This window comes from Vigna angularis, chromosome 3 (assembly GCF_016808095.1).
Source record: "Vigna angularis cultivar LongXiaoDou No.4 chromosome 3, ASM1680809v1, whole genome shotgun sequence".
NCBI classification, from domain to species: Eukaryota; Viridiplantae; Streptophyta; class Magnoliopsida; order Fabales; family Fabaceae; genus Vigna; species Vigna angularis.
The window spans coordinates 41161898-41228667 of record NC_068972.1 but is presented as its reverse complement, the minus strand read 5'-3'; the positions used below and the strand labels follow the sequence as shown (position 1 = coordinate 41228667).

Sequence of the window (66770 nt, the reverse complement as noted above, 5' to 3'; positions counted from 1 at the left end):
TCATATTCATCAACTCATACCATGCTCAAATTCATAATTCCATATCCACCACAATAACATGAATTCATCAGAAATTTTCATTCCAACAAGATATATTGCACAATAATTTAACTGTACATAATCTGTTCAATAAGATTTAAGTTAAAAACTTGTCGAGTAGACTTCCAGGAAAGAGAGGTGCGTCACAATGGACAACTTAAGTACCAAGTCTTTCCTTAGTCAAAGTGTTCCTCAACTAGTTTTAAACAAATTTCTTATTTACAGATTCAAAACAACAACATATAATATTAACACAGAAATTCAATATAGATAGATATATAACAAGCACATATGTTTTTCATTAACAGTATTCACATAGAATTTCAAGACATGAATAGTAATAAAACAATACTAAATCATAATATAAAAACTTAGAAAGGTTAGCTCCCCTACCCCTATTCCAGACTTGGTTTCTTGATCAGAGGTTGTTCCCAGAAAACTTCGAGAATCTCCACACTAAAATCCTTCTTACTCTAAATTCTTCCTAATCTTATGATTTCTCTCTACTTCTTGGTGCAAAATCCCCCTCCCCCTTGCTTGGTATGTATAGGCCAAGATTCTGGTACTATTTGGTGTTTTTTTTTATTATATATATATATATATATATATATATATATATATATATATTTTATCATTTCAATCACCGAAAGATGTTTTGGTGTTTTGCTATTTCAATCACCGAAAGTTTCTTTGTCCATTTGTTTTCTTTTTTTTTTAAACAAAAAGGTAGAAAAGAGTTTGAACCCATGTTCTTGAAATCACCACAATTTTCTACCATTTAAGCTACCAAAATTTCTTATTTAGCTTTCCACATATTATTTTTACATAAACTTATTAATTATATTTTCCATTCATAAAGAAAAAATTATTACTACTAGTAATAAAATTGTTACTATTAAGGTAAATATTTTTCATAGGTCTTACATTCTCTCCAACAACAAAAAATTTTCGACCTCGAAAATTCTATACTTCAAGAAAATAGTTGAGGGTATAATTGCTTCATTTCTTCTTCTAGTTCCCATGTATAGTCACTTGTTCTCTTATCCCAAACCACCCTGACTAAATTGATAGTTTTTCCTCTAAGTTCCTTTGTTTTAGTGTCTTCTATACAAACAGGTTGTACTTCCACTGAGAGATCCTCTCGGATTTGAATCTCCTCTATTTCTAAAATGTGAGAAGGATCAGATACATACTTTCTTAGTTGGGAAACATGAAAAAGTAAATGGAGATTGGCCAACTGAGGGGGTAACGCAATCTCGTAAGCGACTGACCCAATTCGTCTCAAAATTTGGTATGGACCAATGAACTTAGGAGAAAGTTTCCTCGAGCGAAGGGCTCTTCCAACACCCGTGGTTGAAGTTACTCGCAGGAAAACATGATTCCCAACCGCAAACTCTAACGGTCTCCTCCTTTGATCTGCATATGATTTTTGTCTACTCTGAGAAGCCTTCATTCTTTCCCGTATCAATTTTACTTTATTGGTGGTTTGTTGTAATAGCTCAGGTCCTATTAAAACAGATTCACCATCCTGATACCAGCACAACGGAGTTTGACATCGTGTGCCATACAGAGCCTCATAAGGTGCCATACCTATGCTTGCTTGGAAACTGTTGTTATAGGTAAATTCCACAAGAGGAAGTATTTCATCCCAACTACCAAGATGATCTAATACACAAGTTCTCAATAGGTCTTCTAATGACTGGATAGTTCTTTCAGATTGTCCATCAGTTTGGGGATGATACGCGGAACTCATTCGTAATTTGCTGCCCATAGCTTCCTGTAGGGTTTGCCAGAATCTAGAAGTAAATCTTGGGTCTCTATGTGACACAATGCTAGAAGGTACACCGTGCAATCTCACTATTTCTTTTATGTACAATTGTGACAGCTTAGTCATTGACATTCTCAGATTTATTGCTAAGAAGTGAGCACTTTTTGTCAATCGATCAATGATGACCCAAATGGCATCATTACCTCTCATTGTTCATGGTAAATGGGTAACAAAATTCATAGCAATGTTATCCCATTTCCACTCTGGTATGTCTAATTGTTGTAGCATTCCTCCAGGCCTTTGATGTTCCACTTTTGCCTTTTGACAAGGCAAACAAGCCGCTACAAACTGCGCTACTTCCTTCTTCATTCCAAGCCACCAAAAGGACTCTTTAAGATCTTGATACATTTTAGTCATGCCGGGATGCATGCTAAAACGACTCTTGTGTCCTTCTTCAAGGATTAATCTTTTTATCTCTGCATTTTCTGGTACACACACTCTACTTCTAAATTTTAATACACCATCAGGTCCTAACCTAAATTCTTTAGTTGGTTCTGTTTAGATCAATTCTGCTATCTTTTTCAGGTTAGGGTCCATCAATTGTTTCTCCTTGATTAAACTTAGAAAGTCACTAGATATAGTCAGACTACTACATCTAATGAAATCTACTTCATACTCTATCTGTAGCTTCAGATCTCTGAATTTCTCCACCAACTCTAATTCTTTGATCATCATATGGGAAACATGTACTGTCTTCCTACTCAAAGCATCAGCTACTACATTCGTCTTTCCCGGATGATACAAAAGTTCAAAGTCATAATCCTTGAAAAATTCCATCCACCGCCTTTGCCTCATATTTAGCTCTTTCTGGTCAAATAAGTACTTCAAACTTTTGTGATCGCTGAATACTTGAAATTAGACACCATAAATATAATGTCGCCAAATCTTCAGAGAAAACACCACTGCTGCCAATTCTAGATCATGAGTAGGATAGTTCTTCTCATGAACCTTTAATTGTCTTGAAGCATAAGCCACTACCTTCTTTTCTTGCATGAGCACACAACCTAACCCCTGGTGTGAAGCATCACAATAAATCTCAAAAGACTTACTTGGATTTGGGATAATCAATATTGGTGCACTTGTCAAACTTTGCTTCAATTCCAGGAAGCTTTTCTCACACTTATCCGTCCAAACAAACGGTTGATCTTTGCGAGTTAGTTGTGTTAAAGGCGCTACTATTTTAGAAAAACCTTCTATAAATCTTCTATAGTATCCAACTAAGCCCACAAAGCTCCGTATTTCCGTTATAGTCTTTGGTCTCTCCCACCGTAGCACTGCTTCCACTTTGGTTGGATCAGCCGCTATGTCTTGAGCTGATATAACATGTCCCAAGAATTGCACCTTCTGTATCCAGAACTCACACTTTGACAACTTTGCATATAGTTTCTTTTCTCTCAAGATCCCAAGCACAATTCTTAAATGCCCACCATGTTCTTCTCGACTTTTGGAATAAATGAGTATGTCATCTATAAAGACTAGAACAAACTTATCTAAGAAGGGTCGAAAGATTCTGTTCATGTAATCCATGAACAAAGCTGGAGCATTAGTTACCCCGAACGACATAACTACATACTCGTAATGCCCGTATCTCGATCTAAAAGCAGTCTTCTGTACATCTTTAGCTTTAACCAAAATTTGATGATATCCAGACCTTAGATCTATCGTTGAAAATACGAGCTCCATGCAACTGATCCATCAAATCGTCAATCCTAGGCAGAAGGTACTTGTTCTTGATGGTTAGCTTGTTCAACTGCATGTAATCGACACACAATCTAGAGCTACCATCTTTCTTCTTCACCAGCAATACCGGTGCCCCCCATGGTGATACGCTTGGTCGGATGAATTGTTTTTCTAACAGCTCTTCAATTTGCTTCTTTAGCTCTGCCAACTCTTCTGGGACCATTCGATATGGAGCTATCGATACTGGTCCAGCTCCAGGTATTAAATCGATGGAGAATTCTACTACTCGTTGAGGTGGCAATCCTGGTACTTCTTCTAGGAACACATCACTAAACTCATTAACTATGGGAATATCAAGATTATGTTCATTTTTCTCAACTTCTACATGAGTCAAGATAATGAAACACGAAGATCCTTCTTTTACTTCTTTTAACACTTGTTGTAATGACAACAACTCCGATTCTTCAGGATTAGGGAAAATCAACTCCTTCTTGTTACAATCTATAAGGATATGATTGGCAAATAACCAATTCATTCCTAAGATTACATCTAAACCTTGTAGAGGTAAAGATATAAGATGTACTTTGAACCTACGTCCTTCTACAACTATTGGACATTGAGGACACATCCTCGATATTTTTATCAATTTAAAGGCCAGTGTAGATACTATAAGATCATACTGTAGCTCTTTCACGAGTAGGCTCAACTCTTGAATAAGAGTTTCAGACAAAAAGGAGTGTGTCGCTCCAAAATCAAATAACACATTCAAGTCTCTACCAGCTATAATACAACATCCAATGATGAGGTTACCTGATTTGGCAGCTTCTGCTCCCGTTAAAGCATAGACTCTTCTAGTCGCTTGTGGCCTATTGTCAGTCCTTCCCTGTTGAGGCAGTTGTTGAGGTTGAGTTGTTTCTCTTCTATTAGAGGGACAATCTCTAGCAAAATGTCCTTCTGCTCCGCAAAGAAAACATTTGTTACGCATAGTAACTTGTGAACAAACGCTCTTCAGATGAGGTCCTCCGCAGACGTAACATCGGATTATTTTCTGTTGGGGTTGTTGCTGATGAGAATTCCTCTGAGGCTGCGGTCTTTCATAAGGTCAGATCCTTACATTTTGTCCAACTCGTGACCCAGATGGTCCTCCCACCCTTTGTGACTTCTGCTGAACTTCAATCTCACTCGTTAACCTTTCCGCAACTTTGGCATGTTCCACTAAAGCATAAAACTCTTTAATAGCTAAAGGGTTCACGGCTAATTGTATGTCTGCTCTCAATCCATTTTTAAATTTCCTACACCTTCATTCCTCATTTGCTGGTTGGGTGTAGAAACGTCCCAAATGTTTGAACTTGTCTGCATACTCAGCTACCGACTTGTTACCTTGCACGAGCTGCAAGAACTCCACCTCTTTTGCATATCTTACACTGTCCGGAAAGTACTCAACATAAAACTTATTCTTAAAAACTTCCCAGGTAATAATCTCACCACCTTCCTTTAATACTAGCTTCATGTTGTCCCACCAGTGTACTTTTTCTCCAAACAGCTGATACTCGGAGTATGCCAACCTAGTTTCTGATGAACAATTTTTCGCATAAAAAATCTTTTCCATATTTCTTATCCATAGATCAGCCTCGTCCGGACTTGTCCTCCCATTAAAAGTAGGTGGACGGTGTTGTAGAAAGTTTTCTAAGGTCCATTCCTGAATCCTATGAGGTTGAGCTTCCACAGACGTGTCATTCTCAAATAGTTGCCTTAAGGCTTCCACATGTTCTCTTTGACTGCTTCGGAATTCAGCCTAGCCGCTTCTAATTGTTGCAGAGCCGTTTCGTGCGGTTGCACTAAAACATCGCCCTGTTGTTGAAGAGCAGATGCGATAGCCTCCAAAGCCCTTGCCAAGCTAGGCATATTAGAGGTTTCACAGTTGGGTTATGTGCGTGTCATTTCTCTGTTCACACAGAGAATTATTGTCATTATGATTCATAATATGAGTTCGTAGGATAAATCCACAACTCTTAGGTCGTCATAAGGACGAACCACTCTAATACCATTAATGTAACATCCCATAATATCACACTTGATAATTCATAATTGATATATTGTAGCATTATATTTAAGGTAACATCCCATAATCTCACACTTGATCATTCATAGTTGATATATATATATATATGTTTTAAACTCAGATTTCAACTACAAACTCATAATTATAACTCGAATTCTTCTGATTTATTCTTCTATCTCTTTCTTCATTGGCACTGAATCAGACGACATTCCTTCATCTGCTCCCGTACAACGAATTATACGATCATCGCACAAACACAAACACAAACAAGTAGGGTGAGCTAACATGCAGCAAATCATTTATAAAACATGCATAATTACTTTGATACACTCAACAAACATCATATGATAATTATGTCAGACACCCTCATACCATCATACAACAATAACACCATAGATACTCATCCTATCATGCCACAATCCCTAATAGACACTCATCCCACTATACCCAATAGACAATTATCTCATAATACCCAATAGACACTCATCCCACAATATTCAAGAGACACTCATTCCACAATACCCAATAGACACTCATTCCACAATACCCAATAGACACTCATTCGGATGATACGTTGATGAGCGGTCACAGGAGGTTATGCACTTGTGATGACTTCTACTTCTTCTTACAAATACACTTCTAAAATACTCCATACCATCCACAAGGTTAGTCCTCAACACTATGTCCAAAACCGGCACATAGACTAGGACCTCTTGCCCCTCTCACAACATAATCATCCTTCTCTACTTGAGACTGGATGATTATTAGAGTATCAGGATAACCTCCAACAACAGGACCCTCAACATCAACATATACATTAATACCATATCATTACAAAATCTCTCCACGAGACTCATGTCATGTTCATATTCATCAACTCATACCATGCTCAAATTCATAATTCCATATCCACCACAATAACATGAATTCATCAGAAATTTTCATTCCAACAAGATATATTGCACAATAATTTAACAGTACATAATATGTTCAATAAGATTTAAGTTAAAAACTTGTCGAGTAGACTTCCAGGAAAGAGAGGTGTGTCACAATGGACAACTTAAGTACCAAGTCTTTCCTTAGCCAAAGTGTTCCTCTACTAGCTTTAAACAAATTTCTTATTTACAGATTCAAAACAATAACATATAATATTAACACAGAAATTCAATATAGATAGATATATAACAAGCACATATGTTTTCCATTAACAGTATTCACACAGAATTTCGAGACATGAATAGTAATAAAACAATACTAAATCACAATATAAAAGCTTAGAAAGGTTACCTCCCCTACCTCTATTCCAGACTTGGTTTCTTGATCAAAGGTTGTTCCCGGAAAACTTCTAGAATCTCCACACTAAAATCCTTCTTACTCTAAATTCTTCCTAATCTTATGATTTCTCTCTACTTCTTGGTGCAAAATCCCCCTCCCCCTTGCTTGGTATTTATAGGCCAAGATTCTGGTATTATTTGGTGTTTTATTATTATTATTATTATTATTATTATTATTATTATTATATATATATATTATCATTTCAATCACCGAAAAATGTTTTGGTGTTTTGCTATTTCAATCACCGAAAGTTTCTTTGTCCATTGTTTTCCTTTTTTTTTTAAACAAAAAGGTAGAAAAGAGTTTGAACCCATCTTCTAGAAATCACCACAATTTTCTACCATTTAAGTTACCAAAATTTCTTATTTATCTTTCCACATTTTATTTTTACATAAACTTATTAATTATATTTTCCATTCATAAAGAAAAATTTATTATTACTAGTAATAAAATTGATACGGTATAATTTTAATTAGCTTAATAATTACTTTTAATCATTATTACAATTTAAAAAAGATATGTATTTTTTTTTTCTAACACCCACGTGTTGTTTGTTGGAAATAACATTTTATGTAATAACTTTAATAAAAGTAGCAATTAAATATTTTGTAATTTAGTTTAGGAGTGAAACGTAATTTTTTTAATAGTTTAGGTATGAAAAAAAAATTAATCCTTTAAAAAATTTGTAAAATTAAATAATGCAACTTCTTGCACTCTGCTTCAAGAATTCTTAAACTTTTAATATACGTTCCTGAAGCAATTTAAAAAAAAAAAAGATCAATTAATTTTTTGCCATATAAAAATTGACTACTTAAATTTTACAAAATTTAAATTATTTATATTAATTTTATTAAATAAATTATTTTTATCTTTTATTTTTAGTTAATTTATTATCCTTTTTATTTTTATTTTTGGACTTAATTCATATTCTTTTTTATTATAAATAAAGTATCATATATGTATATTTAACATAAGGGATATTAATTTTATACATAGTTTTCACTATATTCGATATGGTATTGTTGTTTATGCCACTACACCCCTCGTGGCGCCGTCTATCACTAGAGTTCTTCGTCTACCGCTGCCACCATCAAACTTCTAGTTTCGATCGTTGATCACATGGTTTTTTATTATCTCGATCAGACGACCATCATGTCGTCAACGAATGTCCTATAAATTTTATCTTTTAACAGTTGTGTTTGAGTACTTCAGTTCTGCTTTACTAATTTTAGTTCTCTACAATGTCTTTTTTACTGTCATCCACTGTCGGCTTGAAAAATTCTCTCTTAAACATAAAACCTTTCTTACAAGCCTAAACAGTGCAATTATTCCTTTTTCTATATCTAAGGCATTAATTGACAAAAAAATTGGAAGCAAGCTATGTATTTGAAAATGAAGACATTGGAAAAGAATAATACTTGAAAGTTAGTCACTCTACAACTAAAAACAATATTAGGTGCAAGTGAGTTTGACAAGTAAAATACAAGGTTGATATAACCATTGAGAGATACAAGACTAGGATGGTTAAAAAATGATCCACTAAATCATATGGAATGAATTATCAATGAATATTTATCGGCAAATTTTCAAAAAATAATTACTAACAAATTTTTCGACAAATGTTCAAAAAATTAAATTATCGATAAATTAAAAAAAATTAGTTATCAATGAATTTTACTATAATATTGTCAAAGATAAAACAAGATCTTTGATGATCATTTTATCAAAGATAATATCGTCAAGAATAAATTATGAATTACCAACATATTTTACCGATAAATTTTACCAACGGATTCATTATCAATAAATATTTTTATCGATAATTAAAATCTTAAAATTTGTTAGTAAATTTCATCAATAAAATTTGTTTTAGCGGCAAATTTATCAGTGAAATTTGTTAATAAATATTATTTTACTGACTAATTTTCTTGTTGTGTTTTATTGAAAACATGTTATCATCATCACCTACATTAAAAGTAATTATGGTGACACGTCCTTAGTCGTTGTACTTATCAAGGAGTCTAACAATTTTATTATCTAACATGTTTTTAATCAAAACAATAAAAATAATTTGATGTTTTACATTAAATACATTATCGGTATCTACGGATCAAAATATCCATTTTTATGGATATCTGCAGATAAAACTTGCGATAAATAGTTGATATTCATTACTTGTGCGTAATATTTTAAAATCAATTTATAAATTGATCAAGTATGTGTATCATACTACCTTTATTACTCGTAAAAAGTTAAAATTAAAATTTAATTTATATTTCAAGTTAAATTTAATTAAAGTTAAAATTTATTTTATTTTATATTATATTATATATATTTTTATTTATATTTAATTTTAATAAAATATCTTTTTTAAATATTCATCACTCTAATGAATATTCGAAAATATTTTTAAACATATATTTAACATATAAGGGATAATTTTTTTTGTTTGCAAATAAGATAGTAAACCAACATCATCCATTTCAACACGTTATTACCATCTCTAAACTTCATATTTCTTAATATGTATATTATACTACTAGTTCATAAAAAGATTAAACAATAAAAACTCAATTAAAAAAATCTAAAAAGTTTTAAGTATTTAATATATAATTTTTTAATAAAAACTCAATTAAAATATTTAAATTTTTAAAGAAGTTATTATTAATGGGAGATAACCATGTCAGAATTATGTTAAAATATTAACTCTGGATGCTTTAAAAAGATTAAGCAATTTTGTCTCTCAGTGAGAACTAGATGTACACTCTTTTTTCTCCCCTAAAACATTACTGACTTTTTTCTCCCCTAAAACATTACTGAATTAGAAAAAAAAGAAGGAAAAATTAATACATATTAATCACGTTATTAGAAACAAAATAGAGACGCCTTTCACTTTCGTAATGCCAGAAATCTTTAAAAACAATTGTGTGACTAAAACCAAAATTCACTTCAGTGGCAAAAAAAGAAATTTCAAAATATATAGTTTTCTTTACGTAGATATAAAGCATTACACGATATTCGTTGGATTTATTCCCATGAACATGTTAAATAAAAAGTATTTTTCATTTATGATTTCCATAAAACATTGACAATAGTGCATACACAAACTTCAAATTATAGAATTTTTCTTCTTGGGAACATTTATAGCTTTCCGGATATACATTGCATAGATCTTAGCTTCTACTGCACACGACAGTGATTTTAGTTACAGACAAAAAGTATCACAAAAAAAATACTATTTATATCTATCTAAATGTTTTTGCTGAAAAAAAAAGATCAAAAAATTGCTAAAACTATTTTATTTTTCTGCATGGCTTTACTTTAGAAGCTAATGAAAGTTTTAAGGAAAAATGTCATGGACAAACTAAAGCTATTAGAAAATGATCATATTGTTTTGATTAATTTGCTTATAATGATATATTTTGCACTAAAGATGAAACTTTTAATGTTTTCACTATGTTTAAATGTTATAGCTTAATTAATAATGCGTGTGCATATACAACAAAAATGCTGTCAAATCTGCATGTAAACTTAGTATACTAAGAGAGAAAGAGAATAAAGTGTCCAAAAACCCTTTTAAGTTAAGGACCCGATCTAGAAAGATTGAGTTACTTGTAAAGAGTATTCTTTCCATTGGCCATATGTTACTTATTGTTTACTTAATTAGGAGACAATTTTTTAAATAAATAAATTCATATTTGAAAGTATTGGTGGAACTCATTCTTATGTTAATAAAACGAAAACAACATACCACTTATATATATTCTTTTGGTTCTCAAATTCATTCTATTTTTAAATTAAGATTAGATGTGTTTTTTATCTTTAAACTATTATTAAAAAAAAAAGAGCCTTTTGTTTTCAAATTAAGTTATATAATATTTAGTCTTTTCAATTTTATAAAATTCACATAAAGCATCTTCTCCGTAGAGGGTATGTGCATATTATATTATAGTACATTCTGAAACTCTTTTTTGTTATATAGGAAACCCTCCACATATTAGAAAATTGTTTTATTTAACTTTCAAATTATTTCAGGAAGATGATAAATGATAGTAAATTTTAAGTTTTAATTAATTAAAAAGACAGTGCGTATGACTATAAATAAATTTAAATAAGTGTGAGTAATATTGTTTTTGATTTTTTTGTACTAAATTTTTTTAATATTCAAATTAGGAAGAGTAGTATGATTTCATCTATAGATGTTATATGACAAGTTTCATTTATTAATTGACATAAGGTTAATACTAATAGTGCAACTAGTGTTTATCATGGTTTAGTTACATGTGTTAATATTTTTAGAAGAAAAAAACAGAGATAATATATGGATAGTTTTTAAGTTATTTTTAGAGTGTAAACTTCTACAATTATGTTAAGTTTATGGAATCATTTATGTTTTAGAACATCCTTAAAGGGAAGGTTTTCAGAAGCTTTGGTTAGATAATGGTTCTACTTCAGTTTATCATAGTTTATTGGATCTATTATTTGGAGTCTTAGGAAAAGATAATATGAGTGTTTATACGTTTGCTAGTTTGACTTTTATGAGTAAATAATAATGTAGTTAATTTAATATTTAGCCAAAATGTATTTATTTAAATTTTTTCATAATAAGTATAGTTAGTCTATGTTTCACAAAATGTAATATTTTATCATAGAATTAGTGTGATCTCTCATGCTTTGTATTATTATATTTAATTTTTTTAATAAAATTTTATATGATGACAAAATGATTAATGAAATTTGAATTATCAACTCCATGAAATGTCAATGTTCTTAATAACGACTATGATGAGTTTATTATTTAGACCTTCATAAAATGCCTAGACTAAATGCTTTATAATTTAATTTATGAATGAAATACAAACTTTTATGATAGTTTGGTTTAAATTATTAAATTGTTATTAGTTTATTTGACATTTTATTTTAAAATCAATAATATTATAATTTATTTGTTATGATTTCACATTGATAGGATAAAAATTATTATTTTTAATATATATATATATATATATGTGTGTGAATATTTAAGCATATATGATGCAATATAAATATATTTATTATAAAATAATGATAAATATAAATATAAATATAAATTTCATACTTGTCAAACATAAATGGAAATGAGAATAAATTTTTATTTTGAAACCCAAATAAGTATAAGTGAAACATACTCATATTCTTTTCTTTTATGATTTAAATAAGGTTTAATGTTTGTGTAGGTTTTTATTTTTGTCCAGAATCTAAAATAGCTCCCTTTCTCTTTCGGTGTCTCAATTGGGTCCTTGTTTTTGTAAAATTGAAGCAATTAGAGGCTTGCCGTCAAATTGGACAAACGGTCGTTTAAGTTTGGGTTACGTGGCATGGTCAGTGTATTGATTAATCAGACGTGACATTAAAAACGAGTTTGAATTGATCTTTTTATTAAAAAATGGATTGTATAGAGGTTAAATCAGATATACTCAAGGGTAAACTGGGCAAAATAAAAAAATTTAAGTGCAGTCCTACAATTGAGAAATCCAAATCAGATTGGGAAAAAAAATTGGGGCTCCAAAGCAGAAGAATCCCAACTCAAGTTTCAAATTCAGAAGAACCAAGGATTTCCCACATCAGTTTGAAATGAAAACTCTATCGAAATAGAGCCCAAATCGAAAGTCAGAAGAAAATGAGGAGAAGAAAGCTTCCTCCTTGCGTCGCAAATCAAAACAGAGAGAAGGAACCTCCGTTGCTATCACCTGCACCGCACCGCGAGAACGGCATTCGCGCCCCATCTGCCACAAATCCCCAATCAAAATCGTGAAGGAGAAGAGGAAAAGAAAACGCTCGCTGTCCATAACGAGAAAAGAGGGAAATGGGAAAGAAGAAGAACGTCCAAGGCGTCGCCACAAACCACCACGAACTCCGCTTGGTCGCGCCATCTCCACACCGTCGCCGCGCCATCATCGCCGGAGTCGTCTCTCGTTCCTGCGATGCCCAGCCATACCCCGAAGAAAGAGAAAGGAAGAAATCTCTTTATGTTGCGGCTAAAGCAAAGGAATAGAAAAAAAAAAGTGCTTCCAACGCTGAAATTCTTGATTCAAGCAAAAGAAACAAACATTTAGACCCTTGTCTAGGAACCCTAAAACTCACCTTCCCCCAATTTGATTTCGATTTCGCAATTGCAGAGGAGAATAGGGCTTTCAACACTTAATTTAATTTGATTTCTCAACTTTGCCCTTACTTAAATTATATTTCCACTCCATACACTTAATTTTTTAATTCAAAAATTAAAAAAATACAATTGACACACGTTTTCAATGCCACGTAAATTAAAACTACACTGTCAACATGTCACGTAACACTCTCCTTAACGACGTTTGATCAATTTGACGGCAAGCCTTTATTTGATTCAAATTTAAAAAAATAGGGACCCAATTGAGACGCCGAACAAGTCCGAGACCTACTTGAGATTCTGGATGAAAATAGGGATTTACTGGGGCATTAAACCTTTAGATAAAATATTTTAGGGAGTTGCACTAAAAACACTAATACAAAAATCGCGTGCAACGTCGAATATTTTGGGCTTTTAACGGCGAATTCGTGGACGACGTTATATCATGATACGTTAAATTGACGTCAAATTTAAAAAGTTCGACTTTAAATTTTGTCAATATACGTTGAATTTTGTCAATATATGACGTTAAGTTAACGTCAAATTTTGTCAATATACGACGTTAATTAACTTTTTTTTGTTTTTTTAAATTAATTATGATTCTTTTTTACAACTCTACGATACCTTAAAAACAAAAAAACAAAAAATTTCAGTTTTTGGTATTTTATAAAGCAAGAACTATGAACGTGTAGTGTAGTATCAACAACAAAAAACAATAACAAACAACAAACAAGTTCAATAAAACAACAACAACAAAGAAGTTCAACCAAACAACAACAACAAACAAGTTCAACCAAACAACAACAACAAACAAGTTCAACCAAACAACAACAACAAACAAGTTCAACCAAACAACAACAACAAACAAGTTCAACAAATAAGTTCTTCAAAACGAAAACTAACCTTCAAAAGATGGGTTCATCGGAATAAAGTGTCGTCACCAATGAGAGAGAAAACAAAATGCGCCTATGAAGGACAAGAGAACGAAAATAATTGGTCAAAACAAAAAAAATCATACATAAAATAGTTAATTAACATGCATTTGTATGAAATGAAAGAAAGATTACATGTGATGGTCGTCAAACTTTGTTCAAGAAAAATTTGAGAAGAAAATAGGGTCTCGCGCACTAAGATAAAGTGAATGAAATTTCAATTTCCCGCACAAATGTTTATTGAATTCACTAATCTTTTGACGTCTAACGTTGGGACATTCAACGTTAACGCGTGACGTTATATGCTATTTTTTGTTAAGGTAAAAACACCAATGGAACTAGGCGGTTAGGAAAGTTGATAAAGAATTACATGAAATGAAATGAAAAATATTTAAATAAGTTATTAGAATTAAATATTTAATTTCAAAGCATGTTTTTAATAATAGCGTAATTTATATAGTAATATATATGAAGAGTGATAAATATTTCACAATAAACATGAAATAAACATGTTTAAGAGTTAATAAGCTTTTATAACATGTTTTAAAAGCAAAAGTGTATACATCGACAAAATTGTAGTACATTACAATTACATGAAAGTTAATAATTAAGATGGACTTTTTTATTTATATATTACAAAAACCATCTTGAGAAAACAAACAAAAAGCAAAAGTCAATGATTGATACAGGTAAAGAAGAAAAGTCGAGATCGATATACTTAAAAAGTCATAACTATATATGTTCAGAAAAAGGTCAAACTTGTTGATTTCGTATTATATAATTGATTTATAAACTAGTTAACTAGAAAAACAGTATAAACAAAATACTAGATCAAATAAATAATTAAGTAAATGTGATGCATTTTGGATTAACTCTAAATTTTGATTTTTAAAAATATTTAGGGTTAGATAAACCTTTAGAAAATAACACTATAATATTTTAATAATAAAAAGTTTATATTATAAATACATTTTCTATTAACATAATTTCATTTTATAAAAGTTATCATCTTTTTATATATTCTTTTAAACTTTTTCTATCTTTTCTCTCACTTATATTATAAATTGACAACATGTCCAACAAACAACAAATTGTTAGGATAGACTCTAATCATAACTTTGATATCATCTTAAGAAGTGAACTTTAAGTCTAACTCAACTCTATAAAATCGACTTGTAAGGTGAGATTTGCACTCACTTATATATTATAAATTGATTTTATCTCTAGTCGATGTGAGACTTCTAACAAATAGAGTAAGTTCTCTTTTTTCTCGTTTGAGATATGTTAAAGTTCTCTTATTGAATTTGTTATTCTATGATCTTGATGATATGCTTAGATATCTAATTGAAATCTTTATTGTGAAATTAGGTTTTCCTGTGTTAGATAGAGCTTTAAAGAACATCATTAAGGAAAAGGGTTGTTTAACCTTGATAAGGAAAACTAATCTTAATTCTTGAACTTTTGCTTAAAATTGATTGGTTAATACACTGTGCTTTTATTTTAAATTGGTATGCGACACTTGATTGATTTGGTTAATATGATGATGATGGGTTGGAAGGATAGAAAATCGTGTTGTAAGTTGGATTTGATATCTGAGTTGTGAACTGGAAATGACTATGTGGAGTTAATGTTTTAGTCTTTAATAAGTCATTTTGATTGAACTGATGTATTGCATTTGCTAAATTGGTTGAATCTAAGCATGTTTCAATTCTAATTATATGTATTTTAAGGGTTGAATAAGGTAAAGTTGTTTAGACAAATTATTGAACTAATATAATATGCAAGAAAATGAATTTTGATATATAGTGCAACGTTGGACACCCCTATAGTACCGTTGGATGCCAATCCAACCGTTAGCTCACTGACTAGGCGCTAATGACCACTTTTAGACTGTCAGGTGCTCTCAAATCAATGAGTCTAGATCTATGGGATTTTGGGTGTCGCATGCCACCTTATTTTTCTGTTCTGAATTACACTACTACTTTGATATGTTGATTGGTTGTTAGGTACTTATTGTGATATTAGGAATGAAAAAATGTATATTGTGAATCACAAATGTATGTGAATGAAAGATAAAGTATGTCAATGTAATGAGATAGTTTTATACACATATGTACTGTTTATAGTGTACGAGATTTATTTGAATATAGTATGATTTAAATGTTAAAATTCTAATAATACATATGAATATGAAAATTTTGTAGATATTTAACATGAATGTTGAAAAAATTATTGAAAAAATTATGTTATATGAATATGCATATTAATTTATTTGAGTAATTAATTTATTTAACATTTTCATCAAACTCCATTAATAGTGAAATAACAACAAATATATTTGCTTAAGAAAAAAATAATACACTCACAAACATATAAAAAATTACAGCATAAAATAAAAATATGAACATTTATGATAAATTAATTGTTTTTTACACATCTTAAAAAATCTAATCACAAATTAACATTGATGATAAATGATCGATTTTCTTACAATAATTATCTTACAAATTATATCTATCATCATTCATAATAATTCTACATCACTTATGTTTTATATAAATCCCATTAAGAAAATATTCTCTCTATCCTATTATGCTAAAACACATCCTTTATCTTCTCCAGATAAAAATCCTTTGAAAGCAGTTAACAAGAATTAAAATGTAAATCAAGAAAATCTAGAATTTGTTGAACTTATTCTGCTTGCTTGATATCTTGGGTGAAAATCACAGCTTGATTTAAAAGCTGTATCTGATGCACACCATAAAATATCACATAAAGAGATGCTATACCAAAACCTGAGTTATTTATTTATTTTGTAGAAAAGTGTATCAATTAATCTACATACTGATTAGACTGTATCAAATGTGGAATAACTTGCCATAACTTCAACTTGGCTTGCGAGAGGCTCATCAACTTAACTTTTTTTCCATCATTGAAAAGATTTTAATTGGAAGAAAAAGAATTAATGGAACTCAAGACCGAATTATTATCTAATCCAAATATATCCCTATCTTGATTTTTTTTTTAAGATAAACCAAATGATACTTTTTAAAGAGAAAGCACAAGAAATTTATATATGTATCCCTATCTTGATTGCTCACGTAGTAGATGAATTCAAAGGCTTTAAATATTGGTTAATTAATTTGATAAAAAAAAATTAACTATTTAAATTTGAAAAAAAAAGTATTTTTTTTTTCTAAACGATGACTGATTAAAAAAACAAAATTAAAATTTGAAGAACCATTTTCTTGAAATTATTTAGAGTATCATGGAGGCTTCACCAATAAAAATCTCCCAAAGTGCAAAAGAATGATTAAGATTCCATTTTCAAAGGTTGTCCTTCTGAAATTGTTTCATGGGTGTTGCAACCCTGAAAGGAATAAACGACATCTTGTTTGACTCAAATGTAGTAAAAGTTGCTCAACACTAGTAGGTAATAAGAATCATCACAAAAATTTCTTTAATGTATCTAAACTAATTAATTAACACGTACATATATAAATAAATAAGTGAAATTCCACTAAATGATAATTTAAAAATTTTAATTTTGGTTTAATTCTTAATTATATATGTAACTTTTTAATTTTATATTTTAAAGAAGTAAATAGTTTTTTAATTGTATTTTAAATGAAGATATCATTACTGAATTGAACCAAAAAAAAACTTAGTTAAGAATTTTTCTAAAATATGGAAATAAAATATAAAAAAAAACATAAATTAGAGTTATAATAATTTTGTAATTAAAAATTGTTAAAAGTTTTTTATAAACTAAAAATAAAACCAATTTATAATATATAACTATATATAAATTTCACTTAACTATTTTATATAGTTGAATAAACTTAAAACATAGTTATATAAACAAGAGATTATGGTGCAGAAATGAAAGATGGCTTTGAACATATGCGACTGTTATAGGATTGGTTGGTGGAGAAGAAGGACAAGTACAGCATGTGTAATACCTTTGGTCCTTTGAAACACATGGAATCTTACATAAATCATTCGGAATCAAAGGCAAAACTAAATAAGAGAGAGAGAAAAATATGAACAGAATTCCCAGAATCGAAATCAAAATTTAGAATTTCCACTGAGCAAGGGAAGCCCTCGAGCTTTTTGCCAAAAGGGGCAATTTGGAAGCTCTCTAGAAGGGAATTTACGTGGAGAAACATCAACTATAAGAATGCAACTTTCTTTGGTTAGACAGATGCAGCATGCAATGTTTAAGACAGTGGCACGTGTCTAAAAAACATCGATGCAAAGACACCTATGTTTATGCCTATGAGATAGCCTTAATCTGGTTTTCACGTGCATGCTTCTTCATTGGTTCTCTTCTTTCATTTACCAACCCTAAAATATAAGGTTCAAAACAAAACCGTTTTCTTTAATTCATCAGCTTTGCTTTCTAACCAAAAATCTTAAGTGATTCTCTTCTTCTTTCTTTTAGATAATTCATGCACACTCTCATTCTCACACATTTCCTTTCTTTTTTTCCACTTCTATAATAATACCATTACGTACATGCTTTTCTTTTCCCTATATTTTGAAAAAAAAAATATAACAAATATGTTTTAAATATATCTCCAAAAAATTTGTAAAGTATTTCCACATGCAATATTGATTGATGCAAGAAAATTCTGAACAGTTACATGCGTAACATCGTTCGTTTTAAATATTTAAATAATTAAAAAAAATTATTACATTTTGTGTTTCATCAATTTAGTCCCATCTATATATCAAACATATTCTACATGTTGGCATCTTTAAGATTTAACAACAAGGATTTTTGTTTTGGTACCTCCATGGCATGATATATTGTGTAGATCGAATTTTGGAATAAAATTAAGATATGGATAGACTAATTGGGTTTGAAATGTTTTGATTTGCAATGTGCTAACTATATAAAAATAACTTTTTAAGCTTCAAATCCAACATTTTAAATATTTTGAAGATAATAATTTTCTTTCATTAAGCATTAAAGCATTAATTGTCATATATAAATGTTGAATTTTAAAGGCAAATTATCTATGTTTTAACTTTAAATTGTTCCATAGAGATATGCATGTAATCAATCTTAAACTTTCACTTAATACCTTAAATTTATAGGTTTCAAAAGAACTCGTGTAGCATAGAATATGACAGGCATGTTGGCACCAGTAATATTATATAGGAATATTTTCTGACACATGCATAATATATACGGTGATATACCTTCTGCACAGGCACATGGGAAACAATAAATCATATCAAAGAAATTTTTCTAAAACATGCAAGTAATAATCTACACACTTTCGACAAGAATAAAGCATGAAGATGCAATCAATAATGATAAAGATAAAACTAACATATCTAGAGTTTGATGGAATTAATTATCGAAGAATGTTTTTCTTATTTTATGAAAATAATCCATCATTTATAAAAAAAAATAGAAATTTAAAATCTTTAAACATTTTCAAGTTGAAAAACATCATATAGATAGAAAATTACTAATTCATCAGATTTTTTTCGACAGAAATTATTCTTCCATGGAGTCAATAGACTAATTGACTATCAAGAGTATTCAAACATACTTAACAAAACAGTGAAAAGAAAGATATATCAAGTTTACATGAACTTGTGCTTTTTATCCGTATAATTTCAATTCTACCTTTATCTAACATCATGGTACCAACTATATATCTCAAGTATATATTATTATTTATCTCAAGGCAACATTTATTTTATAAGAAAAAATTATATTACACCATCAATCTTATTAATATTATTGACTTTAATATCACTTTTACATCTTTTGAAGGAACTTATACTAAGAATACTAATGGAATTTATATAAAAAATCAAGATTTTTTAACTTGAAATCTTAAAATAATAAGTGTAAAGTTAAATTTTCGTATATATTACTCAACTTATTTAATTTTATTCAATATAAAATTCAAATTCACTTAAACTCTTAATAGAGATCAATGAGACTAACCACACTCACCTCATATGCAAGAACATGGTTTGTTCATTTTTTAGTGACTATCATTTCATAATTACTAATTTTGGTGAACTTTGGTATTACAAGTATTCTAATTTTTTTACTACTTCAACAATTCAACTTATAAATTATGATATTATTCTAAAACAAAATATACCATTTTAATTACTTACTTATCACTTTATATATTTATATTTATATGTTTGTATTTTGCAAAAAAAAATTATAGTTGATCTTGACTTTAAATCTGTTGAAATAACATTATTATGATTAATCATTACATTACATGAACTGTCCACTTTGAAGCTAAGAGCTTCGTTACAATTTTGTGATTTTATTTTCAGAAAGTGTATCGAAGAATTGAAGAAAAATGTATTTAAATTACTCTTAACATTGACTCGTAAGCGATGTAAAGTTATCATGTACTGGAATAAGTCCCCAATCAAGGTCTAAGAGGAATGAAGATTAATATTTGGAACTAACTTTCTATTTATCCTAGTTGAGGGATAAGGAAACGAAGTTTGTTTGTTAGAATATCGTTTTTGTCTTTACAAATAACTTCAATGTTTCGACCTAAAGTTCATTGAGATATGTTACGATTCTTCTATAATAGTCTAATTTTTAATTATTATTTAAAAGATAATCGTATTATACTTGAAATTTAATAAAACTGAAATATAACCTTAAAGATATATTTATACATATTTGTATGCATTACAATTTTTATACATCATAATTTTACACACTAGATTTTTACACCAAATATTTTACATATATCTTTCTAATACTAAGAGGAGGAGAAAGAATGTTATTTATTTACTATTCTTTCTTTAAGTAATAATACTCTTACTTATTAAACTTCAAACATCTAGCGGAAATAGGTTAGTGAGTGGATTCATATGTATGGTGGGAAGCATATAGAAAGTGACCACATTAATCCTTCTAAAATAGGTAAGAACTCTCAGTTTGTTAGTGGTTAGTTTAGATAAATAACTTTTACTATGATCAATATAATAACCTAAAACATCTCATATTTAGTAAAAATTAGTTATTTAAATATCTAAAGTCACACCTCCCACTACAATAATCAAATTTTTATTTATCATTAATTTTATCACTCCACAATAGTTACTATTATGATAATTATTTGACATACATAAATAAAATAATAAATATTTAAAACCAATTAATATAATATAATAAATAAATAACATGGATTAATGTGTAACTGAATATAAATATAATTAAATAAAGAGTATTAATGCGTAAATGAAGGTGATATAAATAAATAAGCAAAATGAGTGTGACGTAAATATAATTAATTAAATAAAATCAATGCAAAACTAAAGATAAATATAATTAAATAAATAAGATGAGTGTGTAATTAGAGACAAATATAATTAAATAAATAGGATCATTATTCTACTCAAGATAAATATAAATAAATAAATATTCTATAACTAAAAGTAAAATTAAACAAATAAAAAATGCAATTATAATTAATGGAGATAAATATAAATTAATCAATTAATTAATTAAGATAAATGTGTAAATAAAAATAAATAAATAATAAATAATTAGAGATACTCATTTAATACAAATATATAAATAGATAACAAATAAATAAAAAATAATATGATAAATATTTCCTTCTCTTCCCAAAAAAAATTATAAATGATGTAAGTAAGTAATAATCATTTTCTTTCTCTTTCTTTATCCTTTTTTTTTCCTCCTATTTCTTCCTTACTATCTATCTCTTCTTTCTTCTTCTATCTCTCCTCCTTCCTTTCTTATTCTACCGTAAAATTTTCTTTCACCCAAAATACCCCACACTTCAGCCTTATCTCTTTTGTATGTTAAGATAAGGTGTTAATCTTCATATATTTTTAATAATATTTATATCATATTTATTTATTTATTTATGCTATATATCATTATATTTTTATATCATATAATAAATAATTATAATATATATATATATAATTTATTAAGATATAAATATTCTTTTTATAATATATATATATATATATATAATTATAATTATAATATAAACATTTATTTACTGTGATAACTAAATAGTCATTTATTGTTAATATATTTATATTGTTCTATTATTAAATTTAGTTATTAGTATTATTATTTTAATAATAGCATTATTTTCCATTATCATAATTATTTTAAATGTAATTTTTTTTATAATTAATTGATTGGTTATATATATATATATATATATATATATATATAATTTATTGTTGTATTGTATCTATATTTATCCTGAAGTAATAAAAATATTCATATCTTTATAAATAATACAACCTCTAATGTTGCATATGGAAAGTATTGTATTGGCAAAACTTTGAATGTTACAATTTTATCCGTATATTTGAGGATTGAAGAAAAAAAATATATTTAAATTGTTTTTTATTTCAACTCCTAAGTGATGTGAGATTATTTATTGTATTAGAATAGAACCTCTAATCCAGGAGGATGTGGTTCGAATTCTTTTATAGAATAGGAGTTTGAATTTATAACCTTGTTTTCGTCCTTACAAATTATGCTAATATTTTGACCTCAAATTCATTAAGATAACATTATTATGGTCAATCACCACACCCATGGTATTATTCCTTTTAAAAATATCATGATTTTGTCCATAAAAAACTTCTTATAGAGTTGAAGGAAGAAATGCATAATTAATTTGCCCTTGACTTTGACTCCTATACAATGTGGAATTAGTAGTCATGTTAGAACAACTATATTATTCTGGATGTCTATGCTCCATTGTAGACCAAGTAATGTAACTTTTTTATCATGATGGGGATTTTATGTAATGACATGCAATTTGACGTAAAAACGATAGTCATTTGAGGTATTCGATAAATGGTTTGCAATTGAAGAAAACTAGTTTCATGTTCCCAAAATTTTCCAATGATAGGTTTTGGCTTACTACAAATGGAATGAATTCATATGGTAACTTAAGTAATAAACATAGTTCATTACCTATATTAGGAGTGACTTACAACTTACCTACATGGTTGTACACAAATCACAAGTATGAGAGTTATCTTTTATGATCTTAAGTCAAAAACAATCATAAAATAACATTGATGTTTATTTAAGTCCACTGGTTGAATCTTTGAAGATATGTTATAAGATAAATGTGTTGACATGTTTGAAGAGTACATGTGTGACATTTTTAAGTTGTGTGTCATGTTATTTTGTACAATCAATGACTTTCTAACATATGATAATTTAGGTGGATACATCACCAATGGCCATAAAGTGTGTCCTTTACGTGAAAAAGATAGATATATGGATGTTTACATCATCTTTTCAGTGAGAAGAAAAATGCTTATGTTAAAATTGAAACCCCTATATCTGAATACAAGAGAGGAGGAAAATTGGTTTGAAAACACTTTTTAAAGTTCTTAAAAATTTCTAGGTGTATAAGGTTGTTTTCAAAGGATCTTTACACTTTAAATATTCAACAATATAGTATGCAAGAATAAAGAAAGAAATCAATACAAAGATTTATATTGGTTCAACTCTTTAAGAGTTTACATCAAATCTTCTTCCAACAACTTGAGTTGGAAGGAAAGCCACTAATAACAAGAATCAATATTAAAGAATACAAAAATCCTAAGGGTGAGACTACACACACTCACACTAGGAATCAAGAACACACACTTAAGGGTGATGCTACACACACTCACACTAGGAACCTTGTTTACTTAGCATAGGTAAACACATTTCACAAAGAATTCTAGAAAAAACAAAACCTGATACACATCTAGTGTTGATATTACAAAGAAACCAGAATTCAGATCCTTCCTTAGTCTTTTCTTTCACTCTTGAAGTCTTGCAACTTAAATTTTCACAATTGACGTTTGGCTTCTCCAAGAATACTCCAAGACCTCTCAAAGAATGTTCTTGTTTCAAAATTAAAAGCTCTGAGTATGTTTTTCGTTTCTGAAAATGAGTTAGAGCACATATATATAGCCTAGATGCACAATTGATACATTTTAATCGATTATGTTATTTACATAATCGACTAGGCTCTTCTCACTATTTTAATCGATTAAGTTAATTTCTTAATCAATTAAAACAAAGAGTACTTCCTATATTTGTCTCTTACTCACTTAAACTGATTATTAGCTATACTTAATCGATTAAGACAGAAGTCCATGCAAAATTTATGCAATTTTACTATTTTATACAACACCTACTTTATCATACATGACTTTAACCTAATCTAACAATTTAAACACTTTAAGAACGATCATTAACTAAGTTCATCATTAAAAACACAATCTAAACATCTAATAAAGAACATTAATTCAATTTATTATCAAAAACACATTTTATAATACTTGATCTCAACAGTTTACATATACCGATTCTTATTATACTTTGTTGTCATTCATAGTGTTAGAAATAAAACCCTTAAGATGCAAACGTATGTAATATAGACATTTCAAAATGGAGAAAAAAACGTATACTTAGCACCTTACTTGCATATACTTAGCACCTTACTTGCATAAATACGTTTATAGATTTTATAAATTAATGTATATCTATAGGGTTGGACAAAAATAACTGATCTGTACTGCACTATAGTTAATTGCACTGTATTATATTTAAAAAAATTGATCCATTTTTACTAAAAGTTTCAGTATACTATTATATGGTTTAGTTTTTAAAAACTGAACTTTATAACAGTTTCAGTTCAGTTAACTGTGAGAACTGTATCTATACTTTCTTCTTCTCTAGTTCCCGTTCAACTGTTTCGTCTTGCCAAGAAAACGTTATTTAATAATAAAATATTAATAAAAGAAACCGTTCACATAAAAAATTAATAATGAATTTTTTAAGACAATTTTTTTATCACAAATTTTTATATTTTTTTTACCAATAAACATATATTACTTTTTAAATAATATTATTTTAAGTAATAAAAGTAAAATATATTTTTTTAAATTTAATTTTATTAAATGATTAAGTAAAAGAAATCATAAAAGAAAAAAAGACTGTATAAAAAAAATAATACTTTAAATATATTATATTCTTTAACATATTATTAAATATGTAAAAATATGTTAAAAAAACTTTTAATGATATTAAAATGTGTGTAAGCGCACACACTAAAACAACTATTTATTTTAAAAATCAACTTACTTTAAAATAAATATCAATATTATTATTTTTAAATGATATTATTTTACAGACTAAAACTAAAATATATTTTTTAACCTTAAATTTATTAAATGACTATATAATGAAATATCATAAAAAAATAGTAATATAGCAAAAATAATTAATATTAAAGAAATATCAAATGACAACAAAATTAACAAACATTTGTTAAGAGTAACTTTTCTAGTATCATCTTTTATTATATTATAATAATTAATAAATATTAGTTTAATTTTTACATAATAAAATATAAATAATAAATAATTGATTAATAAAACAATTTTACGAGACAACAAAATAAATATAAAAAAAATTAAAAAAATAAATATAAAAGTAAAATAATATTCATGACAAAATAAATATAAATAAAAAATAAAAAATAAAATAAAATAAATAAAAAATAAAATAAAATAATTTCCATACACATATAATAATAAAATAAATATAAATAAAATAGAAAATAATAATATCAAATAATTAAAAAGTTAATTTGTAAGACACTTATGAATAAAATAAAATAAATATTAAAATAAATTTCAATTAAAAAGAACATGTATTGTTATATTATTCCGTTTAAAAACTAGTATAATTCAGTTTAAAAATAGTACACTTCAGTTTAAAATTAGTATAGGTAGTAGTTCAGTTTATATTGTAGTTTAGTATAATTTAGTATAATTCAGTTCAGTCGTGTTTGATAAAACAAAAAGCAGTTCAGACAAAGTTTAGACAAATTAGTTTTTAGTTCAGTACACATTTTAGTAGTACAGTGCAATTCAGTTTTATTTGGCCACCCCTAAATCTATGTAAATTTTATTTTTTACTAATATTATTTTATTTGTAGAGTTATTGACAACTGATAGTAATTATTCCTCAATTATTTCTTGTTATCTTGTGTTCGTTCACAGTAAATTAATAATTTAACAATTAGAACGGTTCTAAACACATAATTTTTTATTACTTTTTTTTCTTGTATTATTTTATTTCATAATTAATACAATTTGAACATGTTAACTTTTCAGAGTAATAGGAACTCATTTAACGTTATTGGGACAAGGCTTACCGTCTGGAAATAACCTATAATATATCACAGCAAATGTAAATCATCCATCTTTCTACTGTTCAATTGCAATATATGAATTATTATATTTTAATATTTGTATTTACCTTATAGTACTCACATCAATTAAAAAGTTATGAGTGTGTATTATTTGATGAAACACATGCATTCAATTATATTCACTAACACGAGTGACTTATGAGAGGGAGGTAACGTAATTTAAATATGTTAAATATTTAATTGTTAATTTCATCTAAATATTTGATTAGGTAGATATTAGTGATTTATTTCCCTTAAAGAATGAACTACTATAAAAGGTTTCATTTTCTTTAAAGTATTTATTGTAAATGAACATGTTAAAATTAGTTAACAATTTTGTATCAAGTTTAACATTTTAACCTTTAGTAAAACTTGTAATTTTTTATGCACCAAATTGTTAAGATTTTATTTTAAAAAAAATATGATGTTTGAGTTATATGAAGGGTATTTATACAAGTAGGAAAATAAATGTTACAGAAAAATACATTTTTTTATAACAGTTAATATTAAATTTGTCATAAAAAGTATTATTTTTATATGACGTGTTTAATCATAAAAAAAGTTATGCATTTTATTATGGATAAAACACCATCTCTCATACAATTTGTGAACATAAGAATATGACATATTTTAATGCTTTTATTTTGACAAATCTTTTAAAACTGAGATAAAAAATAAACTTTCTATATCATTTATATTAATGTTCTTGAAATATTGTACATGTATCTCAAAAGTAAATTCTATAAATTATATAGCATTTATGCCACAAGTTACAAATATCAAATATTTTTTTTTGTGTGTAAAAAAAGCATATACATTCTTATACTTTTAAATTTTGTTTTATTTACTTTTTTATAAAAAAAAATAAAGAAAGTTATTAATAGATGCATACACATTATGCAATACTATAAGTAATGTTGAAGAAACTATATTTTTTAATTATTTTATAGAAGAGATAAAACCATTCATCTATGTGTGACCTTTCCTTTCATATACTCTACACCACACATCTAGCATTAAGGGTTTAACTTATTTTTTCCCCCTAAACTTTTTTAGAATTTTGTTTTTAGTCCTTAATCAAAATTTTGTCTAGTGTTGGGTTTCAAACTTTTCCTTATTAGCATTGTAGAATGTGGTGTAACAAAATTATCAAAGTTCACTCACACAAATTTACTTTATGTAAAGGGCAATTTTTATGTAACAAAATGAAGACTCATTCTTTTAGCACCCCATATTTTCTTTCTGGACCTCCATAATTACTCCAAATAATTTGTTTAAATTGAATTACACTAAAGTGTATTTTTTATGTATAAAACTCGTTCTTTTAGCACCCTATACTTTCTTTTTGCACATAGTTGCAAGAAAATTTTAAATTATTTTGAAGTTAAAAACATTTTGAATTACATAATTCAAAAACATATTCCACATTATTTAATTTTATAATTCATAAATGTATTTCAGATTTCATAATCGAATTATAGATTATGCAATCAAAAACGTATTTCCAAATTTAGAAATGGATTCTAAAGTGTGTGATCGAAAATTCTAGAATACATTATCTATAAATACATTTTCATTGTGTAAGATCTTAAAATGTATGTGGAGTTGAAGGGTTTCTAATTATAGTTTTCATACATGCATTTTGAATCACAACAATAGTTTTCAGCCCAATTGTTTTGTACCGTACGATCCAATCCAATGAGTTTAATAACATTACTAAAATGACACATATGCCCCAAAACCAAGAAATCAGATGACTAATAAAAAATAGTTTCTTATACAAACTAAAAACACTTTTTCTTTAAACCTTCCATCAAAATTTTAAAACAACTGGATCCGTATCCGAATAGTATAAATCGCCCGGGTATTGGGCCGGGCCGGGTAGATATCATATCCACTTGTAATAAAAGATAAACCAAACAACGAGTCTTTCTCTCTGAATCATTTGCTGTGGTTTGCTTCCTTTGGGTCACTCCAGTTTCCTTCTTTCTCTCTCATACACAAACACACACTCCCACAGCTCAAAAAAACCCAAAACCCTAACTCTCGCGCGTTCTTTATCCCTCGCCCCCAACCATGAATTGCTCCAGTAACTTCTTCTTCTCTTATGATTCCGATTCCACACTCACACGCTCTCTCTCATTCTATTATTTATTTTTTGTTTTGGTGGAATTGGTTTCTTTTTCGCTGATCTGACCTTACGTCGTCGTTTTCCCTACGTTTGCAGTCTCCGGCGAAGTTCCGGAAGAGCCCGTCGTGTCCAGGAACTCTGGTCTTCTCTTCGAGAAGCGTTTGATCGAGCGACACATTTCGGTAACCCTTCTTTAGTTCCCATGTATTTATTTGTGTTCTTTATAAGCTTCTCTCTCTCTGTATATATATGCGTGTTCAAATTTTGTTCTTTAGTTTACTGAAGAATGATAAAAAGAAAACTGACTGAAGAGTAGCCGAAAAAATGTTTTAATTGATCATTGAGAAAGGAGGAAGAAATTACACTCTTTATAAGTTAGTGAAGGCAAATTTGAACTAGTTTCTTGGCTCTGTGACTGGATTTAGATTCCGTCTTGATTTAATTTTTTAAGAAAAATACCTCTCCCTCTCTTGTCAGAAATGTAGTTGTGAAAGAATACAATTTAAATTATTGTTTTGTAGTAGTTCTTTCATATGACTTCTGATTTGGAAGATTTTGAAGCATTGCATAATTGATTGTTTGCTTTGTTGTTTGTGTTTGTGTTTGTCTAATTGATAACAAAGGGAAGTGATTTTAAATCAGAAGATAATTGGTTATAGTAGTTGTGGTGTCTGCGTTTGCTATGTGCTGGGTGTGCGGTGGTATTTAATTTGATAATATGTTGTATTTTTTTTCTCTAAGCTGGTATATAGGAGGTTATATTATTCATTATGAGATTTCATGCTATGAACATTGTTAATAAAATACTGTGTAGGATTATGGCAAGTGTCCAATTACTGGCGAACCACTTACTATGGATGACATTGTACCAATCAAGACAGGGAAGGTATGGTGGTAATGGTTTTAGTTGTATGCTTCCAATATTGAGTGTGGATTTTGTACTAAGACTAAGCCCTCTACGTTACTGTTGTGCTTTACTTTTCAAGAGTTCCCTTGCAGTGTACTGATCAAATCAGGATCATTTGTGCAGATAGTGAAGCCCAGACCTGTCCAGGCAGCTAGCATCCCTGGCATGCTTGGAATGTTCCAAAATGTATGGAATTTAGGCTATTAAGTATTCTTTATGATTTTTGGTACATTTTACTTGAAATAGTCTGCTGCATTTTTTCTCAAAAATTATTTGCACTGCATTATTGGATTGCGACTTCAGTGATGGTTTCTGTTAAAAAATTTTCTGTATAAATGTTTAGGCATGCTTAGACATGTATAGTTTTGTTTCTGTTTGAAAAAAACAATTATATAGGCATCTACAAAGGATGATTTGGTTTGCCTAATTTGTAGGAATGGGATGGGTTGATGTTATCTAATTTTGCATTGGAGCAACAATTGCACACGGCAAGGCAAGAGCTTAGTCATGCTCTCTACCAGGTAAGAGCAACAAAGTTATTAATATAACAATTGTCCTTTATAGTTCTGCATTGCATTTCTCAGCCTTGTGTTATACTATTTCCAAAGTTTTCATGTTTCTTGATTCTTTTAGATTCTCAATTTTCTTTTACAGGATTATATTATTAGCTTTACTATATTTTCCAGTACCTCAGTTGCCATTATTTATATTTGTTTTAATCTGTAGCATGATGCTGCATGCCGAGTGATTGCTAGACTTAAAAAGGAACGAGATGAAGCTAGGTCCTTACTTGCGCAAGCAGAAAGGCAGTACCCTGTTTCTGCACTAAATGCTCCAACTGCAAATGCCCCTGTTCTGAGCAATGGAAAAAGAGGTTTCGACATTATGATATCTTTTTCTTTCTTCTATATATTGCAATTCTGCAGACTACATTTTAGTCTGAGTTTGATTAAACTCTCATACAGCAACTGCTTACTTCATTGTTGTTATAGATGAAAGTGTTAAAAAGCTTACATTTGGCACTTTATTAGGGACATTTTTACCTAGCGGCTATTATTTCTCTTTTTGTTGTTTTGATTGTTTATCTGAATTATCTTTTTCGCATTTAGCTGCTGAGGATGAGGATCTGGCTCCTGGTGCAAAGAAAATTCATCCTGGAATATCTTCTAGCGTAATTTCTGAGCTAACTGATTGCAATGCTGCTCTCTCCCAGCAGAGAAAGAAGAGACAGGTATTCTTGGTGATAATACAAGTACATTGACGTTTTCACATGTTTCCATTGCTGTTACTACCTTCCTTTTTCTCCATACTGGGTTCATTTCTGCTGTTTAACCTTTTTTACTTGTTGGATTTTATTTAACTTGTAATATTCCATGTTGATTGCTTTGATTTGCATCCTAAAATTGTAATATACACGTGTGCATATAAATTTTTGTGGCATATTTCAATTATTTCTTTAGTGTTTTTAATATGTAGATAATGTTTGCATTTGTTTCATTGGATTTGGTTTGTTTCAGATTCCTGCCACTTTGGCTCCTATTGAAGCTCTGGAGTCATATACCCAGATATCTAGTCATCCCTTTCACAAAACAAACAAACAAGGCATTATATCCCTTGATATCCATTGTTCTAAGGTATGGTTTTTAAACATTATAGAATAGAAACATACAAGAAGGCTCTTTGATTTTTTTTCCCTTGAAAACTAATGGGAGGTAATCCAGGATCACCCTATTCTCTGTTGACAGGACTTAATTGCAACTGGAGGTATTGATACAAATGCTGTTATTTTTGACCGATCTTCAGGACAGATATTATCTACACTAAGTGGTCACTCCAAAAAGGTTTTATTTCAGTTGGAATTGCTGGAGTTATCTTTTCTTTAATTTTTTTGCTGATTGTGGGTGTTTTTGGTAGGTGACCAGTGTAAAGTTTGTAGCTCAGGGTGAATCAATCTTAACTGGTTCAGCAGATAAGGTAAAGGGTGATCCTCTACTATTAATTGCTTGGAAGTTGGAAGTGTTTTATTTGGGGTCTTTTTGGATGAATATGTTCAAATAATACTGTAAGCACTTGCATATAAGTTGCTTTTTTTTTTCATCAAAAGGGTAATAGGGTTATACTGTTTTTATATAAGCTTGTTGGCTGTTCTCATAAGTTATTCTGGCTAGATTGTTGAAATGATAAGGTGAACAAAAAATCAAATGAGCATGTCATATGCTGTCAAGAACACTTAGTCTAGTCGACTTGTCATAAGACAAGTCCAAATGAGCTGTTCCAAATGGGCCTTGATAACCCTCTCTGCCTAAGTGCTGACATAGTATAACATCACAATAGTGTTCCATCCATGCATTGCTACATTAATTGTTCTCATAATGAGTATTCTTTTTACTTGGCCAACAGATAATGGTTTATTTGTGAATGTGAAATCCAAAGAACTTAGAAATTTAAAGTGTGTAGTATGTTGCTAGACTGATTTTTGAAGGGTAACTTTTTACCAGTTTGATCGGATCGGAAGTTTCAGACTAGGTTTCTCGTAATAGAGAGTTTAGTCAGTAATGTGATTATTTCAACTTAGTGTTATCAAATTACAAATGCTACTTAGTTAAGTGAAGTTTTCTCTAATCTGCTAGCTGTTTCTACTTTGCATTTTCCAGTGCCCAATGTTTTTATTTTATATTGCAGACAGTTCGTCTGTGGCAAGGGTCAGATGATGGTAACTATAACTGCAGGCACATCTTAAAGGATCATACAGCTGAGGTAAATAGAATTAATGTCACCATATTATATCAGAATCAGTTATATCGTGTATAAAATCATTCTCTTTTTGCTTTTGTAGTATTTATGTAGAATACCCTCCTATCTTTTGAAGATCTAAATTTTGATTTTTTATTTATTTATGAAATTGAAGCAGGCCTACGATTTTCTTACTCATGATGAGTTTTAGGTTAACAATATCATCAAGTGTTTGGGGCATGGTGTTTACTTGATTCTGAGTGGCTCAATTTTTATTGTAAAAGCTTATGGATTGGCATTATTAGGTGTTTCTAAATAATTTAGTCCCAATTCCTCTTCAATGTTATACTTATTTCACATTTTTTGGTGATTAGTTTGCTGACATGGTATTAAATATTACCCATGGGCAGATGCCATGGTCTTTGCTGTGTGATAGTTGTTTTGATAGATTTGGTGGAGTCTAAGGTTATTTATAGGATTGGACTATTTTTTTACACGAATCAATAACTTTCCATGTTTGATGATATGGCTTAATATGAATTTTTTGCTGAACGGGAAATAAGTTAGTGTAAAATTCTTCAAAAGCACAACTCCGCAATCAGAACCAAGTTAGAATGTTCTCAAATAATCACCTCCAAATGTTTTACTTCCTGATTGCCAAACCTTCTATAATCTTTCTGCTTAGAAACATAATAGAGATAGCACCTTATTTAGTTTCTTACCCTGTGTTGCTCTGTAATTCACAGTTGCTGCAAGTCTCTGCAATGCATTCTGTGTATACTTCCTACTTTGGTTGGATTTAGATTTTGGAAATTTCAGCATAGATAACAACCCTAGTCCAGTTTGATTTGACCACATAAACAATCATAGGATATTTGGATGTGAGTGGTGGGTGTTCCATTAATTTCAGCGGAAGCCATTTCCCATGATTTGTGCTTCATCTTGGATTTGGATTTTGGAAATTTCACCATAGATAACTTCCCTAGTCCAGTTTGATTTGACCACATAAACAGTCATAGGACAGTCATTGAATATTTGGATGTGAGTGGTGAGTGTTCCATTAATTTCAGCGGAAGCCATTTCCCATGATTTGTGCTTCATCTATATCACAAATAATCACGGTAGAATATTCATTTTCAGCTAATTTATTCTTGTATCATCAATACTAAAAAAACAGGCATAGGATAGGACACCGACATTCCTGCAGATCTAATATAAAAGTTACCATTCCCCTGCTGATCTTTTGTTTAAGAATCAGTTGTACCCTAGCAACGGCATCCTTACTGACCCTGGTAAGATGTTTGTTTATAGATTTTCCATCCTCTCAAGTAATGGAATTGGAATCTGAATTATCTTCAGATTCATCTGTCAAATCCATCCACTTTTCTATTTTATACGAGTAAAATTGAACACTTCGGCTCTAAAATCACAGTTTCTTTGCCTAAACTATGATTTGAACGTGGTATCGAAACCTCCGGGACTGACCTAATGGGCTTCAGTATCCTTGCTGCCCCCATTTCTCTAATAAAACATTTTTGATTCCACCTTGAAAATAGTTTCTCCATTTTGTGTGAAGTTCATGGAACCCAATTTCCACCAAATTTATGCATTTTGTCTGCTTCAGCTATTTATTTTTCACTAATGGGCCGTTTTTTTTTTCTTTTTCAAAGGTTTGCCAATTTGTCCTTTTTTTTTCATTGATTGGCTCTCTTGTACCGTATCTTTTTGTTGATAGGCTCCTTTTGTCTCTGATCCTACCTAGATGCAGTGTAGCTTGTTGCCGTCCAAAATTCAGTTTGGTCATTGGATTGTTTTCATGTCTGGAAAATCTAGAGAATTTAGTACTACTACATATAAGGGCTAATGTTTATTGCTTGTATGATGCCCTTCACATCATATGGTATTTTATGCCCAAGAAAATATTACTCACAATCTCTATTCTTTCTGTTCCTATATGCCCTGCATATTTCCATAATTGCAATATTGTAAATATCCTAACAACCATTCAGCTATTTGAAACTCTTGACTGCTAGGTTTTGATATTCTTTATCATTAGATTTCGGTGTTCCTACTGCTTTAATGTAATGCTTATAACTGCAGTTCTACTTTTCAGTTGATTTATCATTTTGTAATCTGATGTTGTCCAGCTTGAAACATAATATCCACTCAGCATTATAAATTTTGCTTGTGTAGAACCATGAAATTGCATGCCTTTTAAGATTTCTGTTTTTAAATAAGGCTTCTCCCAATTCCTTTCAATTATGCCTGTCCTGTTTATGCTCTACATGTGATGCAAGGATGATTTGCTTTTTCAATTTTTCAGGTGCAAGCTGTCACTGTCCATGCTACCAATAATTATTTTGTGACTGCTTCACTTGATGGCTCTTGGTGTTTTTATGAACTTTCTTCAGGGACATGTTTGACTCAGGTTTGGTCTCTTCTTTTTTTATGTAATACGGTCCATAAGAACTATGCATGCACATAAATCTTCTTTTAGTAGAGCACTTTTTTCTTGTCAGAATGTGAAAGTTAATTTAGTGCTTATAAGAGGGTTCTGGAGAATGTAAATAATTTTTAGTTTCTTTAAAACTCATCCTTTCTAAGTATTAGATTTTTACCTTTTATTCAGTCTGAATGTATATAAGTTCTGATTCAGATTATTGTAATATGGTGTTGTGTAGGTTTTCGACTCTTCAGGTTCTTCTGAAGGCTACACATCAGCCGCTTTCCATCCTGATGGTCTCATCCTTGGAACTGGTACCACAGAATCTCTTGTTAAGATTTGGGATGTAAAAAGCCAGGTAAACAATTTTTCTTTTACTTTGTTTGAATTTAAATTTTAGTATTTACTGTTATCTGTGTTGATACCTTCTTTCGGTTGTAGGCAAATGTTGCTAGGTTCGATGGACATGCTGGTCCAGTAACTGCCATTTCTTTTTCTGAGAACGGATACTTCCTTGCGGTATGTGAGAAATTGTTAACTGTAAAAACATGATACGATTGTCTGTACAGTATTCTTATTGTACTCTTAAATTCGGCAGACTGCTGCTCACGATGGTGTTAAGCTTTGGGATCTACGGAAATTGAAGAACTTTAGGAATTTTGCTCCATATGATTCGGAAACACCAACAAACTCTGGTATTCATCTTCAGTTGTCGATGACCTTATGTAACCTATTTCTGTACTTGTAAAGTTATACCTATTTCAAAATGCCTTCATGTAATTCTGTATTTTGCAGTGGAGTTCGACCACAGTGGATCCTACCTTGCAATTGCTGGCTCGGATATAAGGTGAAGAAAAATGTCTAGTACTTGGTTTGGTGACTTTCTGAACGTTACAGAAAAAATATCCTCAACTGAAGCCTGTTATTTTGTCAGTACCTTCTTTCATTAGATTTAACCTGAAATTGATTACCAGTTCCTGTTAATTTATGTAGGATTTACCAAGTTGCAAATGTGAAATCTGAATGGAACTGTATTAAAACCTTCCCCGATTTATCCGGAACAGGTTTTGTATCTTTTCCCCCATTGTTTATAATTCCTTCAGGGTTTGAGAGTTTCTTATTTCTTCAGTTACTAAGACGGCAATCGAACTTTTTCTTCCCAGGTAAGGCCACGTGTGTAAAATTTGGTGCAGACTCTAAATACATAGCTGTTGGATCAATGGACCGGAATCTTCGAATATTTGGCTTGCCTGGCGAAGATGCTCCCACTGAGTCATAAAATGCGTCAGTTGTACAGGCCAAAATGCTGTTTTGGAGTGACTGTTGCTGCCATTTGGTGCTTGGTCAGAATCATGGATTGGAGAAGTTAATGAAGGTAGTGGTTTCTTTGATTATTTGGTCTTGGTTCTCACACACAATGGTGTATGAGAGGGATGGAGCAAATGTACTTTCAGGCTTTCTGCAGCAACATTATTATGCCTTTGATCATGGCTGCTAACCTAAGTGACAGAAGCTGCAATATTTGCCTTGTCTTCAAAACCTCGAAGCTTATGTTGTCCGTAGATAATTTTGTAACGTAAACTGTTAAATTAGTGAGATAACTGATTTGTCGGCCATTTCATCGGAAATTTATATGGTTGTAACTATTCTTATTCGGGGTGCTTTTCTTGATTTATTAGACATTATTAAAAAAAAAGGCAATAGACATCAACTTCTAGTAGACTAGTTATGAAAATTCATGTTGAGCAAAACTCTTTTTTTGTCATTTAAGTAATGTAAAAGATTAAAAGACCATCGATTAGACTGATGGGATGTCTGAAACGTATATTGTCTGCTGCCTGAAGTTCATTGTAGCCTATTTAAATATTTCTTACCGATGGATGAGACAGATCGTTGTGTTAGTCGTGAACCATTTCTGTTTGCCAACTTATTCATTGAAGATTTGTAGTAATACTAATTTGGTATAGTGCTTTTTCAAATCTTATCCACGATAGCTGTCCTATATGATTTCTGGTGTCTTTGAAATTCACAGCCCCTTTTCACCATTTTCTTCATTACCTCAAGTTGTCAGAATCTAGAAACCATGAGAATTTCTTGCATTTAAAAAAAAAGTGATTAATTTGCAAATCAGAGTCGTTCACTCTGATTGCACAAACAATGAAGGATGAACAGTTCTAATAATTTCAAATGTCACTCAGACCAAACAAATATAAAATTAAAAGCCTTTTTTAAATATTAGTTATGGAACTCAGCTAAGGAAGTTTCAACTAAATTAAAAATAATATAAGAATTATTCCATTTCAACAATTGCAAGATAAATTAACCTTGCAACACAATAATTTGAAGAACATAACTGGTTCAAAGCTTTCTACTCAAGCTTAAATAATTAAACTCATTTTTTATTTTTCATGTAAATTTTGTATTTATTTTTTGTCTAAATAAATTCAGACGTCTTTTCATCTTTTGTAAACTAGAATTAAATGATTTCGCATCTTTCTCAATCATTAATGGAAAGTCATTTTTGGTTTAAAATAAATACTAAATACAAAGTAATTGTTAACAAGTGAAAATTTATTTATACATCTTTACATAACAAGTTTAAATTGACTGTCATATTTTTTAAACTGTATTACATATAACTTAATGTATAATATAATTAGGTTTCGAAACTATACGATAAATTATATGGAAAGAATTTACACAAATTAACTTACATATAAATTAATTTTAATATATGAAAAGAATCAAATTTCTTTTCAATACTCAAGAATTATTTGCTACTCCCTCTTATCCTTACTATAACACACATTTTAAAATAAATTGTTCTTTTCAAAAGAAAATTTATAATTTATGCATAACTTCATATTTGCTTTCTGTATGTACTCCTATTAAATAATATGATTACTTGTGTTTCGTAATACTGTCACAAGAATATACCAAAATTAATTTTTATTATTAGGTGTAATTATACTAGAAATGTTCTGTATTACCAACAAGCATATTACTTTTTTTTGGTTGTTTAACTTCAATCCACACAAAGAGGATCTATATTGACATTTCTATGGTCTAATTAAAAGTAAACCCATCCAACCATTAAACAATGATATTGCGATTGCAATCTGTTCTTTTTAATATCTCACTGCTTAAGGACTTCATTGTGCTCATCTTAATGTTGACTAAGGTAAGGAGAAGTATATCTGAAACCCCACAACTGCACATAAAAGAAATTGTGTAAAAATAGCAAATCATAGTTATGGTAATAGAAAAAAATAATCAAGGAAATAAAACATTTATTTTAAGATGTAAGCTTAACTGAAATATCATAATATATAATGATGTTTAACATTTTTTTTAGAAATAAAATAATAGCATAGAACAATGACACATCATTAAATAATTAAAAGCCAAATTTCATAGAAAACAATGAGGGTAAGGTTTTGTTTAACATTTTCTCTCTTTTTTTTAATAGTAATTCTTAGTTAAAAATTGAATTGTTCTGACCTTGTTTTATCCAACAATTCTCATTGTAGCCTCCTCTCTTATTCACCATTTTAGCACAAACTAATTTTATAAGATATTTCTTAGTTTAATGCCATATTAGTATACAATAATTGCATTAAGATTAAAACATATATTAAAACCAATGGTAATCATAGGCCTAAAGACAAATAATAAGTTAATTACATCAACTTCTGAAGTAAGCATTTACCTCAACGTTCTTCAATTCAAATTCTGATGTATGAGCCAAACACATGTTTCCAAATGTATCACATGGTCCACTGGTTCCAGTTAACCTTTTCAATCAAGCACAGAGATTCAATTAGTGCTACTTAGAACGTTAATAAATTACTTAAGTAACACTAATAAAGTACTTACAAATCTTCATCTAAGCATAAAGCAGAACTTCCACCACCACCAAATGCAACCAAATCATTCAAACATAAGTAATAATACCTGTTCACACCTACAACCATCGTATCAAATTAAAATCGATTAAAACTGTCAGTATTATATTTTTGTTATATATATAAACTTAATTAAATAAAAATGAATGATGTTACTTGTAAGAAGTCTTACCAGTAGGTCGAAAAAGCCTTGGTTGACCATATACAGTTGTAAATACAAAAGTTTGATTTGTCCCCTGTAACCACAGAAACAGAACAAAATGAATATATGTAAGGATGTTAGCAATAACTGAAGAAAAAGAAAAGATTATGGTACTTGATATTTTCTCTTGAAAGTAGGTTGCAAGGGACAATCTACCAGCCCACCAAACACTGCTCCTTTTGTATCTCCAACAATCTAAATGTTTTGGCAAATACAATAACAGAAGAATACATTAATCTGCAGTGAGTGAATGAACAGCATCATTCAGCTCATCAAAGATTGACATACCAGCAAAGCAGGACCAGAAAGTTTAGCACTGTTGCGAACAAGTGTCCTAAGTGATATGCCATGTTTCATGGAACTGCCCTTCATTCAAACAACTCGTGTTAAATCCATATTTCAAATGTTAAATATGTTTTAATTCTTAAATTTGTAAAATTAAAATTCGTTTTTTTTTAATTTTGATTTATTTTATTTTTATAATTTTAGAAGTAGATGAATATACAAATGAATTCTAATTTTAAATCAAATTATTAAACTAAAAAGGAGAAAATTAATTACCTGTAAAGTAGAACCCTCTGACAGCCTTTTGTTGTATTAGGGAGGCAGGAGTCAAAAAATTGATTCAACTGAGGAGAAATGAAAGTAGAATGATTATTGAAATTGGGAGTTTCTGGAGAATGGTGTTCATAGAATTCTTCTGAAACTTGAGAACTGCTTCTGCTCTTTCTTGAGGCCTCATCTTTCTCGCCATCCTTTTTAGAATTGATAAAATCCTTTTGTCAAATGTTAAATAAAGCACTCATTTTTATAATTTATAATTTATTATTATTATAAAAATATTATTACTTCATATATTCAATACTGTATTAATAAAAATCGATAAAATATCTTAAACTATTATATATAAATCGTGTCAAATAGATATACTTAATACAAAATAAAATATTAGTGTATGTTAGTATAACAGGGAAAAACAAAGTTGGTGATATAGGTAACCTAATTTCCAAATGAATGAAAGTTGTGAAGAGGGCATGCAAGAACTGCAATTGAAGCTTTGACCACTCATGATTCTATCTTTCTTTCTAATGAGTTAGGTTGATAACTTTTTATGGGATAGTTCTTTTAGTAGATAATTTGAAATGTTTGGTAACAAAATATAACTTTTTGATAATTTCTTTTGACATAAATTTTAGAATTTATAAAAGAAATTTTAAATTATACAAATTTCAAATTTTAAGCAAGAATTTCAAATTCTTCTTACTCCTTCTACTCTTCAACATGTAGGTTCGGTTTTACCAATATTTCAAAAATCTAAATTTTTTTCGATTCAAATCGAATTAACTCACATTTAAAAACGACAATACGGGTTGGTTCAAATTTCTTTCATGTTATAACATCTAAAATAATATCATAATGTTAGATTTTAATAACCTTATTTTTTTAATTAAATTAATAAAAATAATAAATTTTTCTATTTTTTTTTAACTCTGGGACGATGTCAATTCAATCTTCTCGTTTTAAATTGTTTTAAATGAGTCCTCAATTTTCAAAATGTAATATAATTTGACCCTTTCGATTAATATAGAACTTATCACGTTAACTTAATGTCACGTATATAACTTTTTTGAATTTTTTAATTTTTTTTCTTAAAAAACTTCTCACGTGTCAAATGAATATCTGTCACGTCACGTAAAAAAATAGTGTAACGTGACAATGGTACATGTTATTGTTGGAAAAAATGTCATGTCAAAAGATATTAATTTAGTTCTTTTATTTATATTTGATCTTACTTTAGTTCTATTTTTTTTTAAATTGAAGCAATTTTATCTCTTTCTTTTATATATATATATATATATATATATATATATATATATATATATATATATAATGATATTTTCATTAAAACTGATATTTGTATTAAATACTTTTTACAATATTAAATTTATATTATATATTGAACTTTATTTAAATTTTGTTTTAAATATTTATATATTAATAAATTTTATACAAATGTTATAGTTAGTTTAAAAATATCAATATTATAAGTACAAATATAAAATTTTAAAATATTTTTATAACAAATTAAAATAAATTTATTTAAAATTTAAATAAAATTGAATTTAAAATATTAATTTAATTAAACCTAATCTTAGTAAAAATATTAATAAAAATATAAATTTTAATAAAAAAATCATTAAAATAATTATAACACGAGGTGACAAAATAGGCCAACTCAGTCAGTTTAAATAAAGTTCAATGTAAAATATAAATTTAGATAAACTTAATATTGTTAAAAATATTTTTAATAAGATTAAGTATATTTAAATTAATATTTTATGTTAAATTTTATTTAAATTTTGTTTTCAAATTTTAAATATATTTATTTTAAATTTTTATAAAACTATTTTAAAATTTAATATTTCAATTTATAATATTTTTATTTTTAAACAAACTCTAACATTTGTATAGAAATTATTAATATATAATATTTAAAATAAAATTTAAATAAAGTTCAATGTAAAATATAAATTTAATATTACCATTATTAACATTAATTATTTTTGACATCTTATTTAATATTAGCATTTGAAAATATCATTATATATCTATATAAAAGTTAAATTTAGTTTTAATTTGAAAAGTGATGAAATTAAAAGATTAAGGTGAGACCAATTAAATAAAATGATTAAATTAAAATTTTTGACATGACAGTGAGTGTAACTGTCATTGTCATTGTCATTGTCATTGTCATGTCAAACTAACTCTACTACGTGACAAAATCTTCATTTGACACGTGATAATTTTTTTAAATAATTTAAAAAAAAAATCACAATATAACATGTGACATTGAATTAACGTCATCATATCTACGTTAACAGAATTAAATTATATCACATTTTTAAAATTAAGGATTTAATTGAGACAAATAAAAGGACCGAATTAAAATTTTTGTACAAACATCAAATTCATCCAATAATTGTAATTTTTTTTTTCATGCCAATCACATTGCTCTCTCTAAAATCATACTATTTTGACATCTCCATTTACTAATCTAGAAACACAAAACCGATATGAGTAGGCATCCCAATACAAATTGCAAACAACATTTATATTTATCTCCTAATGAACAATTTAAACAGAAGAAATGCAGATTAATAAAAGTAGCAGGAAGAAACAAAACCTGAGTATGGTTGGTGGAGGTCTTAGAAGATTGACGAAATAAAGAAGAAAAATAGTGTTTGAATTTCTCTTTCAAAGATTTGACTTTTGGTAGAGACTGAAATGAAAGGAAATCAAAGCAAGAAATGGTGTGAGTTTCATCAAGGTTTTGCCCCATTGCATCAAAATTGAAAAACAAAGTTGATAAACACCAAATGATATCATTCATCTTTTATAGACTCTCATTTTTTTTTTTTCATGTGTCAATGAAAGGTAATTTCGGATTAGATTATCATCCTAATCGGATTATAAGAAAAACCATCATAATCATTTTCATTTTAAAATGTTACTAAATATCATATCTGTACCACTTCTCAATCTACTTATCATAACTTTATTACAAATATTAATGAAAATATTAATTGCTAAGTATTACTACATTAAATTTATTTTTAATTATAAACAAAAAAATTGACTTTATTTTGAATAATGATGCAGTGACACACAATATCATAAAAAAATAAACTTGTGTAATTTTTTAAATAATAATAATAATAATAATGTTAAATGAATATAAAAAAATTATGTGTTAAAATATATTTTTCTTTTATTTTTGAAAAACTAACTTGAATTTTATAACTCATGTGTTGTTGTAAACATAACTGTGTCATACAGTTGCCGTGTGATCATGTATACCATATATACTTCTTTGTTTTGATTCTTTCAATACAAGAGATATATTCCTCTCTTATTCTCTGTCCCACTCTATGGTATTAGGCTTTTGCACTAAAGTAGGCAAATATGCCTCTAATATTACCAAAATGGGCAAATTCAAACCATATTACGAAAATGGGGAAGTCGTGGGGGTCCAAACGACTTCAATTGAAGAAGTTGTGCCCCCTGCACGACTTCACACTGTTGATATGAACAGTGTTGAAGTCGTGCACCCCAAAAACGACTTCTGACGATGGTAATCGATTACAACGTAACGGTAATCGATTACAGAGTGTTGAAATCGTGACCACCCTACACGACGCCCGGGCGCGAGCTTCTCGCAAAAACTGGCGCCCGACGCCTCTCTTTTAGCTGGACGAGCGTCTTCTCGTGCGTCTTCGCTGGACGAGCGTCCACTTCTGCTTGCAGGACGAGCGTCCACTGCGCGCGTCTTTGCTGGACGAGCGTCCTCTTCTGCTCGCTTGACGAGCGTTCACTGCTCGCTCAGAGCGCAGAGTGCTTCTTGCTACACAATCAAGCTGGTAATCGATTACTGAAATGTCGTAATCGATTACCAGTACGTTTTCTGCCTGGTCACCATTTCAACACTCTGTAATCGATTACCAAATCAATGTAATCGATTACAGGACCCAGAAGTCGTTTTTGGGGTGCACGACTTCAACACTGTACCTATGAACAGTGTGAAGTCGTGCAGGGGGGCACGACTTCTTCTTTTGAAGTCGTTTTGGCCCCCCACGACTTCACTTTCGGTCAAATTTTGCCTATTTTGGTAATAAAGAAGGCATATTTGCCTACTTTGGTGCAAAAGCCCTGGTATTATCAATACTTTTCTCTGCATATTCATAAACTCTGATTGCGTTAACAGTGGTATCAGGAGCACAGGTTCAAAACCTGATGGATCAACTCTAGACGACCAAGAAGATGGTATCAGGAGCACAGGTTCATTAAATATTATTTTCTAAATTATACATTATTAATTTTTAAAATAATCTTTATTATGAATCATGTGAGGACTTATAAAATGGAGTATTAAAATTTATAGGTGTTTTAAAATAATGAGACCAAATATTTTAATGTTAAAATAATTTAATAATATAAATTTTCTTAAATACGTCTCATTATCTAAAACACTTACCATCTTCCTATAACTCCCTTTCTAGATTTCTTCTTCCTTCTCTCTAAACTTTCTAACTCTTTAGTCTTTTCTTTGCCAATCAAGAAGTATATAGGAGATCATCTTTCTAACTCTTTAGTCTTTTCTTTGCCAATCAAGAAGTATATAGGAGATCATGACGGTGATATCTTCAACTTCATCTGATTGGTTTTCTAAAAAGAGTAAGTTAGTTTCTACTCTTTTCTTAAGTTGAACTTTTTTCATGCAAGTGAGAAGATTATCTGATTGTATGTATAATCCTAGCGTTTCTGTGTGTTCTTTAATGATCATTGATTCTAATGGTCTACTTGAATCAAAATTTCACAGATTGTAGGTATAAATAAAGTTTTTTTAAACTGAGGCACGAATAGTTGCTTTCTAAAGTTGCTTGAGCTTTCCCAACCCAGATAAGGCAAACTGTTTCGGTTTAATTGGGGTCTGAGGTTGTCCGTCTTCAATCCTATCCTCTTCTGCCTGCAGATATGACCTTCACTATGCCAATCCGTTCGTCCAGTGTTTAAGTTGTCCTCCCGGCCAGGGGTGGTCTTGCAGAAAAAACTACCCCTTATGTATTCTGATTGTAATTTGGAATAAGATGATTTTACCTGAACATTAATATTGTATTTATTGACCTCATAATTGTCCAGCCCATTAATTATATTAATTAATACAATATATTTGTGCAATATAATCTGCCAATCACCCATAAATACCATATATTTGCCTTTGATATGATCATTAAATATATTAACTGGCCATTAATGACATTCATCTTACCTGGCTCGTGATCACTGGATTACCTGTTGGTGCGGATGACACTCCCCTCAAACGGTCGGCTACCCGACTATAGTACACAAACTAATAATTTATTTAATTTAGTGTTAAGGAGTATGAATGTAGGTTAGAAAAGCTGTGAGTTTTATGTTTGAATGAATATGTTAACCGTTGTGATGATTGTTGAGTGATGTTAGTGTATTGATGAATGACTGTTGTTTATTAAAGTATATGATTTTGAATATGTAATTGCATAAATCTTTAGGAAAATGATACTTGAACAACTTCATTTGACAACATTTAGACACGGGACACGTGTCTAAATGTGAGCGGTCCACGTTTTTAATGAAAAAGCTGTTCAAATCTAACGTGGCAAGGGCCGGGCAGGGGTTAGAAGTTGCGTTTGAAATTTGAAATTCATTTCCAACATTGTAGAGATAGAAGCGGCGCGAACATTCAGAGGGAGGCTGTGACGTAGAGAGAGAGACCGAGAGTTGGAGAAAGGGGGTTCGAGCGAGAGAGAGACGGAGTGCTTGCCGGAGTGCCGGCGGACAACGTTGAAGGCCGTGTCAGAGATATTCAACCCGTCCAGCCGGTTCCGTTTCACGGCCGCCGCAGCTCCGACGTCGACCGCTCGAAGCGAACACGTCATCGTGTTCCGTCCGTTCCGGCCCAGCGACTTAGGGGCGCGTTCAAGGTGTCGCTTCGTCCTAACTGCTCCGGCCCTGTCCCGGAGTGCCGCCGGAGCATCGTCGGAGTGTCGCCGGAGTGTGGACTGTTCGGTGGACCAAAAAGAGGGGTTTTCCGGGTTGTCAGTCCCACCCACACCTTAGGCAATCGTCTCTGTTCCAACCGCCACACGTCGTCTTCACTCAAGGTTGGTTTTTTTTTTGTTTTTTCAGTGGAATGAATGTTTAATACATGGATGATGTTGTTTGTGGATGGATTTGGTTATGTATGATACGTCTCCTAAGTGGATTTTGTTGTGTTACTGATTTGTATACATGTTCTTTGGTTAATCTTACATTGTTGTTGTAATTTTGTTGGATTGGTAGTCATGGATTGCACAAAAGAAGAAGGTTACAAGAATGTAAGTATATTTAATATTATCAAAACTTATAACTTTCTTTGAAAATAGGGTATGATGGTTTTATTGTTTGAAAATTGTCAGGCCTCGTTTTAAGCACCCCAAACCCCACCTGTTTAATCATAATTAAATGCACCAAAACCCTGCTCAGATGCATTAAAAACGCACTTAGAAAACCCTCTGAGCGGACGCCATGTGTCAATAAAAGAGAATCAGAAAATCAGTTAGTGGGATATAGGTGTCAGCAGGAGAATGGACGTTCGTTTTTAAACAAAACAGAACCTTCTGAAATCCGCGTCACTCTTCTGCATGCACCTTCTTCTTCCCAAAATTTCTGACTTTCCATTTCTCCTCCTTCTCTCTAGAATACTCTCCCTTCTCTCTACTGATACTCACCCTTTCTCTTCTCCGTTCATCATTCAGAGACCGTAGGAACACTCCCGGCGTCTCAAGCTTCACTTTGAACTGAACACATTTGAACTCTGAAACTGGTAAGTTTATCTTCTTCGTCGAACGTCCTTCTGTCCCATGCAAAGCCAAATTCTGGTTGCATGAAGGGTTAAATTCTGAGTATTTCTTGATTTTTATGGTTAGATTTAGTTGGAAGAATTAAGTGATCTGTGAGGGTAGAAAGTTGTAAGCGGTCGAACCAAAAACCTTGAGTTTAGGACATTCACCACTGATCCAGGTAAGGGAAGCTTATTCAATTTAATTCATATGTTTTATGTGTGTGCATGGACGTTTTTGGTGTTGCATGCAGTATGATTTATGTTATTGGATTTTGATACATGATTATAAGTGTGAACTGAAGTATGTTGAATATGAGATATACTATGATATGATTATTTGGAAGTATGGGATGTATATGTTGAAAAATGAGTAAATGGAATTGAATCTGTAAATCTGAACTTCCCTATGATAACGTACGTTCGTCATTGAACGGTTCTTGACCGTTCGGTGTTGTTATTAAACTTCTTTGAAATTGAATTCTCTCATTTGGAAATAATTCTAGTTGAGGACGAACACCCTCTTATATTAGTCCTACGTTTGAGCGTTCGACCAAACGTAGATATCCTGAATGTGTTGTGTGAGGAATTGAGAAGCTTGAAAATATACGTTCGGACACTTAGTCGTTTGGTTAAAAAACGTAACCTTACCATCTCGTCATATATAAATTCCCATTTCTATTATTTTGAATCAGCGATGGGTCTCGACCCAAAGCGTACGTTACGAGTGGCACTTGGTCTTATACCGAACGCTCGTCCTTGTATTTAATTATCAAACGGGTGTAAATAGCGTTCGTCCAAATATTTCAGTAAATGCGTATTACCGCGTTCGGTCATTGATTGGCAGTCGGTTTCTGTCAGGCCTCAAAAAACGTGCATCCACGTGGCAGCAGGAGAGCGCGCCACCTCAGCAGTACACATGGCCGACAACAGTGCCCGACACCTACTGCCGAACGCCAGCTGTCGCACGCCCAACTGAGTCAGAGCACAGTGGGAACGTGCGTCCGGTGTAGTGGATTACACGTGTCTCCCTGAGAGTGGACGTCCGGCATCTACAGTCAGAGTGAACGTCCGTCCGGCATGGGCAGTCAGGAAGAACGTGCGTCGACGGTAGTGGAAGACGCGTGGCAACTGTATAGTGGTCGACCGTCCGTTATGGGCTGTCAGAGAAGCGGCGGAGTGCGATGCCAGCGCAACTGCCAGAGTGGGCGTGCGTCCGGCAGCAAGTGGGAACTCTGAACATATTCCCCACTCACTCTGCACGTCCCTCTCTTTACTTCAATTTCTGAGAAGCTAAAATTCTCTCCTCCTTCTCTCTACACTCTCTGCACCCTTCTCTCTCTAAAGAACCACCACTACATCTCCTCCGATCAGTATCTCCGGCACAGCTGAAGGACGCTCGGCGTAAGACTCCAGAAGGACGTTCGGTTCGTTAAAACTGAACCGGTAAGTCCTTTCCTTCCTCTCTGACGTTCGTTCTTCGTGCATGCAAACTCAATTCTGAGTTGTGCGTTCGTTATTTTCTTTGAGTAGAGAAGTTCTGAGTTTGACCTTGGGGTTCGTCTGAATAGTGGATTAACGAGCGTTGGCGATAAGGATTTGAGTGGAGAGCGTGTGTGTGCGTCTGTGAACGTTCGTTCATTTCCGGGTAAGGGAAGCTTACTTAATTTAACTGTTTGGATGTATGTGTGTATGTGAACGTTCGTTATTTTACTGTATAAGGATAATGCATGATGGACGATATGAATGATGATATTAACGTTCGTTATTTCACTGTATGATGTTGCTGTGGTTGATTTCATGAACGTTCGTTTTTATGGAATGAGAATGATATATGACTAAGTTACATATTATGCATGAGATGTTGGATAAAATGAGATATATGAAATTTGAGATTTTGGGTTGATATGAACGAATGAGATGAATATGATTTTATGAGAAATGAACCTTCCATGAGACATTGTACGTTCGTTCTGGACGGTCATTGACCGTTCGGTTTTTCTTTAGTAATATGGTTGAAATGTTGATTCTGTCATTTGACTAAATCTGTGGTTGAGGACGAGCGTCCTCATCCTAGAATGCACTGTTTGAGCGTTCGGTTTGACACTGTTGAATCTTGTACGTTTGATAAACTTCTTTCTTTTTGTACTTGTATATATATATATATATATATATATATATATATATATATATATGAAACAGTGCATATTTCGTTCGTATTACTTCTTCAAAACTCCCTTAGTTTATTTTCAAGATCTATCAATCTAAGTTATTGAACGTTCGGTCTTACACCTGACGTTCGTCCAGAATAGCATTCGGTCTCACACCGGACGATCGTACTGGAAAGCGTTCGGTCTTACACTGAACGTACGCTTAGAGTGACGTTCGGTTTCACACCGAGCGTTCGCTATAAATGAGGCTCGGTCTTAAACCGAGCGCTCGCTCAAATTGGTGCTCGGTCTCACACTGAGCGTCCGTCCTAATAGTGCTCGGTTTTGAAATGAGCGTTCGTCCTAATAGTGCTCGGTTTTGAAATGAGCGTTCGTCCTAATAGTGCTCGGTTTTGAAATGAGCGTTCGTCCTAATAGTGCTCGGTTTTGAAATGAGCGTTCGTCCTAATAGTGCTCGGTATTATTTTGAGCGCTCGTTCTCTTTTTCCACAAAATAGCGTTCGTCCAATGAACAGTACCATACTTGGCCATTTCCTGAACGTAACTGTTTCTCTGCCGTTCGTACTTTAATACGAACGAGCGTTCTTTTAGTCTCGCTCACAGCGTTCGTTCTCGTTTCTTTGGAGATAGAACGTTCGGTTTTTGATGCTTTCCCCATTAAGATGAAAATGATTATGAATTGATGAATAGTGAATGATGAACAGTATCTGAGATGAAATGAAAGTTATGAATATTGAACGAGCGTTCCAGGTAGGAACGACTCTTGGAAATTATTGGAATTGTCAAGTATGACTGTGGGAAGTTAATGTTGGCTGTTCGATCCTGATGTTCCGTGAGTGCTCGTCCTCAAGTAGAGGACGCACGTCATGTGTGGGAACGGCAGGAGGTCGTCGTCCTTAGAGGTACTTTGGACGAGCGTACTAACCTCGGGTGGCAGCTGATGAGGATGCCAGTTACCACACCACCCGGGTGCGCGAACGCCTGTAACTATGCAGATTTCATACAGTCCGGACAGTCAGTCGTGTTGAGTTTTATTTTGTACGTGCGTTAAATTATGTGATGTATGATGAATGCATACGTTGATATGTATGTGTGAAATGAACTGTTTGCTGGAATTTATATGTTGATGCATGAGTTAAATTACGTAAGCTTACCCTTTCGTTTTCCTTGTGTTGTCCTTTGTTCTTGTACGTCCGTCTTGTCATTGCAATGATCATCCGTGTGGATGTGAGCAGAGGGAGACGAGCGTTTGGAAGAGTTGCTGGAAGAAGAGAATCTGGTAGATGTGGAAGTGAAGACCGAGCAGTGAGACCGCTCGGCCAGTAGTGTAGTTGTTGAATTGAGTGGTCGTTCGACCATCCCTTGTATTCGTTTAAGTTGATTTCGACCGTTCGGTATTTGTCTTGTGTAAACCGTTCGGTCAGGTTTCTTGTACGTTCGGTTTTATTTTGTAAACTCTTGTGTGGATGTGCAACTTTGCGCGCTCGTCCTTAGCTATTGAACAGTACTCAAGGACGTTCGTCCTTGAGCGTTCGTTCGTTCTAAATTTTAATTTTCTTCATTTTGTTTTTAGTGGAAAACTGTTTGAATTATTATTAAATGTGATTTTCTAAATTTATAGCTTTGACTGTATTTTTGGGATGTCACATTAGTGGTATCAGAGCAGTTTTGTTCCTTAAGGAACACTGTAGGTTGTGAGAATACTATGCTTGTGCTGTGTGCTCAATAATTGTTTGATGGGTTGTTCTAAACTCTTTAAGCTTGGCTAACGTTCGTTTTCTCTACTTATCAGAGAGAACTAATGGCATCGAGACCACACCCTCAACCTATCGAGCGCGATTCGTCTGACCATATCAGACTACTGGAATCCGTAATAAAGGCACTTCAGCAGCTGAACGCTGCTCTGGTACAGCAAAACATGGCCGCCCTGCAGAGTTTAGAGGCTATAAGAGCACACTCTGAAACTACCCAAAGACAGCTGATGGAGATCATAGAAATCACTAGGAACATTATCGGAGCATTCACTTCCTCTAGGGATCATAGGACCGAGTTGAGTTTGGAGTGTTTCCGCCAACATCATCCAGCTAAATTCACTGAGAAGTGTCTCCCTGATGAGGTGGATAGGACTCAAGTATTAGAGAAGAGTGTGACGGGATTGGAACAGCACAAGGAGCAACAACAACAGACAATAAGAGGAGCCATATCTTCAAGGAACAATGATAATCTAAGGAGGACACCTTACGATCGTTCAGTATTACCAAATGCCTCTGGTGGGTTGCTGTCACGATATTTGGTGACTGCTGGTCGGTCTGGACAGAAAAAGGCCGTAAAATGTTTTCAATGTGGAGGACCCCATTTCAAGTCAGTCTGTCCTCAATTAACTGGAGGGAAGTATTGCGACTGCTGTAGAAGAAGAGGTCACTGGGAAAACGAGTGTTATATGGGCGGACAAGCAGGCAATAAGACCACCAAATGCTGGGAGAATGCAACAAGGAAGGGGTGGACGAACGCAGATTGTTAGTAGAATGTATGCGATCAAGAGCACCGAAGCTGTCACTTCAGGTACATTCGTCACCAATATCTGTTTTTATTATTTGGAAAGCCATGTTTGTATGTTGTATGATTCGGGGGCAATACACTCCTTCATTTCGAAGGCGTGCGTTGGGGAATTGGGTATAGTCGAACGCGAGATGCAGTTCGACTTGGTAGTGTCAACCCCAGCGGCTGGTGAGGTTAGGACGTCTACAGTATGCTTCAAATGTCCTATCGAGAGTGAAGGGTGTAGTTATAAGGTGAATCTCATCTGTCTACCCTTAAAGGAATTAGAAGTGATCTTAGGAATGGATTACCTGACCGTCAATCGCATTCTCATTGACTGTGGGGCAAAGGAATTGGTGTTCCCGGACACGTATGAAGTAGAACCATCCGTGATGCTCGGTCAACTAAAGGAAGACATCGTGGATGTCGCTAGTTGGTTTCTGATCATGACGCATTCGGACGAACGATTTGAAAGTTTGAGTCACGAGCGATCGTCCAGTAAACTGAATGGAGGACGATCAGTCGTGGATGAATTCCTGGACGTATTTCCTGATGAAGTGCCTGGATTACCTCCTCCGCGCGAAGTGCAATCTACTATCGACTTAGTGTCGAACACTGGATCCAACTCTATTGTACCCTATCAGATGTCGCCAAGAGAGTTAGCTGAACTCAAGGAGCAGATTGAAGAGTTGATGGATAAGTAGTTTATCAGATCAATCTAAACATTTCAACACTGGAACAGTCAGGAATTATGATTTCGTATGGGTAAGAATGGGTCGACTGACGAAGAGTACTCTTTTCCTAGCAGTCAATCTGAAGATGTCAATGACGAACCTGGCTAAGCTTTACATCAAGGAGATCATTCATCTACATGGAGTTCCGTCTAGCATTTTTCAGACCGAGACACGAGGTTTACTTCTCGGTTTTGGCAATCATTATAAAGTGAGCTCGGTAGCAAACTTCAAATGAGTTCGGCCCATCATCCTCAGACAGACGGTCAGTCCGAGAGAACCATTCAGACGCTTGAAGACTTATTGAGGACGTGTGTCCTAGATCACATGGGCGTCTGGGATGAAGTCTTGCCTTTAGTGGAGTTCACCTACAACAACAGTTTTCAAGCCAACATAGGAATGGCTCCTTTTGAAGCTCTGTACGGGAGGAAGTACAGAACGCCTTTGTGTTGGGTTCAGGAAAGAGAAAAGGTGTTAACAGGACCAGAACTCATTCGGCAGACGACTGAGAAGGTGAAGTTGATTCAAGAAAGGTTGAAGACGTCCAGGAGTGGAAAGAAATCCTACGCTGACAAGAGGAGAAGACCCTTGGAGTTCGATGCAGGAGATCATGTTTTCCTTAGACTACATCCGACCACTGGTGTAGGGAGAGCTATCCGACCAAAGAAGTTGTCTCCCAAGTTTGTCGAACCTTATCAAATCTTGAGGAAGATTGGGCCAGTTGCGTACGAGTTGTCTTTGCCGCCTCAGTTATCAAACTTGCATACAGTCTTTCATGTTTCTCAACTCCAGAAGTACGTATTCGACCCTTCTCATGTATTGGAGTTGGAAGATATTCGTCTTCGTCAAGATCGTACGTTGGAGATGCAGCCGGTACGCATTGAAGACAGTGACACCAAATACTACAGAAGAAAAGCAGTCAGATTGGTAAAAATAGTGTGGGACGAGAAGACAGGAGACTCTACGTGGGAAGTGGAAGATGCCATTAAGGATTTGTATCCCCATCTGTTCGAGACTCAGTCCTAATTTTCGAGGACGAAAATTTTTGTAGTTGGGGGAATGTCAGGGCCTCGAAAAACGTGCGTCCATGTGGCATCCACGTGGCAGCAGGAGAGCGCGCCACCTCAGCAGTACACATGGCCGACAACAGTGCCCGACACCCACTGCCGAACGCCAGCTGTCGCACGCCCAACTGAGTCAGAGCACAGTGGGAACGTGCGTCCGGTGTAGTGGATTACACGTGTCTCCCTGAGAGTGGACGTCCGGCATCTACAGTCAGAGTGAACGTCCGTCCGGCATGGGCAGTCAGGAAGAACGTGCGTCGACGGTAGTGGAAGACGCGTGGCAACTGTACAGTGGTCGATCGTCCGTTATGGGCTGTCAGAGAAGCGGCGGAGTGCGATGCCAGCGCAACTGCCAGAGTGGGCGTGCGTCCGGCAGCAAGTGGGAACTCTGAACATATTCCCCACTCACTCTGCACGTCCCTCTCTTTACTTCAATTTCTGAGAAGCTAAAATTCTCTCCTCCTTCTCTCTACACTCTCTGCACCCTTCTCTCTCTAAAGAACCACCACTGCATCTCCTCCGATCAGTATCTCCGGCACAGCTGAAGGACGCTCGGCGTAAGACTCCAGAAGGACGTTCGGTTCGTTAAAACTGAACCGGTAAGTCCTTTCCTTCCTTTCTGACGTTCGTTCTTCGTGCATGCAAACTCAATTCTGAGTTGTGCGTTCGTTATTTTCTTTGAGTAGAGAAGTTCTGAGTTTGACCTTGGGGTTCGTCTGAATAGTGGATTAACGAGCGTTGGCGATAAGGATTTGAGTGGAGAGCGTCTGTGTGCGTCTGTGAACGTTCGTTCATTTCCGGGTAAGGGAAGCTTACTTAACTTAACTGTTTGGATGTATGTGTGTATGTGAACGTTCGTTATTTTACTGTATAAGGATAATGCATGATGGACGATATGAATGATGATATTAACGTTCGTTATTTCACTGTATGATGTTGCTGTGGTTGATTTCATGAACGTTCGTTTTTATGGAATGAGAATGATATATGACTAAGTTACATATTATGCATGAGATGTTGGATAAAATGAGATATATGAAATTTGAGATTTTGGGTTGATATGAACGAATGAGATGAATATGATTTTATGAGAAATGAACCTTCCATGAGACATTGTACGTTCGTTCTGGACGGTCATTGACCGTTCGGTTTTTCTTTAGTAATATGGTTGAAATGTTGATTCTGTCATTTGACTAAATCTGTGGTTGAGGACGAGCGTCCTCATCCTAGAATGCACTGTTTGAGCGTTCGGTTTGGCACTGTTGAATCTTGTACGTTTGATAAACTTCTTTCTTTTTGTACTTGTATATATATATATATATATATATATATATATATATATATATATATATATATATATATATATATATATATATATATATATATATATATATATATATATATATATATATATATGAAACAGTGCATATTTCGTTCGTATTACTTCTTCAAAACTCCCTTAGTTTATTTTAGAGATCTATCAATCTGAGTTATTGAACGTTCGGTCTTACACCTGACGTTCGTCCAGAATAGCATTCGGTCTCACACCGGACGATCGTACTGGAAAGCGTTCGGTCTTACACTGAACGTACGCTTAGAGTGACGTTCGGTTTCACACCGAGCGTTCGCTATAAATGAGGCTCGGTCTTAAACCGAGCGCTCACTCAAATTGGTGCTCGATCTCACAATGAGCGTCCGTCCTAATAGTGCTCGGTTTTGAAATGAGTGTTCGACCTAATAGTGCTCGGTTTTGAAATGAGCGTTCGTCCTAATAGTGCTCGGTTTTGAAATGAGCGTTCGTCCTAATAGTGCTCGGTTTTGAAATGAGCGTTCGTCCTAATAGTGCTCGGTTTTGAAATGAGCGTTCGTCCTAATAGTGCTCGGTATTATTTTGAGCGCTCGTTCTCTTTTTCCACAAAATAGCGTTCGTCCAATGAACAGTACCATACTTGGCCATTTCCTGAACGTAACTGTTTCTCTGCCGTTCGTACTTTAATACGAACGAGCGTTCTTTTAGTCTCGCTCACAGCGTTCGTTCTCGTTTCTTTGGAGATAGAACGTTCGGTTTTTGATGCTTTCCCCATTAAGATGAAAATGATTATGAATTGATGAATAGTGAATGATGAACATTATCTGAGATGAAATGAAAGTTATGAATATTGAACGAGCGTTCCAGGTAGGAACGACTCTTGGAAATTATTGGAATTGTCAAGTATGACTGTGGGAAGTTAATGTTGGCTGTTCGATCCTGATGTTCCGTGAGTGCTCGTCCTCAAGTAGAGGACGCACGTCATGTGTGGGAACGGCAGGAGGTCGTCGTCCTTAGAGGTACTTTGGACGAGCGTACTAACCTCGGGTGGCAGCTGATGAGGATGCCAGTTACCACACCACCCGGGTGCGCGAACGCCTGTAACTATGCAGATTTCATACAGTCCGGACAGTCAGTCGTGTTGAGTTTTATTTTGTACGTGCGTTAAATTATGTGATGTATGATGAATGCATACGTTGATATGTATGTGTGAAATGAACTGTTTGCTGGAATTTATATGTTGATGCATGAGTTAAATTACGTAAGCTTACCCTTTCGTTTTCCTTGTGTTGTCCTTTGTTCTTGTACGTCCGTCTTGTCATTGCAATGATCATCCGTGTGGATGTGAGCAGAGGGAGACGAGCGTTTGGAAGAGTTGCTGGAAGAAGAGAATCTGGTAGATGTGGAAGTGAAGACCGAGCAGTGAGACCGCTCGGCCAGTAGTGTAGTTGTTGAATTGAGTGGTCGTTCGACCATCCCTTGTATTCGTTTAAGTTGATTTCGACTGTTCGGTATTTGTCTTGTGTAAACCGTTCGGTCAGGTTTCTTGTACGTTCGGTTTTATTTTGTAAACTCTTGTGTGGACGTGCGGCTTTGCGCGCTCGTCCTTAGCTATTGAACAGTACTCAAGGACGTTCGTCCTTGAGCGTTCGTTCGTTCTAAATTTTAATTTTCTTCATTTTGTTTTTAGTGGAAAACTGTTTGAATTATTATTAAATGTGATTTTCTAAATTTATAGCTTTGACTGTATTTTTGGGATGTCACAGTTTCCCTAAGTGAATTGATCTCGGCATATTTCTTTATTCGTCTGGTGGTGTTTATATCCATTTGAATTCGGCCTAGAGCCTTTATACTTAAATTATTCTGAGTATTGGTTTGATCGGACTAGAGTCAGTTCATTTAACTGATTCAAGTGGTAATGACGGTCGTCAAATAATATGTGTCGGCTTTATTCTCCTCAGAAACGAGTCTTTCTCGGTCTCGTCTTTAACGTTCATCCTCATTATGAAGAGGGCTGAACGCTCGTCATTTTATGAAATTGGATCTAAAGGTGAAAATGATATTAAGGTGAAAAATTATAAAGAATGAACAGGATAAGAGATGAAATGTTGATTGTGGATTTTGAACGAGCGTTCCAAGGAGGAACGACTCTTGGATGAAAGTTGGAATTGTAAAGTATGAATGTGGGCAAAGCTTAGCTGGCGGTTCATCCTGATGTTCCGTGAGTGCTCGTTCTCAGGTAGAGAAGAGTACGTCATGTGTGGGAACGACAGGAGGTCCTAGTCCATAAATGTAACTTGGACGGAACGGACTAACCTCAGGTAGTATCTGATGAGAATTCTAGTTACTCCACCTGGGTGCACGAACGTCGTAGCTACACAGAATTCATACAGTCCGGACAGTCAATCTAGTATCAGGAATTGGATTGAGTTACAAAATTGATTGAACGATATGTTGGAATGTATTTAATATGTTGATGTGTTATGAAATGCATGTTATTACTTGAATTAAATTCAATAAGCTTACCCTTACGCCCGTCTTGTCTTGCAATGATCATCCTTGTGGATGTGAGCAGATGGAGAGGCGCTGCTTGAGGAGGCGCTCGAAGATGTAGTATTAGAGGAAGAAAACCTCGTGGAGGTTGAAGTGAAGGCTGAACAGTAGGACGTTCGGTTATATGTTAGTTTAGTTAGATTAGAGTACCTTATTAGAGCGATCCCTTCCCCTTTTGATTTAATTGACCGTTCGGTATTTTCTGTTTTGTAAACCGTTCGGTTAGGTATGCTTAGGTCGAGTGTTGTTATTGTATTTTACTTCTTGTAAGGCCGTTCGGCCAAACCTTATTCTGGTTTAGTATTAAGACTGATTTGGTTTATCATTAATTGTAATTGATTCTATTATATGGTGTTTACTGTATTTTTGGGATGTTACAAAAATGAATTGTAGTTGCGGTTGCGGGCATGGAGTGACACAAAACCGATAGTGGACCTTAATTCTATACTACGCCAAAGTGATAGGACACGTATCGATGGATTCTTTCTCCTTGTGGCTGACCTTCTTTTTCCTGTAACCAGTCTCTGTTTCTCCTCCCTCCTTGGATTGATCTCTCTTGTTCCTAGGAAAAAAACCGATCCTCTCCTCCCTTTTTCGTAACCTTTAGTAAGTGCGTTCCCGCCCCCTTTCTTGGTGAGTCTCCCCTTTTCTGTAAAATCCTCTTCTCCCAGCATCGAGAGTGTTGTAGTGGTGTAGCAGGCTTTACAGATGGAATCTGTACAGAGGTGCAAGATGGGCACTCATGTATGACAACCCAAAAGTGAAAGTGCCAGCAAAAAAAATGATTCTCTCTTTCAGAAACCCATACTCAGCCAAAAAATATTCTCTTCTTGCAGAAACCCATACTATGAGTGGACATTTTCGGAGGACGGTTAATGGCAGACATTTTTGGCAGTTGAAAGTGTGAATCCTCGCTGTAATGCTCAGACAAATTTAAAAACAAATTTAAAAACGCAGCCACCACTACTTTTGGACGCTCGGGCAATACGGGATCTGCTACCGAACGCTGTATGACGAACGACCATACACAAACCTCTGATCCAGGTCGAACGCTTAAGAGTTACCAAAACGCCAAAACCGAGCGTTAAAATCACTAGCATATCAAAATGACAAAACCGAACGCTCGCCACCTAAAAACAAATATGATCAAACATTATTAAACCGAATACCACTGGGAGGAACGTTTTGCACCCTGGCCGAAAGATCACAACACATGACCTATCGGTATCACATCAGCACCTAACCGAACAGTATCAAATCAAAGCCTGACCGAACGGTACCAGATTAACACCTATTATATACTGTTTGGAAGTACGCCCATCAAGATCGAACGTTCAACTGAGAGTAAGCATACCGAACGAGCGTTCACATAATGTGACTGAACGCTATTTTGCTGAGCAATGTTCGCTTATCAAACCATACTGGGCCGAACGCTCAAAACCGAACGCTGAAGAGAAACATAATGGAGACCGAGCGTTCAAATGAGAATTCACCAAGACCGAACGTTCAAATGAAGACCGAACTTTCACTAAAACACTATGACCGAACGGTTGAAGCTGAGAATTGCCGAACGTCGTAAAGGAATGAATGGACGAACGCCTCTTTTTTTTATTGTTATGTTTTAATTTTAATTTTATTTTATTTTTTTATTTTTATTTTACACTCATGAATAAAACAAATCTATTAGTCAATCCGGACGAAATTGGGTGTTGACAATTGTAACATCCCAAAATATAGTAATTACCATAATCCAGAATTAATTACAATTAACAGTAAATCAACGCAATCTTTCCATTAATAAAACGAGTTCAAAAGCCGAACGGCATTGAATACAGAAATAACGTGCACGAAACGGAAACTGGGTGATTCTAGAACGAACGGTTTTACAAAATAATGAACCGAACGTTAAAATAAAAGTTAATCATCTACACTCCTGTCATTAACGAGCGCTCTAGGGCTCGGCCTTGACTTCCACCTCGACAAAATTTTCTTCTTTAATGACGTCTTCCAGAGTGGCCTCGCCTTCTGCTCACATCCACACGGATGATCATTGCAAAGACAGGACGAACGTATATAACAGTAGACAACACAAGGAAAAACGAAAGGGTAAGCTTATATAATTTAATTCATAAAAATCAACACATACATTTTAGCATTTCAATTCCCACATACAGCAAGTAATTTAACATAGAATAAAATAAATAAATATATATATATATATATATATATAAATAAATATATATATATATATATATATATATATATATATATATATATATATATATATATATATATATATATATATATATATATATATATATATATATATATATATATATATATATATATATATATTTTATATAAGACAGACCGTCCGGACTGTATGAATCTGTGTAGTTACAAGCGTCCTTGCACCCGAGTGGTGTAGTAACTGGGATACACTCAACAGCTGCCACTCGAGGTTAGTCCGTTCTTACGTCGCCCATGTTAACTTATGGACTAAGGACCTCCTGCCGTTCCCACACATGACTACCCTCCTCTACATGAAGATGAGTATCACAGAACATCAGGATGGACAGCGAGTCCTAACTTATCCACATCATACTTTACCAAATTTAATATTTAACATATCTGAGACGTTCCTCCTTGGAACGCTCGTCCAAATTCCATAATCGTATAATCATTTCATATAGTGTTCACACTGTAATTTCTTATAAATTATCATCATTCTCATTTTTAGATTTAAGAGTATAAAAAGACGAACGTTCCGTCCTTTGAAGGATTAGGACGAACGTCCAAATAAGGCACTGGATGGACGAACGTGACTATCTATTTGGTCAGTTAAATGAACTGACTCAATTGAAGGTGTACTGATACTTAGAAAAATTTCATAATAAAGATCTTGGACCAGATTTAATATAAGAAGGATGGTCAATAATACTTAGAAATTTTCTTTGAAGAAGTTTGTATATGAAGGACCGATACTAGTATTTGAACGAACGTAAGAAGATGAATATTTTAATACTTGAACGAACGCTATTTTTATCAAATGGTTATTCAACATTACGAGCGCTTGGTATGAGACCGGGCCCCGTTTATGACGAACGCTAGGTAGATGACCGAGCACCAATTATGACGAACGCTTGGTATAAGACCGCGCGCTATTTAGGATGAATGTTCGGTATAAGACCGAACGTTACTTATTTCAGTATTATTTAATTTAAGGTGTACGACATCTCTATGCTGAGCCGAACGCTCAAACATAGTATTTCGAAATAGGACGCTCGTTCTCAAACCGAATTCTTTCCAAATGAAAGAATTCTACTCTAAGTCTTTTCAGGGAAACCGAACGGTATAAGACCGTACGATAACGAGCGTAATTTATCATAGGGAGTAAATTTACGTTTCAGATTGTTCTTCTATCTTAACTCGATATTTCTCATAAAATTCATACTTTATAGTTTCATATCAATATCAATTTCCAGACTTTATACAAATCACATTAATCATACATAATCATACGTATCATACATGATCATACATCACAGCCAACATATACTCTATTCATTCAGTTCATCATTAATCATACATTTATACTCAGACACATACATTCATTCGTTCATCAACAGGCATGCGTTATCATCAATCATACAACAAAATATGAAATTAAATACATAAGCTTCCCTTACCTGGATAGCAGTGTACTCCCAAAAAGCAAGATTTAGTGCTTCCTCTAACAACTTCCTACCCTCAGGTTTCGCTCAATAGTTTCCACTTAATCTAAAACACCAGAAATCAGAATAACTCAGACCTAGAACCCATGTATGCAACCAGAACTAGGGTTCGCATGAAACCAAAAGGATGAACGCTTAGAAATGAGAACTTACCAGTTCCGATCAAATTTCTGTTCGGTCCAGAATGATGCTCACGTCTCTAGGAACGTTTCTACGGTTCTGAAACGTGATCGGAGAAGGGAATGGTGAGTTACAGTAGAAAGAAGGTGAACTGGTTCTAGAGAGAAGTTGGAGAAAAATGAAAGGTTTTGGTTCTGAGGAAGAAGATGAGTGGTGCAGGTGAGAGAGTTTTTCAAAAACCCAGTTTTGTTAAACCCACGTTCGTTCGAACGAACGTCTCTCAAGCCGACACCTGCACACCCACTTCTGAATTGGAAGCTTCTCTCGCGACAGGTGGCGTGCGTGCATGCGGTGCAAAGTGCGCTTTTAATGTTTCAGTGGAGTGACGTGGTGCGTCTTTCAGCGCAGGAGTGGGTTTTAATTACCCTAAGCAGTGACGTGGCGTGCGTATTAATGGTGATGTGACAGATAATTTGCAGAGTTAATTTTCTGGGTCTCACAACAATTATCAGTTTAAATAGATTTAAAATATCCTATCTTAAATTGTTTAAAAATTGGATTTGATACAGTGCTGCTTCAACTTTCTATACCTGAAAATATAAAATTAATATTAGAGAACGTTCCAAGCTGGATGCAATGCTGCTTCAACCTCTCTTTCCAAGCTCTCCAAAGACGTTCCAAGCGAAACCATTTGCAGCTGGATGTGTACGTACGCGGTGGCTAGTGAACGTGCGCCTCCAAGTTGGCAGCTGGATGCAGTCCTCCTATCTCCAAAAGCAACGTTCCAAAGACCAAGAGCCAAAGGTGAGAGAGTCCGTCTGAGAAGTATATGTGTTTCGGTGTAGATGTTTTCCGGTGTGTTCTTGTTGCTCCTGGCTGTCTGGGACGCTTGCTCTTCTCCAATTGTTGTTGTTCATACTTGCCAAAGGAGGGGGAGGTACCTACAAAGATACTCCGACGCTCAAGTCAGATGTGAGTTATGGAGCCTCAGCTCTCAAGAGAGTGATTATGATACTGCTTTGAAATATTATTTAGGGTCTCTAGAACATAGAGAGAACGTACCTGGACCTTTGCCCTGTTACTGTATTTATAAGCAAAATAAAAATAACCACCTTACCTAAAAATGTGGTTAGTTACTTAACTGTTTAAAATATCTAAGATATTTTATAATATCTAAGATATTTTATAATATCTAAGATATTTTATGTAATAAATATCTTACTACATAACATGCCCCCCAAGCCCGAGTTAACCGTTCCGTTTTACGGACGTGGTAACTATAGGACTTATGAGTTTGAGGAGGCTGTATTCGCTGTATTAGAGAGCGTGTTTCAGGTTGTTGTTCATCTGTGGTCTGAACGTTTCAAACCAAGGATGACCGAGCGGTAGAGGCTGTATAGCCGAAGGTCATAGAAGCTGAATGCTTGAGGTCACGGACGGTAGAGGTCGAGTGGCATGTCAGGCTGAATGATTGAAGCGAAGCGGACGAACGTCATTGAGGCCGAATGGACAACATTAATGGCGTCGAACGGCCGAATACTTGAACGCTCGTGAATATGTATGGTCGAGCGGTTCAAATCAACGTGCGAATACCTTTGAGGCCGAACCACCGACTGTTTGAACGCTCGTACACATGGATCGACGAGCGGTTGAAAGCAAAGGTCGAACACCTTTGAGGCCGAACGACCGACTGCTTGAACGCTCGTACACAGGGATTGTCGAGCGGTTGAAACCGAAAGGAGGCCGAACGGCCGACTGTTTGAAAGCTCGTACACATGGGTTGTCGAGCGATTGAAACAAAAAGAAGGCCGAACAGCCGATTGTTTGAACACTCGTACAAATGGATTGACGAGCGGGTTAAAGCAAAGGTCGGACACCTTTGAGGCCGAACAGCCGACTTCTTGAACGCTTGTACACAGGGATTGTCGAGCGGTTGATGTTCTGGGTGTTCTAGGGCGAACAAAAAACCAGAGGGAGAGTATCCCTTAGAGCGCTCGTGGACATGGTTTGTCGAGCGGTTGATGTTCTGGGTGTTCTAGGGCGAACAACGACCAGAGGGAGTGTATCCCTTTTTTCAATGCTCCTGGGTGTTCTAGGGCGAACATCTACCAGGTCTAGGAGTGTTTTCCCGGTTTTGGAGTGCTTCAGCATGGACGAATCTCTGGTGTCCGCCTATGCATGTAAGATGTGCTTATCTGCGCTGTAGAATTAAAGAAAAAAGAGTAGCGAGACAAACCAAGGCATTTACAAGGTTATGTTGTAAGGCCGATCGGTTTATATAGTAGAACGCTCGGTTTTCGGTTGACCGTCTACTGTGACCTGCATAAGATATATATAAAATATATAAGTGAGATCGTTCGGTCGAGTTGTAAACTTGGCAGCCGAACTTCAGTTAGCCCAAATGCTGGACGCTCGAGGCCGAGCGTCAAAGAGATCGAATGGCCGAACGTCAGTGACGCCGAGGTGCCGAACGTCAGGAGGCTGAACAAGAGTATGGTCGAATGCTGGAGCGCTCGTGTCGATGTATGGTCGAGCGGTAGAGGCCGAGCGACATGTGTGGTCGAACGTGAGGACTGTGTGAACGCTCGACACATAGGTTGTCGAGCGGCCGAGTGGCACGTGAGACCTAGCGCTAGAGACCGAACGTTAATTACGAGCGAAGTGCCGAACGCTCTAGGCCGAACGGCCGCGAGAACGAATGCTCGAACGTGTGAGACGCAATTGACCGAACGCTTTAGGCCGAACGACCGTGAGAACAAATGCTAGAGTGCTTGAGATGCAAATGGCCGAACGATCGAGGCCAAAGGTTGGAGGCCAAGCGACCGAACGTCATTGAGGACGACTGCTGGACGCTTGATGATGAAAATTGCCGAACGGCGGTGAGACCGAATGGCCGAACGATTGAGTGTTGTGAGACCATGCATGACCGAGCGCTAGAGACCGAACGTCAATCAGAAAGGCCGAACGGTCCAGGCCAAGATGCCGAACGTCGATGAGACGGATGGTCGAACGGTTGAGTCCAAGCGTCCGAACGTTATTGAGACTGGTGGCCGAATGGTGGAGGCCACGGATGGCCGAACGTTGGGGAGACTGGTGGCCAAATGGTTGAGGCCACGGATGGCCGAATGTTGGGGAGACTGGTGGCCGAATGGTCGAGGCCAAGGATGGCCTAACGTTGGGGACCGAATGGACGAACGGTTGAGGCCGAGTTGCCGAACGTCAGGGAGGCTCAATAACCGAGCATCAGTTTGGGTCGAATGACCGAACGTTGGTGGAGCCGAGTGTCCGCATGCTGGAGTATTTGAGGATGAAGAACCGACAATGGAGTCCGACTCGTTCTTGGTGGTCGACCAGGAAATGGTTGTACGGCAATGAGGAAGGTTTTGCCGATCGGTCACGATATACACTCGGTTTTGTCGATCGGCCAAGATGGACGACCTTGGAGTGCGGCTCATTCTTGATGGTCGATCTGGACATTGTCGAACGACAATGAGGAAGGTTTTGTCAATCGGTCACAGTCGACATAGATGGACGGCCTTGGAGTGCGGCTCATTCTTGGTGGTCGACCAGGAAATGGTCGAAGGACGTTCGGAGTTTGAAGTTTGGGGAATAGAAACTGGGTTGGATGACGTGGAGGCAGAACCGAACTACGCGTGGATGGCGCGAGTGTTGCGGAAGACGTGGAGAATGGGTTTGACAAGACGCCGAAAGGGTTTGTCTCTGGGGAGACAACCGTCTTCTTCTCTCCTCTCTGTCAAATCCCTTTTTACCCCAAAAAACCCTAGAATCAGCCACACTGCGGAACGGCCGATCTTGAGTTTGTCGTCGACGGAAGCCGCGATCCAAGGTGATCGACGATCATGAAGTCCCCAAGCTTGGGATGGACTGGCGGATTTGTGGTGGCCTTGTTTGGTGGTGAGTATTTAGGTTGGGAAGAAGTGTTGGAGACAGCGCAAATTGGAGATGCAAGTGTTGCCGCTGGTGAAGGCGGCGCTTGTCTGAGTCGAGGCGGCGGTGGAGGATGATTTCGCCGATGTAGCGAGAGTCATGGTCGTAGAAGATGCCGAGCCAATTGTCGTAGCAATTGGTGCTGGTCTGGGAATTGTATCCTGATAAAGACGACGTCAGTGGTGGCGAAAGAAGGAGAGAAACTCGCTGGAGGCGTCATTCGATCTGGTAATGACAGTGGTGGCGGAAGAAGGAGAGAAACTCGCTGGAGGCGTCATTCGATCTGGTAATGACAGTTGCGCCTGGTGGCGCTACAGAGGCTGATGGACGGACCCGATTTGGGGGTTGTCTCTGCGCTGGGTCTGACCCGCAAAGGGGGTACGATTTCGCAGAGGTGCTTGCGGTGGCGTCAATGGCTCGCGGAGGAGACTCCTGGCGGTGATGCGGCGGCTTCATCTTGATGGAGTAGCTTTATCCGGAGAAATGATTCGTCGAGGCCGAGGCTCCTCTTGTGGCTTCTTTGGGATGGCACTCGGCCCCACGGTGGGCGCCAAAATGTTTCGGTGTAGATGTTTTCCGGTGTGTTCTTGTTGCTCCTGGCTGTCTGGGACGCTTGCTCTTCTCCAATTGTTGTTGTTCATACTTGCCAAAGGAGGGGGAGGTACCTGCAAAGATACTCCGACGCTCAAGTCAGATGTGAGTTATGGAGCCTCAACTCTCAAGAGAGTGATTATGATACTGCTCTGAAATATTATTTAGGGTCTCTAGAACATAGAGAGAACGTACCTGGACCTTTGCCCTGTTACTGTATTTATAAGCAAAATAAAAATAACCACCTTACCTAAAAATGTGGTTAGTTACTTAACTGTTTAAAATATCTAAGATATTTTATAATATCTAAGATATTTTATGTAATAAATATCTTACTACATAACAATATGGCAGCTGGATGTGTACTGAGGTGTGGGCTGGGTGCAGTTCTCCTCTCTCAAGGCAACGTTCTCCAAGAAACAAAAACAATATGAGAGAGTTCTCTCGTCCCCATCTGCATGCTGAATGTCGTCCCCCTTTCTTCCAGAGCCCCTGGAAAAAAGATGAGAACCTAGAGTTGTTGTTGGAGAATCTCCCTGCTCCTGGCCGTCCACCTTCTCTTGTTCTCCACCTCTCTTACAAAAATAATTTCTCCACTCCTCTTTTCAGAGAATTCCTGAACCAAAGTGGCAGCAAGCGTGCAACTATTCTTTCTGCATTTCTGGAGGTGGCAGTTATCAGTCCCCGAGCGTGAATGAGTGCAGCCTCTTTCTTTTCTATTTTCTTCCTCCGGACCATGCTGGATGTGTTTGTTATTCTCTTGGGGCGTCAGTGTGCAGGCCATGCGTCTTCCAGTTGAACCAAAGAAAATAATATCTCCCACGCTTCTTGTATGCTCTGCTGCCTCCAACGTGTAGTGTGCTTCTTGTTCCAAAATGGAATGCACCGTGTCCAGCTCTACATCACGTGTACACCACTTCTTGCTTTCTTCTGTTTTCTCTTCGGCTGGAGTGCTACATTCCCTTCTTCCGTGGGCCTCATTGCCTTGGTGCGGGATGTGTGATCTTGTGTTGGACCGTGGCTTCACTAAGCTGGACAAGCATCAGCTGTTTGGACCGAGTGCACCCTCCCAGCTCAAGTGAATTAGTAGCTGCTTCCTTAAATTGCCAAAGCCCAATTGTCCAATGTGAACCGTGGCAGTTGCGTGTGTTTCTTTCCAGTCAGTCTGCTACAGTTTGAATGTAATAATGCACTTTTGTTTCTCCAACAATTCGAATAAAATGTGAATCAGTGTGCTACAGTTCTACACTTTTAATGATTCCATGTGATAACCCATGTGTCATGTCCATAGTATCAATCACCACACATTTAATTCATCCAACAAATACTATTAACAAACCACCTCCATCATACATAAACAACATTCCACCGTCATCGAACAAGTCATATTTTTACAGCTTACAAACAACTTATCATACATAACCAAAATATCCACAAACAACATCATACATAGATTAAAGCTTCATTCCACTGAAATAAAACAAACGAACCTTCAGTGAACACAACTTGTGCCGATTGGAACACACAGGAAGAAAAATGTGTGGGTGGGACTAACAACCCGGAAAACCCCTCTTTTTCGTCCACCGTACAGTCACCACTCCGGCGGCACTCCGGCGATGCTCCGGCGGCACTCCGACGGTGAATGCAAAGGTCCGGCACAGGGAGGGAAGCAGGTGGGACGAAGCGAGACTCAGAACGCACACCTAGTTCGCTGGGCCGGAGGGAAGACGACGCCGTCTTCGGTTCGTTCGCCAACGCCGGAGCTGCGGCGACCGTGAATCGGAACCGGCTGGAGGGGTTGAGGACCTCCGACGGCCTTCAACGTTGTCCGGCGGCACTCCGGCAAGCAATCCGTCAGACCTCTCTCGCTCGAACTCCCTTTCTCAACCTCTCTCGGGCTCTCTCTCTAGGTCACAGCCTCCCTCTGAATGTTCGCGCCGCTTCTCTCTCTACAATGTTGGAAATGAATTTCAAATTTCAAACGCA

General features: G+C 34.1%; 4 protein-coding genes across 4 annotated transcripts; 2 read left to right on the top strand and 2 right to left on the bottom strand.

Moving 5' to 3' along the window:
• Window positions 1-4847: 4847 nt before the first annotated feature.
• On the bottom strand, window positions 4848-5452 carry LOC128195881 (uncharacterized). The gene is made up of 2 exons (XM_052874590.1): window positions 5313-5452; window positions 4848-5253 (listed from the first exon to the last, which is right to left on the bottom strand). The coding sequence occupies exons 1-2, from the start codon at window positions 5450-5452 to the stop codon at window positions 4848-4850; spliced, it is 546 nt and encodes a 181-aa protein (XP_052730550.1).
• Window positions 5453-28225: 22773 nt separating this feature from the next.
• On the top strand, window positions 28226-36408 carry LOC108326316 (pre-mRNA-processing factor 19). The gene is made up of 18 exons (XM_052874684.1): window positions 28226-28376; window positions 28515-28600; window positions 29233-29304; window positions 29449-29511; window positions 29760-29846; window positions 30052-30199; window positions 30435-30556; window positions 30843-30959; window positions 31071-31166; window positions 31240-31299; window positions 32008-32082; window positions 34382-34486; window positions 34740-34859; window positions 34943-35020; window positions 35100-35196; window positions 35297-35348; window positions 35495-35565; window positions 35665-36408. The coding sequence occupies exons 1-18, from the start codon at window positions 28364-28366 to the stop codon at window positions 35778-35780; spliced, it is 1578 nt and encodes a 525-aa protein (XP_052730644.1). The 5' UTR covers window positions 28226-28363; the 3' UTR covers window positions 35781-36408.
• Window positions 36409-37625: 1217 nt separating this feature from the next.
• Window positions 37626-45084, bottom strand: LOC108324389 (uncharacterized). The gene is made up of 9 exons (XM_017557336.2): window positions 44861-45084; window positions 44436-44502; window positions 39170-39363; window positions 38897-38969; window positions 38723-38803; window positions 38579-38642; window positions 38378-38465; window positions 38211-38295; window positions 37626-37712 (listed from the first exon to the last, which is right to left on the bottom strand). The coding sequence occupies exons 1-9, from the start codon at window positions 45082-45084 to the stop codon at window positions 37668-37670; spliced, it is 921 nt and encodes a 306-aa protein (XP_017412825.1). The 3' UTR covers window positions 37626-37667.
• Window positions 45085-51036: 5952 nt separating this feature from the next.
• On the top strand, window positions 51037-51438 carry LOC108324390 (uncharacterized). The gene has a single exon (XM_017557337.1). The coding sequence runs from the start codon at window positions 51037-51039 to the stop codon at window positions 51436-51438; it is 402 nt and encodes a 133-aa protein (XP_017412826.1).
• The last annotated feature ends 15332 nt before the right edge of the window (window positions 51439-66770 follow it).

What these genes read in the sequence shown, in the direction of transcription:
- LOC108324390 (XM_017557337.1), top strand. Translation starts at nt 51,037, where the DNA reads ATGGATTACCTGACCGTCAATCGCATTCTCATTGACTGTGGGGCAAAG.
- LOC108326316 (XM_052874684.1), top strand. An exon ending in TACCAATCAAGACAGGGAAG is followed by an intron (nt 29,305 to 29,448) that starts GTATGGTGGTAA and finishes TCATTTGTGCAG; the next exon opens with ATAGTGAAGCCCAGACCTGT. An exon ending in CCCCGATTTATCCGGAACAG is followed by an intron (nt 35,566 to 35,664) that starts GTTTTGTATCTT and finishes TTTTCTTCCCAG; the next exon opens with GTAAGGCCACGTGTGTAAAA.
- LOC128195881 (XM_052874590.1), bottom strand. Translation starts at nt 5,452, where the DNA reads ATGCCTAGCTTGGCAAGGGCTTTGGAGGCTATCGCATCTGCTCTTCAA. An exon ending in GAAGCAGTCAAAGAGAACAT is followed by an intron (nt 5,254 to 5,312) that starts GTGGAAGCCTTA and finishes TCAACCTCATAG; the next exon opens with GATTCAGGAATGGACCTTAG.
- LOC108324389 (XM_017557336.2), bottom strand. Translation starts at nt 45,084, where the DNA reads ATGACGTGTTCGCTTCGAGCGGTCGACGTCGGAGCTGCGGCGGCCGTG. An exon ending in GCCGCTTCTATCTCTACAAT is followed by an intron (nt 44,503 to 44,860) that starts GTTGGAAATGAA and finishes TGTGTACTATAG; the next exon opens with TCGGGTAGCCGACCGTTTGA. An exon ending in TTGAATTGAAGAACGTTGAG is followed by an intron (nt 37,713 to 38,210) that starts GTAAATGCTTAC and finishes TTTTATGTGCAG; the next exon opens with TTGTGGGGTTTCAGATATAC.